The sequence below is a fragment of the Ambystoma mexicanum genome, chromosome 6q, assembly GCF_040938575.1.
Source record: "Ambystoma mexicanum isolate Mex_15411 chromosome 6q, UKY_AmexF1_1, whole genome shotgun sequence".
Lineage (NCBI taxonomy): Eukaryota > Metazoa > Chordata > Amphibia > Caudata > Ambystomatidae > Ambystoma > Ambystoma mexicanum.
This window is the reverse complement of record NC_090937.1, coordinates 1,183,351,688-1,183,423,776: the sequence shown is the minus strand read 5'-3', so window position 1 is coordinate 1,183,423,776 and position 72,089 is coordinate 1,183,351,688.

The following is a 72,089-nucleotide window of genomic DNA, read 5'->3' as shown; positions in this document are numbered from 1 at the left end:
AATCCCATATTTTCTATCTGCAGACATCTTACTCTTCGAGTCAGACATACAGTGCACAGAGGTCCAGCCCAAAGAGCCAACCGTGTGTTACACATCACCTTTGAAGATACGGCATTCACCCAGTCAAGACCGGCGCCTCTGCGGGAATCAGGTGAGCGTTACACAAATCTACACAGAGGACAGTAGGGGGCAGAGGGGCAGTTTATTTACTAGCAGAAAGCACTGGTAGGCCCAGTGTTCACACAGTCTACAGCCGGGTCGGACTGGGGCATAAAATTGTCTCGGGAACCAACATAAAAGTGACCCACAGTTGCAAATGGGAATTAATTCCTTTTGGAACACTGTTTGAATAGTACCCAGGGGGGAGATTTTTGATAAAATGTGATGCAAATTGTACATTTAAACGAGTATTTATTCAGCAACAGTGGTCAAAATTCTATGTCAAGACGAAGGGGAGCATTATGCTTATCTTCTTTATTACTGTTTCCCACAGCAATTCAAAGAAACTTTGAATAATCGAGAATTAGAGCTTCGTCAGATGGAAACGAAGTTTATATTGGATCTAGCAACCAAAAAGCCAAAAGGACATAACTTGGATGAAGAGTTATACACTTTCCTTGGAACATAAATTGCTTAAATACTGTTAATTTAGAAATATTTTGTTATCTGCTCAAAATTAAGCATATACATAGAAAAGTTGAAATTTGGAAAGCCTTGGCTGCTGGGATCCAAGAAAGAGGAAAAAAAGTATATAAAAAATCTGAAAGAGTCTTTTTTACTTGTTGAATATTTTGTGATTTATATCCGCCTAAAAATGCTGCTAGCATGCAGGGTTCTTAATGTAAAGATTGAGAATTAACCATTTTTAACACTTTCTTTCAACCAAGTGTTGGGTCACAAATGCGTTAAAGAAGCACTAACAACTTTGGCAGCTATATATTTTAACTAAACAATGCTCTATGCACGTTATCTTCTCTACACATCAACTATAAGGCTTTTATGGGCTCTAGTGTACCCTTCATCTTTTTATTCAATCATGAATGTGCGCAGTAGAGGTTTGAATGTCAATATTTATAAATATATAGTTAAATGTGACTTTAATAGCGTGTAACTGAGAAGAGAAAATCTATCTATATATTGGCACCGTGTAATTAAATTCTTGTGACAATGGATTTTATTTAGAACTAATTTGCACAAGCACTTTATACATTGTCCTAACATGATCTATATAGATCTTGTATAATTGATTAAATAATGAATGAATATTCACGTGCCAATATCCTAGGATTAATTGGATTCTATTAAGTTTTCAAGGAGCAACTAGTCACAAAAATTCTTACCTATTTTAACATATTGTGTAAAACAAAAATGCTTGAAAACGAAACTACAATGCACTATGCACTTTATATCTTTTTGATAAAATTGATTAACTAGTCTCATTGATATATTTAGTTTTATAAAAACATGGCATACACAAACAACTGCATAAACACAAAACGCACACGAATGATGTCTGAAATTAATGGTTAAGTTAACACTGAAGAGCTATTACAAAATGGCCGAATGCATTTACTAAAGGGATCCATAGATCCTCACCATGTTAGAAAGTGAAAATGGACAAAGAAAATCAGTGTTACCATAGAGTTTTCATGCATGCATCCGTATTTAATGGCTGATTGTAATTTCTATCTTTTCGTACGTGATCAAGCCGAGGCGAATCTGTTTTACCGATGCCAAAATAAAACTGGATATATGAACAGACTCGTTGTTGCGTGATGGGCTAACTTTTCAACTGGCATACGACCGTAACTTGGAGAGTGCTGTCCCTCCTTGGGAGAAGTGCAACTACTTCTTCTTTTTTTGAAATATATATATATATATATATATATATATATATATATATATATATATATATATATATTCAGTGAAAAAACTTTGTTAAAGGGACGTTATGGTTCAAAGTAAAACCGAAAAACCCCTGAAATTCGGCAGTTATGGTAACATAAGCAACCATAACTTGCGCCACCGTGCACTGCTAACACTAACACCCAGGACATCAAAGATGAAATCATAAATGTCATTGATGACATCACTGATGACATCACGTGCATTTACTTTTCATAAAAACTCTGTACAAGGGATTCTTATAATGCTGACCAAAAACTGTCAAAGATCATTGGGATAAATATCATGAGCTAATTAGTGCATTAAGCAATGCATTGATATAAATAGCATTCTATTATGAAGTTCTATCCAGTATACTAAGCTACTCATGCAGAAGCATAGGCAGTGTGTGCAGCATACATGATGAAGGTGCCATATTCATAATCTTGCCATGTTGAATACTGAAATGATAACTGCTTTCTTATTAGAGTTTTGCGTACTGTGAAACATGTAATAAGTAGATAATAAAACCCACTTAATACATAATTATTACAGACAAAACACAAAGAGTCAACAACACATACAAATATGAGTATATACAGGGACAGTGAAGTAAACAAAAAAGCAGAAGTAGTAGCAGAGAGAGTTCATAACCTAACTGATTGTCTTTATGCAGAGAAACTATTGCTCTGTTTCAAAGCTGCCTCTTACCATATGTATGTGTATCACATGATGTGACTTCACCCAAAGGAAAGGAGAGTGAGTATAATGTATACAAATATGAGCATATACAGGGAAGGTAGAGTAACAAAAATAAAACTATGAGAAAGTGCTGATAACCCTAATGATTATCTTCATGCACAGAAAGGATTGCTCTCTTTCAAGCCTGTGTCTTCCGCTATGTATATGTTTCATATAGTACCTTTCAATTTTTACTTCCTGACTGTTACTGAAGAAAACTATGTGGCTTCGATATGTCAGTAAAGGATAAAAAGGGAGAGCCAGCCATGTGATGTCATCAATGACATTTGTGATGTCATCTTTGATGTCCTGGGTGTTAGTGTTAGCAGTGCACGGTGGCGCGAGTTATGGTTGCTTATGTTACCATAACTGCCGAATTTCAGGGGTTTTTCGGTTTTACTTTGAACCATAACGTCCCTTTAACAAAGTTTTTTCACTGAATTTCATAGGTTTTTAGTAACGCAATTTAACCATAACGTCCCTTTAACAACGTTTTTTTACTGAATTTCATAGGTTTTTAGTAGCGCAACTTAACCATAACGTCCCTTTAACAAAGTTTTTTCACTGAATTTCATAGGTTTTTAGTAGCACAACTTAACCATAATATCCCTGATTTCATATACATGTAAGATAGAACATACCCCCTCGTAGTGATTTTCATGTCCGCGGACTACCACCATGTCCGCGGACATATCGAAAATCTGAGCGTGGTGAATGTAAATTTAAATAGTGTGCCCCATTTCCCCTTTGAAGTTGGCTCTGAAAAGAGCCGTTTTTTTTTGTTTTCTTTACAGATGCTCGACACCTGTTATTTTGTATTTTTTTTCTTTTTCTTGTTTTTTTTTCTTACTTTACTCCTAAAATCTTCACATAGCCTTCTCCAAAGCAACCCTTACATTCCAAAATAGAAAGGCATTTCCTGTAAAAGATAAAGAAATGCCATCTTCTTTAAAATTAACAGCATTACTAGCATCAATATTCTCATTATTACAGAAGAACATACCAGCTCTAAGCATGAAGGCACAAATGCCTTGGTTGATGACACACCTAGCAATGTTTTTCTGAGGACAAAAAACTGAACTATTGTCCCATATTGCCCTAGGTAGTAATCCAGAAAAAATTACTTTCGCATTTGGAAGGAATTTCATTACGGCTTGAACCAAGCGTTCCTAATCAGCCAACAAAGTAGGGGCACTGACGTTGCCCAAATGGAAAGCACCATAGTGCAAAACTACCACATGCGGACTGTTCATCGTGGCCATATCCTCACAAACTTGTACAATTCCCTGTACATTGCAATCAGGCACAGTGCTCCACACCACCTCCACTCCTTTCACATCAAAGTTCTTTGCAATATGCCTGCATTGAGCGTACTGTTGTAAACCATACACAAACATATCTCCAAGCACCAACACCCTGACTTTCTCTACTTCTGCCATCTTCACCACACACAGTCTCTTTCAACACAAATCCACAACCTCGACATCTGATTGGCTGATCCGTACAGTCTTCTTTCCATGTTGGATTTCCTGGAAAAACCCGGATGTAGCACGCCCTGTCCACGAACAGCCGCGGTGTCCGCGGACGGCATCCACTTTACTCTCTGTGCCATTCCCTCATTGCATACAGCTAAGCAATCCCACAATATGAATAACGTCCTCAGAACACCCCCATTTTGTGAATTTTCAAACATTTCAGGACAATTATCATTTCATTATTCAACATATTAACATTACAAATATTATCCTTTCATCTTGTACTCTGCACACAATGCTATGTTTCCCCATTAGTAGCTCAGTATACTAGATAAAATCCCATAATACAATGCTATTTATATCAATGCATCGTTCAAAGCACTAATAACGGTATGATATTTATTGCAATATCCTTGACACTTTTTTCGCAACATTATAATAAAAATCCCTAGTACACAAATTCCATGAAAAGTACATACGCATGTGATGTCATCAGTGATTTCATCAATGACATTTGCGATGTCATCTTTGATGTCCTGGGTGTTAGTCTTATTTTTCATAGCTTACCATAACTTGCGATTTTCAGGGGTCTTTCGGCTGTACTTAGAACCATAACGTCCCTTAAACAAACTTTTTTTAATATCACGCAAACAATATACAAACATGGCGTGCAAAAACCAACTTCTCACAGATGGCTTTACACAGAATGTTGCAAAGTAAGAATTTATGCTCGTTCACAGTGAAGGTCAGCTGCTTCCGTTTTTTTCTCGGGCCCCGGAGAGGCTCACGAAGCAGACTATAAGGTTGTATTGTGTTTTGACCTTGACAGACAGAGATTGTGATGAAAGACTTCTCTTGAAGGAGTGTTGCTAAAACGTAAGAGAAGATAAGGATGAAATTTCTGAAACAAAACCACTTTTATATATTATATCACTATGTGAAAGATCGTTCGCACACGCAGAGTCGTATTTTGGGACTGCACTACTCGTAGACAATGGAAATTGCAATTGTACTGTAAGTAACCCTTTAGATTATTTTATACCAAATATAATTACAATAGCATAGCATCAAAGACCGCTCAAGTTGAACTTCTTCGTTGTAAGTGGCATAATGATTACTACTGCGCACTATCACCGCCAAATTGATCCCCTGTCGTTTAGAGGGCTCTGAAAAAGGCAGACGACACAGGGTGGGTTAATAGAAATAATTTAACCGCTCTATAGGCGGTCAAGCGCTCTACTCGCTGTGCCACTTCACGGTAGCCTGTCGAGTGGCACAGCGAGTACAACGCTCGCTTTGACATCCGTGCACAGCTTGCTAACGCAAGTTCGAATCCCGGCAAGGCCAAACTCAGCCTTTCATCCTTCCGTGGTCGATAAATGAGCACCACACACCGTGGTTAATAATAAGCACCGCTTAGATACCTCACGGTTCTTAGCCCTATATGAATGGGAAAATATTATTATTTTATTATTAACATACTCCGTTGCACTATCTGCGATAGCAAATAGTTTCACACCCTAATAAATAAAATGATGATTTTTAATGAAGATCGGCTGGTGAGACTAATTTATGTTTTTTAAAACAGGTATGTGGCCCCATTTTGCCTATGTCACGATTTACAGACTCCAGCGGATTGGGTCTTCAACTGCCAAGTGCAGGTCCAAATATGCAACTTCATGACCCTCACCATTTTATGGGACAATCGCCAAGGACCAATATGCCCTTACGCAGTACTAGTGGCTACAAACAACATACCAACCAATAGGGTGGTCCAATGGCTCGTTGTTGGAGCAACCTTCCGATTATCAGAGCGACCATTTACTGCTTTTATCATAAACCAACAGCCTATCAACCACAAAGGAGCAACGCGTGGCTCAAAATAAACTTTTGCTGATCAACAGCAGAGACAATAGCAAATCGCTGAATATTCACTAAACATTTCATGTGAAATAAATGTATTTTACCAAATGTACAATCCTGCTGTTTACTTTTAAACCACAGTTTCATATTCCGAATTGTGGCGCACGGAGTTGTAAGCTGATCTAACACCCTCTGTACCGCAAAGGAACATCGCGTGCCTCAACATGAACTTTTGCGGTTCAACAACAAAGACAAATGCAAATTGCTGAATATTCTCTAAACATTTGATGTCAAATAAATGTACTTTACAAAATGTACAATTTTTCTGTTTGCTTTTAAATCACTGTTTCATATTCCGAATTGTGGCGCGCTGTGTTGTGACATAGTATGTGTTGTCTTTCGGGTTCTGTGTAAAGTCACTTAGGACTGCAGAGGACTGGGCGCGTTTGATGACGCACCCTTTAATGTCACGGAGAGAGGCAGGGAATATGAATGCTTTGATCATATCAGGCTTAGGGGCGGGAGATATGATTTAGTGTCGCAAAAGCAAGTCAGCCAGGTCAATAGCACCAGTCATAGGATTATCACATAATGTCGGCGCACACCAGCCGGATTTATCGTTTTTAGTGGACAAAAAGTCGGTTGACGCCCATAGGAAATTGTACTATTAGCGGACAAAAGGAGTGGTCTTAAAACACTTTCACCCTGACAACGAACAATACAAACAACGTTCTCAGAACACCCCTATTTTGTGTAATTGCAACCATTTCGGGACACCGCGAGTGTTCTTAGAACACATTCAACTAGACAGATTACAATACGGACAGCGTCCTGAGGACACCCCAAGTTTGTGTATTTACGAACAATCAAGTACACCGCGAGTGATCATAGCTCATTTTTACCTTCCTTGCGAACATAAATGACACATACTCCATCCTCTAAACACCCCACCGTTTAGTTTATTTACAAAATGTCAGAACAGCCGTGTTCTCCGCGGACAAATCGAACGCAACAAAAACGTCTAGCACATAAAAACACAAAAAATTGAACCTATCTCATACTCCCCCACCCTCCCCAAACACTCTTACACACCAACACACGGCACTAGATACAATTTTTTATCCACGTTTCACTGCGCTGTACGCGGTCGACGGCGAATACAAGATGGCGGGCGCCACAGAAAATCTGACGCGCTCCACGCTCCTCGCCGTCCAATCAGCGAACACGTCGCATGTCCACGGACATGACGCAAGCCGCTGGGCCAATCGGGGTGCTGTCCGCGGAGCGAACAGGGAAGTCCGTCCGCGAAGCGAAAACAGATATCACTAATTTTTTTGCCTTACGTTTTGGTCATTTTATAAAAAACTACTGGACGGATTTACACCAAATTTGCAGAAGCACGCTTTCAGGACCAAGCCCCCGCTCCTGCCGCAAATTTGGTGTAAATCCGTCCAGCGGTTTGGCCTGTGGCCGTGCGCAAAGTTTTTTCCCATTATGTTTATAGGAAAAAACACAAGTTTTGGGACCCCCCCTATAACTTTTCCCCCCCTGGACGAATCCTCACCAAACTTTGCAAACAAATTCAGAGTCGGCCATATACTTTTTTTGCAAAGTTCGGTGAGGATTCGTCCAGAGGGAGCGAAGTTATAAGTCACCCAAAAAATGCTCTTCCAATGGAAACACCAATTTAACCATAACTACATGGACGCTACCGTGTCCATGTAATATATATATATATATATGACATTTTTTTAACCCTATGTTAGTATTTCTACACTTCCAGGAACTCCTGGAAGGAACAAAATGTTACAAAGTTGAATTTTTTTAATATATATATATATATATATATATATATAAGTTTCTTTGAATTGATGTGGGAAACAGTAATAAATAAGATAAGCATAATGCTCACCTCCTTGTCTTTAATAGAATGAAGACTGCCTGAGCTGTAAGCCTGGACAATCTTCTTTATTAGCTGCATAGTGAAGTCACTCATTAAACTGGCCCACTTTGGCCAAAAAAGTGCCCCACTTTGACCCAAATAACTTACCCACACAAGCATTTTGCGTTTTTGGTTCGGCCATGGGCTAATTGCCCTAAATGCCAGTACATGCCTGGTCTGCATAGCAAAAGGTGTTTGTGGAGATGTATCAGAAGGGCATCCAGTTAATTGCCCCTTTGAATTCTGGGATGCGTAGTTCCCCATCTTTCAAATTGGTGGGAAAACTACAAATCCCAGAATTCTAAGCTAAAACAGAACCGGATGGCTATCCGATCCATGACCATGAGAAACTTAAGTTTCTTGAATCTAAACCTTGAGGGTAGTAATTTGATATGCATGACTTCACTGGCCGTCCTTTTTCTTAACAATTTGCACAGCCAGAGCAAGAGCTGTTCCAATGTGTGTTTGCTCAGTGCAGTAGGACCTTAACTTACTGAACTAATGGCACATGATGTCGGGCGAGGCTGAATCGATAACATTTCTGCTCCTGCTGGCTGAGTGATTGCTAAGCAACGTGCTCTTGGCACCACTGTTTTGCAAGTTACTGAAAGTTTTATTATATTTGTTTATATACGAACAAAAGGAAAAAAAATGCTCATTTTTGGTTCAGGCCCTCAGCTCACCCTTGTGATGTCCTTGTGGTCTTACTAATTGCAAATTGAAAATCAGGACAATCACCATAGAAGATCTGGCCTGTAGCGCAGAGCAGCATGACTGTGAAAACGTTTAAAATCTGTATGCTACCGTTCAAATAAATAACGCCTGAAACAAAATAACTTTGTTCTAGTTTGCCCATGAAATCCAGGTCTGGCAGAGTCTATGAACTGGAGTCTCCGGTATGCTTATAGAGCCAGTCAGTAAGCTCATCGTTACTAGTTTTGCATGGGGAACACAAAGGTTCAGGCACTTGGCAGCTTTCAACACAATTTGCGCAGTCAGCTGATCTTTGACCCGACTCTACTGATCACAGAGAAAGAGTGGTCATAGCAGCAAAGCTGCGTTTATTAATGTGGCCTCACTTTCTCTATGCTCTTGTCTGCCAAACAAGGCCCCATTAGCAGACGGCACATTCAACAGTGCAAGACCAAGAGTGTGCAGCACTTGCTAACTGCAGTCTTTCCAACTCATATTGAAAAGCATACTTAATGGTATAAGGGTATAAACAACGTGGCGGTTATTCTTGTTCAATTAAGTTGTTCACGGTATCTTTAACGGTATACCGTTATACCCCCAGTGAGCACTATTATTTTAAACATTATGTTGCAGACATTGTTGCATGTTTTACTCTTCCCAGTGGAACTGGTGAAGGCTCTAGCAATTAATCTTTCCAATGGCCAAAGTAACTGGAAAGGTGCATTTTACATCTGGTGCTGCCCAAGTATATACACTTGCCATCCGTAAAGTTCAGCCCCCAAGTACACTTTGTAAAGAAACAGCATTATAATAACCACACTACAGCCTACTTCCTATAATTGCACGGCAATTCCGGAATCTGCTCTTCTGCCCCTCTCCCACAGTAACCTGACCTGTGAGGGCAGCCGTCATTGTGGGCAAAGGGTACGCTTATAGCTACTGTACATGTTCTACCCCTACAGGGTTTTGAAGTGTTTTAAGACCATCATATGTGAACTGGTAATCTTTCTCCTGACGCCCGATTGCCAGTAGTTAAAAAAGGAAGGTCAGAATTGCTCTTTGATTTGGTTTCGTATGCTGAACGCGAACATTGAAATAGTGCCTACCGCTGTGATTTGACTGTATCCCCATGCACAAAGTAGGGTGACTTTGGTGATGCCTTCCAAGGTTTTCTGCTAGCAGATGGGAGGGACTAGTACCCCTGTGATGACATGCAGATGGCATAAGGGATCTGCGTCCACTCTGTTGGTTCACTAATGACTTTATGTTGGATACGAAAGGGATGAGGGGTAACTAGGTTCACAGCACTGGGGTTAGGGACTGTACAGTGAGCATAGTGGTATTTCACCAGAACCTTCACTTCCTTTAAGACCATGGTCCTCAGTCCTTCCTTCTCGCATTTAGTTCAAAGCCACCCATTTGGAGGGTAAACCAGTCACTAAGGGCCTCATTACGGGCATGGAGGTAATGAAAAAAGGAAGGCGGAATGGTATTACTGGCATCGTTAACGGGTCCGGGCCATTACGAACCGACAACCCGGCAATACCGCCACCACCCATACCATGCCCCTTCACACCAGCATGCGCACGTACACGTGCCCCTTTGCGACGAAAATACTGGAATGCCGCTAACAGGAGGACATCACAAGTTACGCCGCCATGCACTTACCGGCTTCCCGAAGGTGGAAACAAGTGCCTGCATGACGGCGGCAATACAGGCATCGCGGACACCCGTAAATAGCAACCTGCAGTGTAGGTAACTGCCACAGGTGCACACAATCAGCACAGGTGGAGTCAATGGAGCCTGTCCCAGTACAAAAGGGCACACCCACACACCACACCCCTTCCTACACCAAAATGATCCCACTAGCTGTTGCAATCACGGGGCTGAAGGACATGCCTCTACTGCTACAACAGCAACAACAACTACAACAACAGGCAGCACAGAGGAGATGCAGGAGGAGAAGGAGGGTGAGACAGGCCCAGCAAGTTTAACCAGTTCAGGCAGCCACGAATCCCTCGTATCAGAGCCAGTCCATTCAATCTAACCCCTGAGCACATCCACACCCTGTACCGGTTGGACAGGGACACCATAGTGGACATGATACAAGACAACATTGGCAGCCTTATAAAAATCTGCACTGCCATCCCCCCTCTACTAGCGGTGGTGTCTGTGCTCCACTTGCTGGCCACAGGCGCCTACCAGCACACAGTGGGCCAGCTGCATGGCATATCGCAACCACTCTTTTCCCGCATGCTGACCCAAGTGCTTGATGCCCTCCTGAAGCACGCACGCATCCACATTTCCCTACCACGGACTGCCCAGGAGCTCGCTGACACCAAAGTAGGCTTCCATGCACTGGCATGCATGCCCAATTGCATCAGTGCCCTCGACTGCACCCATGTAGAATTGGTGGCCCCTCATGGCAATGACACGGTGTACTGCAATCGCAAGCAATACCACTCCATCAATGTGCAGATGGTTTGTGACTCCAGCAAGATCATCACACATTGTTATGCCCGATATCCCGGATCTACTCATGATGCCACGGTGCTGCGTAACTCCACCCTACCCCGCGACATGCTGGACGATGTGCCTGGCTGCTTGGTAAATTGCCTGACTGGGCCATGGCAGTGCATTGGGGTTGTGAGTTGGGGAGATGTATACTCCACCTGGGTGGGAAGGGTGGGGGGTGCATGCTCAACCTGGGTGGGAATGGGGGATGCATATTCCACCTGGGAGGGAATGGGCGGTGCGTGGACAATGCACTCACAGCTAAACACTGTTGTCCTGTTGTCCTGAACACCCCAACCTGAACATGACAGATCAATGAGAACATGCCAGACGCACAAGCAGGCCACCATGGGTATGTCAAGCGATGGATGACTGAACATGACTACACCTGTGGCAATGCCACTAGTGTGAATAGGTATAGAGTACCATACACCGCAACTATGGGTGGCAAGACATCGTTCCACATCCACAGTACATCCTCATCAGCATGCAAGTAAACACCCTGCATCATCTGTACAATGCAATCCACACCAGCAGACCATCGTACAGTACACAATGCATCAAATGAACCTGTGTGCATACATCCACGGACATGTGCATGTCAACACCAAATAGCTGCAGGCATGGCCGTGAATCCTATAGGTGTCAGGTTAGATATTGACTAACACATACCTCTTTGTGCTCCCATGCAGGTGATGGTGGCTATCCCTTGAAGCCGTGGCTACTTACCCTTGTATGGAACCCGCAGAACAGGCATGAAGAGGAGTACAATCGGGTTCATACCCGTACCCGTGTTGTGATTGAGCAGACCTTTGACCTTTTGAAGGCACGGTTCCTCTTCCTAAGCAGGTCTGGAGGAGCACTCCTTTATGGGCCTGAGAAGGTGGCAAAGATCACCATGGTCTGTGTCATGCTGCACAACATGTGCATCCGGAGAAATGTACCACTGCCACCAGACATTGACATGCATGCACCGGGTGAAAATGATGAGGATGATGATGATGGAGGAGAAGCAGCACCCCTGGCAGTTTGTGATGCACAAGATGGCCTTGCTGTACGCCAATCACTGATTGACGATTACTTCTGAACCGCAGGGACATAGATGGTTATGTGTTAGTACTACACTGAGCACTGGTACCATGTGGACATGGACACAGGGTGTGTGGGGAGTTGGGCACTGTGCGCTGTCATGAATAGAATAAACACACACAAAATGAACAAAGTCCAGTCATGAAATGATTTTGAACACAACTGGTGCATTAGGAATAATAACAATAGAGTGCTTCCCCCCTACACCAACCACACGCCCTCCCCTCTCCACCAATACACCCAAACACCCCATACCCACCCCCAAACACCCCCATAATCTCCTCAATGCCACCAACACCACCTCCCCCTCACCCATTGTCATCCCACACACAATGTGTTTGGACCGGCTATTTCCAGCCTCTTTTCATGTCTGTGGGATGCATTTCTGTGTGCCTTGCACTGCGCCTCATCATCCGCACAGGGCTTGAGGGAGTCGAGCTCACAGGTGTGGTCGACAGGGTGGAGGTGGATGGATTCGGCACAGCCGGTGCAGGTTGTAGCTGCTGCATGTGTTCCAGCATCCTGCTAAGGACCTGTGTCACGGCCCCCAAACTGTCACGGATGAGTATTGCACTCGAATTGATGGCTGTAATGGTAGCAGCATTCACCTCCTGCATTTCACGGCATGTTTGCTCACCCTCGGCCACATACTGGCGCACTAGTTCAATCATCAAGTCCTGCCAGGCCTCGACAGGCACGCCTCCATGTCATTGTGGGCTGTGGAGGTGGACGGTGCTTTGGCTGGGTGGACCATTGCAGGGCCGGCTTCTGAGGTGCTGGACATGGATCTGCATATGTGCATATGACGGCCCATGCATTGGCTTGGCTCACTTTCACATCTGTTGTACTATGTCATGTTTTGGCCTACTGGGGTTTGCGGGGCCACTCACCTCCATCTCCCGATGTCCCCACACTGGTCACCATTTCACCAAAGCCCTCAATGGACTCCATATTTAGGGTGGTGCTGCAGGTCTCTTCCCATCGCATCAGTTTTACAGGAGAGTGGGCACCCCCGCCTGTGGCCATGGCCTCCCTGTGATTGGATGCCAGGATGTTACGCACCCGGAGACGTAGGTCATCCCATCGCTTCTTACAGTCTTTGACCATGCGGGGGGTGGTGCCAACCGCTGTCACCTTATGCGCAAACTTCTCCCATATTTCTTTTTTTCTGATTTGTACCTCCCTTTTGAGGTTGTTTGCGAACACCTCATCTGCATGGGCTGCAAGAGTATCAGCCAGCATGTTGAGCTCCTCATCAGAGAAGCACTTCTTGCACAGGCGGGGAGTGGCCTTGCGGGTTGCCTTGGACATGCTGAATGGTTTGGCACTGTTCTCCACTCTGTTGCACTGCTGGATTGAGAGGATTGCAATGGTTTGTGTTTTTTAAGATGGCCGCTGGTGCATTTCCCGTTCTGACGCGATGACTTTATTTCCGGGTCCGGTATTACGAGCCTGGTATTCGCATGGTGGTATTACCGGGTTGTTATTAAGGGGTTGCTCCTTGGTGAAGGCGGTATCGGCGGGTCCCGTGATGGCGCTATCTTGGGGTCGGAGGGCCTTTACCGGCATGGGGGTTCGCGCATGCTCGCGCACTCGTAATCTGCCACTATTAGTGGCATCAAAGGTGCACGGATGCGCTATTACCACCATGCCGTAATGACTCTGTTTTTACCTCCATGCTCGTAATGAGGCCCTAACAGTCTCTTGCCTTTTGTAGAGTCACTTTCATTGCTCTTGGCCTTTCTTGGCCTTTGTCTGAAGTCATCACAGCCATGTGTTGGCTCTCAAGGACTCAGCTGCTAGATACCCGCACCCAGTAACCTTATGTTGTCTGACAGCTCTTGGGTGCCAACCACTTCAACAACCGTTAAACTCCAGGGAACGCTGGCCTTTCTCCCCTTTAAAGTCTCCAAAGTTGTCCCTGTCAATCTAGGGCATAAGCAGTGCTAACTCTTTGGGATAATAATGTCTTCTGTTATTTCAGCACTTTGAGACCTATGGGTGTGAAGCGTTATATAAGAAAGACATTATTATTATAATTATTGTAATAATAATAATGTCTTCTCTTGGTTTTAATGTGAGGCCTGGGTCACCCTTCAGTTTAGGAGTGCCCTCCTGGAGAGTTTGTAAAGGTAACTATTACTCGTCTCTACCATCTAGTATTATAGGATAAGTGAAAGACATAAGAAGGACAGGAAAGCAGAAATACAAATGATGGTGACTGTGTGGCGAAATTAATGCAGAAGAGGTAAAGACATGCAATCCTCCTGAAGCGCTTTTTAGATCATTCACCTCCCATCTCCTTTCCTTCATCTTAGATGCTTCACCCTGACCCATCTCCTTAGCTCTTCCACCTACTTTTCTTAATTTTTCCTCTTCTCATGCTTTGTCTCCTCATCTCTGCTCTCTCTCCTTCGCTCCACTTCAACCTCTCATTCTTTACTACTGCTCTACAAACATACTTCATTGTTCTGCGCTAACCCCTTCATCTACTCTTCTTTGCTCTATGCTCTTGCACCGTTTCCTAACTCCAACAACCACCTCTGTACAACTTGCTCTTATACGAATCGGCTGAAAATGTTGAATGGAAAATGCTGAATGTACAAAAAATGTTCGTTCATCATTGGAAAAAAAAACAAATCCAATTATATTGAACGGGGGTGTCCTCCGCTGCCCATGTTCGTTAGAATGGGATTCGGGGGCTGCATGAAGGAGCGTGCGAAAGAAAAAATAAAGTGTAAAAATAAATGAAGAAAAGGACCCTGCAACGGCAGTCACTAGCCATTTTAAGGGTGAGAGAAATCAGTTGTAGAGGAGGTCCCAAGCACGATCCGCACTCAAAGCGCCCATATTGAAGTACCAGGAACGTTTACAGCGAGATATGTGACATACAATGAGCAAATAAACTGCAGCAGAGAGTCGCGGTAGGGCTCTGCCCGGTACCTATCAGACCGACAGCACCAATTGAAGTACCAATACCAAAGAAAACATGGACAGTAAAGTACCTATTGAGGAAACTATATCAACAAATAAAACGGAATGAAGATTGTGAGTACAGTTCCTGAAGAGGTCAAGAAAGTTCTAAAATGGGGCGTGGCTAGCCGCGGGATGAGAAAGACATAGGTCTCCTCGGCTCCCGCGACCGCAGCAAATATCCTGATAAAATCGCCTGAAATTCGACGATATAAGAGCTGATAACAACCCCGTAGGGTGTCGGATACCATTGGGCACAAACGAGGCGATTCCAAGAAATACAACCACGAGAAGTTTCTAGGTGATCGACATCCAGCTTCCAAAATGGCCGCCGGCGCGCACTGACGAACGCCCTGAAGTGAGTCCATGCGGCATCGGAATCCAGCCTGGTACTGTTCCGCAGTCGACATCGGAGGAAGAGAGCAGTCCCGGCGGGGCGGTGTCCCTCCCAACGGGCAGACTATAGCGGACCAGTGCAGAGGTGAGAGCGGAGTGCATATCCACCCCCGTGAGGACGCCGCGACCCCTGCCGACAGCACTGCTACTCGAGAACAAAGGGCGCCCTTCCCGGGCGGCCCAGCGTGTGAGGCAAACCTGTGAGCCACGGACGGTGAAGAGGTGCCGGAGCGGCTGGGCGGCGTGGGCGAGTGTTCCCCTCCCAAGCTCTGCTCCAGGAGATGACGGCGTGCAAGACAGGCCAAGCACGCAGCCCCATACGCAGCTAGTGATATCGGTACCATGGGGAAAGACAAGGCAAGGAAACTTCCCACACAAAGCAGGATGGATCAGTATACCATCCAACCGCCCCAGGCGGCAGACCCCCATCCGCAATCCGCGGATGAGATGGAAAAGGACCAAGGAATTTCATTGAAGGACATTATGGCCGCGATAGCCGATTCCCGCACATCAATGGAGCAGAAAATGGACGGGATAAGCATGGATGTATCCCTCCTCCGACACGATCTTCAAAAACTAACAGCACGCACCGGGGAAGCAGAACATTGCATATCCAACACAGAGGATAGAATGCATAACATGCAACAGCAGCTCCAAAACGTAACAACCAAACTGAGGTTACTGGAGGACAGAATTGAAGATGGAGAGGGCAGATCAAGGCGTAACAACGTGCGTATACTCGGTATACCTGAGAAGGCCGAAAGCCCCTGCATGGAACATTTTCTAGAACAATGGCTGACTGATCTGTACGAGCCAGACGCCTTCTCCAAGTTCTTCTCCATAGAGAGGGCACACAGAGTGCTCACGGGCAGACCTCCACCGGGCGTACTTCCACGCACGATAATTGCAAGATTCTTAAATTACGGGGATCGCTATGCTCTACTGCAACATGCGCGCGCAAAAGGCGCCGTCACATTCACCGGTTCAAAAATTGCCTTTTTTCCTGACTACACCAGGGAAGTGCAAAAGGCGAGACACTCCTTCGACCACCTCAAAAAACAACTGCAAACAATGGGGGTGAAGTATGGCCTGCTCTTCCCTGCATAACTCAAGATTTACCACAAAGGGACAACAGTCCACTTCAATGATTCCAAGGAGGCTTGGCACAATTTTGTTTCAGTATGTTAACTCTTCATATTGATTGTACTTTAAATAGGTTTATAGTCATAATGTCGAAAAAAAAATGTCGACAGACAAAAATGTCGAAAAAAAATGTCGAAAATAATAATGTCGACATCCTATACTTATAATGTAAAAAGTCATTTTTTCGGAAAAAAAATGTCGACTTTTTTTTTGACATTATGACTATAAACCCTTAAAACTATCAACACCTCACCCAACACCCCCCTGCCACCCCCCCCCCACACCCCCCAACCACCCTTTCACCCCTCATACTCAACACATACCAATTATTTATTTATTTATTCATTCAATAAATAAATAAACTAAAAAAGGATCATTTACTATGGGGGGGTCCCCCCCAACCCCCCCTCACCCAACACCCCCCTGCCACCCCCCCACACCCCCCAACCACCCTTTCACCCCTCATACTCAACACATACCAATTATTTATTTATTTATTTATTTATTCAATAAATAAATAAACTAAAAAAGGATCATTTACTATGGGGGGGTCCCCCCCAACCCCCCCTCACCCAACACCCCCCTGCCACCCCCCACACCCCCCCCAACCACCCTTTCACCCCTCATACTCAACACATACCAATTATTTATTTATTTATTTATTTATTCAATAATTAAATAAATAAAAATTGTATTTACTATGGGGGTTCCCCCCCCAACCCCCCCCCCTCACCCAACACCCCCCTGCCACCCCCCCACACCCCCCAACCACCCCTCATACTCAACACATCATATATATATTTATTTATTTATGCATACACTAAATTAAATTTCGAAAAAATATCGAAAAATGTCGACATTTTTGTTTGTCGACATTATTGTTTTTCGACATTAATTTGTCGACATTTTGACTGTCGACATTATTGATGTCGACATTATGACTGCACACCCTTTAAATATGTTAGTTGAACATGCTTTGAAAATGTGTGTGTAAAAAGAAAATAAATAGCAGATAGGTTTGGAAGTGACAGTTGATTTTAGGAGATTGAAAAAATGACAGTAAATTCATTTTATAGATTATACAAGCTAAAAGTCAGTTAATCTGTTTATATGAATCTATAACAATTGTACATGTACTATATAGAAAATATGCATACCTGTAGTTTGTGTTCATGCATATGGATATGCATGCAGCTGCAAGTAGAAATCTTGGAGACTTGTACAGTATTTCTGATAGAAGGTGCTTTCCAATGATATGACACTTGTACTCGGAGAGATTAACAGTACATTTAAAGTGCTGATCTATGATGATGCAGTTAGATGTAGAGGTCTTGGATGTGATTGGTGGATGTTCATGTAACTTCTTAGCTATATCCAATGAGGGAATGGCACAGAAAGTGAAAAGGAAATGGTAGAAGGACTGTTCATGTTACGATATGTCAGCGGACATGGCGGTAGTCCGCGGACATCGGGTGTTACATCCGGGGATTTTTGGGTTGGGGAGCCATGCAAATGAGAATGAGCAGAGAAAGGGATTGGTCAGGAAAGTTTAGTGGGTGTGTTGTGCCAGGAGAGAGTTTCTCAGATACTCTTTTTGCTGAGAGAAGAACATATAGCTATGGCTGTGTGTTTCAAAAAACAGATTGTTTGGATTTTGGGAGACTCATGGATACATTGGTTGAAGGTGCATGCAGAAAGCTGTGGAGTAGCTGTAGATCTTGGATTTCCACATGTGGAAGTGCACTAGCATGGAGTACGTGGAATTAAGTGGTTGGACTTGCTACCTCTCTGTGCTACTTTGGAGACAGAGCAACATCCAGACATAATTGTAATTCATTGTGGAGGGAGCAGTGTCTGGAACAGACATGTGTCTGGAATTTCTTTGCAATTTGCAATGAAAGAAGGACAGGACATGTTTCCAAATTCTCAAGTAATTCTTTCACGGATTGCGCAGACACAAATGTGGCTTCGTTCTTCTTCATTTGGTCCACAAATGGAGAAAGCAAGGCGCAATGTCAATAAGGCTGTTTGTGCCTTTCTACGAGATTTTGGCATGCCCTCTTTTCACAATGAAAATATTATGTTTCGTAGTACATACATTTTTCGCAGAGATGGAGTCCATCTTACTTATGCTGGCAATCAGATTTTTTTGAGAAATGTACAAAATGCATTGCATCCTTTTTTGGAATTACAGCATCCATTTTATAGTAGGTGTTGAGCATTGAACACCACCAAAAGGCTCTTTTCAGAGCCACCACTTCCTCCCAGATAAAACTGCAATGGTTATGATAGGGTAGCACCCCAAAATTTTAGATGTCCGCGGACTGTCCGCTGACTTCTAAAAAATACACAGGGTCCTACTTCATTTATTTTCACTTCTATTTTTTAACTGTAAAAGGCGGCTCTGAAAAGCCTTTTATTTTTTTATTTTTGTTTTAATTTTTTTTTTATTTTTATACAAGACACACTAGGAGAGGAGGGGAAAGGAGGGTAAGGGGGGACACCAACCACAGGGATATGAAAGGGTGAGCTGAGACAGGAAGATGTAGACTGGTTTCACTTGGGTAGTGAGCAGACCTTTTCGTGCTCTGAAACGATGGCCTCAAAAGCACTACGAAGTCTCTCCCCCTGCATAGTACTGCATCGCAGTACATACACACAACTGTGACCCTCGAAACCTAAGGGTCATCAGCATTGCGTATGGCCTGTGAGGCCGCTTGAGGAATACGCTGTCCCACAGGAGTGTTCCTTCTGGTGACAGGATCGGAAACAGAGGATGAAGTAGAGGAAGTCAACCTGCTACGCTCCTCGCAAGGTACAACTTTTTGAACGGTCCCCGAGTTGAATGAATTTAGGTGTCGCTTCATGGTAGTTGTCCCAAAGCTATATGAACCATGCCTCCCGTGACTGAGTACCATTTTGCACTCATTGCAGGTGACTTGGTTCGCGTGCCTTAGGACCATTACCATGAATGGTAAATAACCGCCACACCCAAGACTCACGCCGAGTGCTGGTAGTAGGGACTTCCACTACCTCATTCTCACCTTCCTCCTGTGCATCCTCACTCCTGTTCCCCTCTTCAGGCCCTTGGGGGGGGTGGTGGTGGTGGTGGTGGGGGTGGTGCTGAGGCAGATGCAGCACCAGGTTGCAGTAGTGGAGCCACGGATGCCATCAAGTTTGCGATGGAAATCTGAAAATTGGCAGCAAAATTTGCTGTGCTCTGTAGGATAGCCAGAAACACAATCAGAATGAGCTCTAGGGCGTGGTTTTTTATAGGGGTGCTTGGGCGCGGTTTGCGGACATGCGCGCTGTCCGCGGACAGATCAAACAGAAAAAAGGGTTCAAAAAGTCACAAAACGTATGTAGAAACTCAGGATTACTATGTGGGACTTGTTCTACGGTGAATTTTTGTTGGAAAATATTGTAGATTACTTGAAAATGTAGTTTTAAATTGTTCGGGGACACGAACAGTGTTCACAATCAGAACATACGCTGATTGTGGGCGCGGTCACATGATAGCTTCGCGAACATGTCCGCGAAGGGAGCGGGTGTCCGCAGGCCACCAAATACACAAACTATTTTGCGCATGCGCGTTGGTGTTCTACGGACACTGTTCGGGTCCTGGACCGAGTGAAATGAACAGTTACGGATAGGCGCTTGTTCTTAGAACAGTTTCAACTTGTCTGCGAACAATACGGACAGGCATAGCGTCCTCAGGACACCCCATTTTGTTTATTTACGAACATTCCGGGACACTTGATGTGTTCTTAGAACAGTTTCAACCTGCCTACGAACAGTACGGACAGGCATAGTGGTCTCAGGACACCCCCATTTTGTTTATTTACGAACATTTTAGGACACAGCCTGTGTTCCTAGAACAGTTTCAACTTGCCTGCGAACAATACGGACAGGCATAGTGTCCTCAGGACACCCCCATTTTGTTTATTTACGAACATCCCAGGACACATAATATGTTCTAAGAACACTTTCATCTTGCCAGCGAACAATACGGACAGCGTCCTCAGGACACCCACATTTCGTCCACTGACGAACATTTCAGTACACCGCATGTGTTCTTAGATCAGTTTCAACTTGCCTGAGAACAATACGGACAGGCAGAGCGTCCTCAGGACACTCCCATTTTGTTTCTTTACGAACATTTTACAGCCTGTTTTTTTAGAACAGTTTCAACTTGCCTGCGAACAATACGGACAGGTGGTTTTCTTCAGTAACAGTCATGAACTAAAAATTGTAAACGTACTATATTTGTCGACTTATCCTTCAAGTATGTTCTTACAGTAATTCCCTTAGGGTCCAGTCCTATAATATGAAACATATACATATGGGAAGACACAAGCTTGAAAAACAGCAATTCTTTCTGTGCATGAAGATAATCAGTAGAGTTATCAGCACTTTCTGATGGTTCTGTTTTTTTTTATTACTGTATTTTCCCTGTATATGCTCATATTTGTATACATTATACTCACACTACTTTCCTTAGGGTCCAGTCACATCACATACATGTACATAGGGTAACTAGCAGCTTTGAAACAGAGCAATCATTTATTTGCATAAAGATAATCAGTTAGGTTATAAATTATTACTGCTATTACTTCTGCTTTTTTGCTTACTTCGCTTTCCCTGTATATACCCATATTTGTATGTGTTATTGTGTCTTTGTGTTTTGTCTGCAATAATGCAATTATATTATACGTGGGTTTTATTAGCTACTTATTACGTATTTCACAGTACACAAACTTCTAATAAGAAAACAGTTATTTCATTATTCAACATTATGAATATTCCACCTTCATCATGTATGCTGCACACAATGCCTATCTTTCTGCATGAGTACCTTAGTATATTGGATAGAACTTCATAATATAATGCTATTTATATCAATGCATCGCTTAATGCACTAATTAGCTCTTGATATTTATTCCAATAATCTTTGACACTTTTTTTCTCAACATTATAATAAGAATCCCTTGTACAGACATTTCATGAAAAGTAAATGCACATGTGATATCAGTGATGTCATCAATGACATTTGTGATGTCATCTTTGATGTTGTGGGTGTTAGTCTTAGCAGTGCACAGTGGTGGTGCAAGTTATGGTTGCTTAGCTTACCATAACTGGCGACTTTTGGGGGGTTTTCAGTTTTAGTTGGAACCATAACGTCCCTTTTACCAATGTTTTTTCACTGAATTCCATAGGTTTTTAGTAGCGCAACTTAACCATAACGTCCCTTTAACAAAGTTTTTTCACTGAATATATATATATATATATATATATATATATATATATATATATATATATATATATATATATATATATATATAGAAAAAAAAAGAGACTCAAGGGGTGACCAAGTAGTGGATAAGAATACCGGGGAGGACACCCGAGAAGAGGGGGATACCAGGAGGATACCTGAGAAAAGAGGGGAATACCGGCGAGGACAACCAAGAAGAGAAAGGATATACCCAAATTCCTACGCTTAGCATAGCGGTTAGAAGAAGCCTTCATCCATAGTCCAGAATAAAACGGGAATAAATAGGAGACCACAGTGGTTTCAGACGCTCTGAAAGGGATGGGTTTAGGGGCAGAATTCTGTTTAGCTAGCTGGTGTTTGTCTAGTCTGTTAACGTATGTTTTATGTGTTGTGACATCATAGGATGACATTTTTCCTTTATGGAACAAGCATAAAACATTATTCGATGAAATAAGAGATATTGTGGAAAACGAATTGATATTTGTTGGTTGAAAAAAGAAGCATAATTTTTGTGGAAAAAACAGGATTGGAGCTTGCGACAATTGGTGCTCGCTCATATTGTTGGAGTTGTTTAAGGAAACAGAAGGGCATAACAAGTGTTATATGAAGGAAAGGGGAACAGGCTTAAGCATGGAGGATATGACTCTATTAGTACACCTGTGCAAACAGTTGCCAAAACATGCACCCAAGCTGAAAAAGTACAGTGCGGAATGGGTTGAAGGAACCGCGAACAAGATGTTGATGCTGTGGCCCCAGGGTGGATCACTGTCTAAAGCGGTCCTACAGCACATGATGACATATTTGCATGGCACATATAAAGGTAAAAGGTTAGATAAATGCTGAGCTAATTTAGAGCATTGGAAAATGTATTAAGAAGATAAAGAGGAAGAGCCACCTTTAGATTGGATACTTAACGTATGTAGAGAGGGGGGTGAGACGCCTTCCGCGCCACCCCCCCTGTCCAAACCAAAAATCAAAATCAGTAAAGACGAAGGATTATACCCACTAAGAGAGCTTAAAGCAGCCACGGGTTATAGCAACCCGTCATATGAGTCACCTACGTAAAGTAGTGACGAACGCCCACACAAAGACAAAGGTAGAGATATCACCTCCAAGGTCCCAAGGGACAAGGAGAGACATGAAAATGAGAGGAAAGACCAGGTACAAACAAGTACATCTCCCGATGCAGAGAGAGAAGGCAAGAGATGGAAGGTAAATGAGGGTAGAACTGATGAGATAGCATTCACACAGAACAAATGGATTGGAGGTCAGATTCTATTGAAGCTCGATGGTAAAATCATTGATGACGCGAATTGAAAAGAGAAGTTAGACGATGTACAGCGAATGGAGAAGGAACAGGAAAAAGGATTGAGAGATGAAAAACTTGGGAAAAAAGATAGTCAGAGACGAGAGAAGTTATATCGTGAAGAGCAAGAAAGACAGCGAGATCATGAACAGAGATATTCTAATGATCAAGACAGGCATGAACGAAGGCGAATAGAAGATGAGCAAAAGATATGGGAGATGAGAATAAAGAGACAAAGGGATGAGGAAATATGAAGGGCAAATGAACGTAGAAATGTAAAGAAAGAGGAAGAGGATAGAGTTCGAGAAGAAGCAAGGGAGCGCAGAGAATTCACTGACCACATAAAACGTAAGCAAAGACAGAGAACACGCGATCTTCATAACCTGATCCAGTAGTAGACTGGGAAGACATTGAAGAATTTTTTCCTGAGTACGATTCAGTAGCAGGCACGTCAAGGGCAGATATCGAGGATTACTTCAACACCAGAAGCATCGGTGAGACGATCGATAGAATATATGATGAGATGGGGCTAGAACAAGTTCCCCAAGGGGGAGGGAAGGACGAGCACCTGGAGAGCACCCAGCTTTATGATGCTGAGGACGTCTCCCTAAATAGTAAGGATAGAGAGCTATCCCTAGACAAGTTGGAAATCAGTAAGATCAAGGAGGATGCGAGAAGTTGCACAAGTTGGGCACAGATAATGTCAGTCACAGAAAGAGAAGAATATGAGGAAAAGGAAGACGCGAGAAGATGCAAAAGATGCTTCTCAAGGGGAAAGGGAATAAGATGGTTGGATTCTAGTGTGTCTGCACCGATGGCATCGGAATCCGCCACACAGTCAGGCCGATGCAAAGAAATATTGTATGGTCAGAGGGGGGTGTCTCCACCACCCAATGTAAGCCGACTGCTGACATTACCAGGTAGGCGGCGGTGTGAGAATATCACTCTTGCAGTAGATAGAAAAACAATGAGAGAAGAGAGAGAGGACTATGCATCCCAATTTCTGTTTCTGGAGAAAGGAGGCGCGAGACCACAGTATATTCCATGGCCACAAATGGATCGGGAAAACCTGAAAAACAAGCTTCCAGAGCTGACTTCGGGAGCTGGAAAATGGATACATGAGTTAGAGAAAATGAGGGGAGGACACACGTTGGCTATTGGGGATATTAATGGTCTTTTAATCGCCATATTTGGTGATCTAGCTGATCATGTGTGTAACCCTGGCGTGACTACAGTCAATACCGCGCATGACGAAGCACCGTTTAACAATTGTAGAGCTGCAGTATGGAGAGGATTACGATCGCTCTATCCGGATACTTCTGACATGGGAGCTATAATGTCACAGAAAATGAAGGAGTCAGAAGACCCTTTGCTTTGCATTCAGAATTTCCAAGATGCATGGGTACTTCAAACGCAGGAATCTTGGGGGAAATCTATATCTGTGTTCTACCATATATTATGCCAAGGGCTGCCAGATCAGGTACAGAAGCAGCTCAAGAAATTAGAATGAATCCAGACCAAACCATGGTCGGAAATACAGTTGACCATAGTTCACTATTGCAGGCTGCTGCAAAAGAAGAATCACAAAAAAGAAGCTACACGAAAAGGTGAAGAACCGAAATTAGTGCAGAAGAAATTGTCAAGGTATGCCATGGAAGGGGCAATGATAACTAACACAGATGGATCAAACATGCAGCAGACCAATAATCAACAGCAGGGGAATCAGGGCAATAATGGGTTTTACCCCAGAGGAAGAGGCTTTCGAGGAAGAGGATGGCAGAGTAATCAGGGAGGTTTCCAAAATATGCAACATGGAAGTCAGCATATGTCAAATGGGCAAATGATCAGACAACCGCCAATATGTTGGGTGTGTGGGATGACAGGGCACCTAGCACGCACATGCAGTAGTCAAGGCATGGTGCAAAATGACCAAGGAATCGGAGCAGGTATGGTGAATCCACCTGTGTTATTACAAGAGGGAAGAAATGGAGTTGGGCAGAATCACACGGTACAACCTCAAATGCCAGGAGCACAGCAAAGCTCACAACCTCAGAATGTGATAAGTTGTCCACAGGGCCAGTCCCAACAGTCACAGATGCAAATGTCACAAACAACAAATATAGGTCAAGCGGTGAATGATGGGATGAGAGTTAACACTGGTGATGGGGAAGACCATTCATGCAAAATGGGACAAGATTGTATGTGGACTAGGACAGCTACCTCTGAGACCTGATGTGTTATATCCTATTAGTGACACCTGACCCTCACCAGGAACCAGGGGTGGATATCGTTATAGGGGGTAAAGAATAATCCTTCTTAGTTGACAGGGGTGTGACAAGCTTGTGTATACGTGAAGGCAGGTTTTCCTTGTCCGGCGATGCTAAAAACACTCAGGGCTTCACAGGAGCAACAAGCCGTGTTCCTTTTACAGACACACTTCCAGTCTCTATAGGAGAATGTGACATGAATGTGCCACTGTTATATTCAAGGCAAACCCCATTAAATATACTGAGATGAGACTTAATGAAAAAGTTGAACATGACAATCTCATTCACAGAGAAGGGCATAGTATGCTCGACTCTAGGAATGCACTATTTGAATGTATGCGAGATAATTATAGCGTACACAGGACACATAGCCATGAGAGCTATCCCATTGGAGCCAGAAATATTTGCATATGGGGTACGGGTGTTGATGGCATGGCTGCCATGCCTTGCAGACAAAAATATTAGGATCCCAGATGAGTTTTTATTTAGACCAAGAATACCTATGCACAAGGAGAAGGGATGAGTATTTCCCTTGATGATGCACACATCCATAGTGCAAGGGCAAATGGCTTTGATCTATGGTTGTGATGATGAAGGCCGACAATGGTGCACAGTGATCGCCATTGAAGAAGGGTACAGGCTGACTGACGTCACGGATGACGATCTGTTCGATGAACGAACAGACGCTGAGGAAATAACAGTTGAAGTGAACCTCACTTTTTGGGTGAAGATGATCAAAAGAGAAGTTCCACAGAGAATGATGTTGGCACAGAACCGTCTTGAATATTTTGAGGTTGATATGGCCCAGGTGCCTGTCTCAGTATGGACCACAGGCTCCTATGACGTAGGTCTATTGAAAGGAATAGGAGAGGTCAAAATTAAACTAAAACCAGGAGCCATTTTACCAAAGGTACGACAGTATCCCATGTCTAGGGAGGCAGATGAGGGAATTTTCAAGACAATTTCAGCGGTGATGGAAACGGGCATCTTAGTGATGTCAGAGTCGGCATGCAATACCGCAGTTTACCCTGTCAAGAAATCAAAGGAAGGGTCTTGTAGGCTAATTCAAGATCTATGCCCAATGAACAACATTGTAGAAGCCGAGTTCTCTTTAGTCCTGAACTCAACCACAATCCTATGTAATATACCTGTTCAGGCAAAATATTTCACAGTGATTGACTTGAAAAATGCATTTTTATCGATCCTATTGCATCGAGACTCACAAGATCTTACATAATTTACCTTCAGACAGTTGCATCTGAAAAGCACGAGGTTACCCCTGGGGTACTGTGAGTCTCCCTCAATTTTCAATAGAGTCATACAGATGGATTTAAGCAATATCGCATTAGAGAGTGTTGTCTTGCAATATGTATTATTCATGATCTGGGATGGATCCTTGGAAACACTGTTACTATTCGTGGAATGGCTGAATAAAGTAGATGTGGATATTCACTTCACTTTTGAGTATTCCACCTCTAGAATTGCTTTCCTGGACTTATCGATTTTTTCTGAAGGAGGGTGTCTCCATACAGAATTACACAGAAAGGCTACGGAAAGAAACACCACACTAAAATATGAGAGCCAACATCCAGCAAGCCTCCTGCGCAATTTACCATATGGCATGTTCCTGCGGCTTTGCAGCAATTGTACAGATATCAATAACTCCACAAAGCATGCCATTATTTTGGAAAAAAAGACTCTTGGAACGTGGATACCCAAGAAGGCTCATGAAGCAATCCAGAAAGAGAGTTCGTTATACAAATAGAGAGGCATTATTGTTACCCAAAGCCAAAATAGAGAAAAAAGAACTAGTTTGCGTGTCAACCTTCTGTCAACACAGTGAAGCCATTAAGGGAATTATACTAAAGAACTGGCGCATTTTAAATTCATCAGGAACTACGCTGCCTAAACCTCTTTTTGCATTTAAAAAGAGTAAGAACTTAAAACAACAAATTACCTGTGCCAGTAGAAGATGTTCCACACCATCTATGGTCCGGGATTTCAATCAAAATCCTGTTATCGGGCACTACCCATGTTCCACTTGTGTGGCTTGTACATTTTCTAAAAAACAACCTCTTTCTTCATGCAAAATAAACATTGGGACCTTTGCCCCTTCACGACCTGCAAAAGTAAAAATGTAATTCATGCAATTCTGTGTCCTTGTCAAAAGATGTACATAGGAAAAACTACTCGGGAAGTTGGCACCCGCATTTATGAGCCTTGCTCAAAGATAAAAACTCACAATTTAAATGCCCCCATGGTGATCCGCTATGTAGAGATGGGTCATAAAGTGGAACAAATGGAATGGTTCTGCGTAGAAAAGGTTACTGGCCATAACCCTACACAGCTTCTAAAAAAAAAAAAAAAAATCTAGCCTATAAAGAAGAATTATGGATCTTCAATTTAAAGACATTGACTCAGGGGTTGAATACTCTGGAACCCTGGCATTCAGGTACATAGCATCTTTTATTGAAATACCCTTGCTGTACATCATTACCCTGTGCACAGATTCGCTCTGGCTGGGATACATTTAACTTGCATACCGGGCCAAGCATTTGCCCTTTAACACATATACCGTTAGTCAAGTCACATTGAATATGCAATAAAGGGGCGGAAAATCATTTGAATGCCCTCCACAGTCTTGAGAAATGCAGGCTTGGTCAAGGTGGACCTTACTATAACTTGCACCATGTATAACGTTACTTATGAAGGTACACATTTCTATCCATACCGAATATATGTCATGAGCTTACACGGACTTGTAGTCTGATCCTATTAATAATTTGACTATAGGGTCAATAATTCTTGTTATTTGAAAACAAGTGCTTTGTACATACAGACCTATAGTCTGATTCCATCAATATGTTGTGCACGTTAGTTTAACCCATTAATGATTTTATTATAGGGTTAATAATTCTTGGTACATGATAACAAATGCTTTGGTCACACCGGTACTCTTATGCCTGTGTCCATTATAACAAGTCATACTGACGTTTCAGAAATGCCATGCAGCATACCTATGTGACTAGTGTGAACGTGCAGGTTACGCGCCCTAACGGTCATGGTGTACACTGGCTGTGCAGCTGCCCCCTTTCTGAAAATTCGTTCACTCGCGCCTGTTTCCATGGGAACGCAATTGGTTGATGCTGGGAACGCCTTGCAGTATGTCCCCGCAACTGAGGGGAACGTGCAAGTCACATGCACAAACAATCACGCTGTTCAATAGCTTGCTCCACGAACGCTGTAGAGTGCGATCACGTGAGCGGATATTTACATATTTATACGCACTAACAATTTCACAGTTTAGATGCGCGGTTACGATCCCCAGAGCGAGTTCGAGGAAATCTGAGTGTTTTATTTCACCCGCAGATTTCTGTGACCATCTTTTCAGCGGCCGCCAGCTCCAGATAAGTAACCTCTCACATAGGTATCAGTTTCACTTAAATCAGGTGAATATAGAATTTTTGTAGTCTCTATTAGTTCCATCTCAGATTATAACATTACTTATAACATCTCTGGGTTGGTTCATACGTAAACTGTCTTCCTTTTATTAATACTATTAGTGTTAGTTTCCCGAGTTGTAGTTATGGCTAGATGAGAGGCTGACATGCCATTTATATAATGGTTCTCTTTTTTCAAACTGCCCCTGTGACTGAGTACAATTACTCATTAGCTTCTTTTTTCTTTCTTGTTCCTTGTGTCTCAGACTTGAAATATTCAGGTTCCATCCTTCCTGAATCATGGGCATTGTAAAAGACATCTTCTGAGGTGTGCAACTATTTCAACTTGCACCTTTCCATCACCTGGTCAATCTGGGTAAGTGAATATTTGGCCTTTGACTTGAAGACCATTGATCTTTCCTTTTTTAAATGTCCGACTATGCAGCTTCATTTGTAAAATACGCCTTGTCCCTCTAGCATAGCAGCTGCTGACATTCCAGCTTAAACTCCTTTACTGCTTAAAATCTTTCATAGATTGGAGCACCAAGCCGAACCATCTGCTACGCGGGATCCTTTACCTGAACATTGCCAATTTTTATGACCGTGTTTCCAGTTCCATACACACAAAATACAACAGATTGATTCCAGTTGGTTGTGCTAAGGTTAGTTTGGAGCTGCTTGAGAGTTGCTGAAATATCACATTTGTGGGTGTTCACGTATGGATTGTGGTCAACTTTCTTCACAATAGATCTGTTTAGCCATGATTCACTTCCGCCTTGCTCAGGGACACTGATTTTATATGGTAGCACTCCCTGCATTATACCCATGGTTTACCCCAGAGATATACAAGTTTGGGGCCATGAGCAGGATAATAGTAGATTATCCTATTCTAAATCTGAACACTGTTAAGTAATATATCCGCACTCCTTCTTCTTTTCTTTCCTCTCCCATTGTCCCTTTATGTATATCGGGAATTTATGGGTTTATGCTTGCTTTGTTTTTAGAAAACCAATTGTTATCTCCTGATGAAGATGTAACCAAAACAACGTTAATACGTCGAAACCGGTAAAGATATTTTGGATAAGGCCACTTATGAAGATCTTCTAGCTTTGGCCTATCCCTATTGTTGACCACTTATAAAATCTATTGTGGCCATGCACTTTGTTTTGCACAAGAAACTTTTTGTACAATAATTGGATTGTTGATGAACTGTTATATTTGTTATATGTTTTTATCTTCTACCTATTGGTGTTTTGTATGAGTGGATTGATGTATGTTGTACGGATATGGATGAATGCTTTTAATAGTATGTATTTTATGGAATTATGATGTTTTTACATTTATTCCTGCTATGTTAAATAAATAATTGCCTGAGTGCAGATTAAATTGTCATTAAACTCACACCATAATAAATGTATTAGGTATAATAAAACCCTTAATACGGCATTTTCAAATTGTATCCTCTGGATTTTCTTTCTGAGATGAACTGTTGTGCTAATACCCTAATCTAGAGAGTGCGGTTCCCTGTGCTTTTCAGATACACATTGCAATATGTAGATGACATCTTAATTTGCAGCACCACAGAGGAAAAGTGCAGACATGATTCCATTCAGCTATTGACTATATTGGCTGAGAAAGGATATAAAGTTGACAAAGAAAAGTTACAATATCGTCAGCAAGAAGTGCTGTATATAGGCCAATTGATCTCACATGAGGGGAAACGAGTTACCCCGGAAAGGGCTGAAGCCATACTTAACACAACTAGGCCACACACAATAAAACAGATGCAGCATTTCCTAGGATTGTGCAAATATGTAAGAGCATGGGTCTTTGACTACAGCTCATATACCAAGGCCTTGTTACAGACCCTTAAGAAGGCACAGGTGATGAGAGAAAAAATTGTGTGGTCCAAGAGCATAGAGGAAGGGTTTACTGAGCTCAAGAAAGCCATTTGCACGTTGCCAGTTTTACGGATTCCCAACTATGCAGAAGAATTCTACCTGTTCTCACACACGAATGGCAACATCATGACGGCAGTACTCGCACAGAGAACGACATTGGGGTACAAGCCCCTGGCATACTACAGTGGGAATTTGGTCCCAGTGATGAGAGGCCACTTCCCGTGCAAACAAAGTTTGGCTGCCGCATCGTTCACCATAGATAAAGCGACAACAATTGTGATAAGATGCTCAATGACGTTGTACGTCGAGCATGTGCCTTTTGCCATTCTAGAGAAGCCAAAGGTCACGTTGACATCTCGGAGAGCTTCTGCTTATGAAGTAATCATATCAAATCCGTCAATTAAGATTGTTCGATCCAAGATAGTGAACCCAGGTATGTTTATAGCAGAACCAGTCACTGAAGGAGAGCCAATACATGACTCCGCAAACTATGAAGAATTTTATGAGATTTCCAGAGTGAAAGAAAATGCATTGGCAGGAGGAGAAATTGTCTTCATTGACGGTTCCTCGAGAATCGATCAAAGCGATGGGCAAAGATATACAGGCACCGCTGTGATGAAGCACACAGCAAATGGAGAGTTTCGAGTGCTCCTTAGTGCACGATTACCATCTCATTATTCAGCACAAGATGCAGAACTATTGACGTTGATATTCGTGATTGAGAATCACACAGACCAGGAAGTGACGGTGTACAGTGATTCCGTCTGTGACATCAACAGTGCACGCAGGCCTAGCGCGCTGGAAGAGGAGGGGCTACCTCCGAGCAGACGGCACACCAGTGCTGCATGCAGCCTTATTGGACAGGCCAATTAAGGCACTACAGCTTCCAGTGGGTATAGCAGTCGTGAAATGCGCCGCCCACACGAAGGGGACAGATTTTTATCTCACAAGGAAATCAAGCAGCAGACACAGAGGCCAAGCGAATGGCATCCAAGGGTGAACCCATAATGGACGTAGAAATAACTGATGTAAATGAGAAGATGATTGTTGCACGAAGTGAACCTGAGAGCTATAATAATATGGGGCAGACCCAGTTAATGGAACTCCAAGGGGAGGAACCGCAAGAAGAGAAGAATCTCTGGAACCAGCGAGGGTGTTCTTTAAACCCCTCCGAAAGCTTGTGGCGACAAGACAGCACTGGTAAACCAGTAATGCCTATAGCCCTGTTGAAATTAGCACTGGAGCAGTTAGACTGTCCAGCACATATCACAAAAGGGAATCTTGCGACAACGCTTGCTGAAGACTGGTTTATACCGAATTTAGCAGAGCGTGTTGCATTTTTTATGATGAACTGTATGATCTGCCAGCAGTTCACGGCTGGGCACACACTAAAAGTAATTAGAGGAGTCATCCCAAGGCCCAATGGACCTTTTCAGCACTTGCATGTCAATTACCTCAATATGATTCAAGTATGTAATGGGTACAAGTATCTGACTGCTGTGGTGTGTCCATTCTCTAGATGGATAGAAGCAGGTCCATGTAGACACCCAGACTCTACCTGTGTGGCCAAATTTCTAGTGAGAGGTATTTCCCACGTGGGGAGTATGTGAAGTCATGAGGTCAGATAATGTGGCTCACTTTGTCAACAAAGTTTTTGAACAAATCAGCTTGTTGCTTGGTATAAAGCACAAGTTCTCGTCGGTGTATCATCCACAAGGTAATAGATCTGTGAGAAACTCAACGGCTTGTTAAAGGAAAGGATAGCCAAGTTTACTCTAAAGAAAGGATGGATGCACTGCCTCCCACTGGCACTGTATGCACTCAGAAACCAACCTGGTTCCGACCACCACCTTACGCCGCACAAAATAGCAACAGGAAGAAGGATGCACACTCCTCTGATGCCCCGAAGCAGAGCTAGGTGTTATGCTCAGCCGACAATTGGATTCTTAGGGTCTGAAATGCAAAATTACTTGAACTGCATGACATCTTGTCTTACTGTAATTGCAGGCCAGCTGCTGCAACGATAAAAAGGGTACAGGGCAGCACAGAGCACAGAAGGAGATGCCACTGCAGACACAGCTCCGAATTTGTGTTCCTTCAATCTTCCCTGGAGACACCATCCTGGTGAGGAATCACACAAGGAAAAAGTGGGACTAGCCAAGGTTCAACGGACCGTTCACAGTTGAAGACGTTACTCCATCTGCAGTCAAGCTACAAGGAAGAAGAGCTTGGATCTTCCTGGGCGATATCAAGCCATACGTCGGAGAAATCCCCCTGCCTGCACCACTGGGAAGAGACTACAGACAACATGGAAGAACCACAGCACATGCAGACGAGATCCATGACCAGGAAGAAGGACGCATGACCAGCAGCAAAGCAGAGACAAAGAGATTTTTGTGCAAATTTGTGGCTTGAAAATGGACATTCCTCTGAGCAAAAAGAGAAGGACATTAAAACAATATATATATATATATATATATATATATATATATATATATATATATATATATATATGGACACACTGTGCATTTCAATCGCAGACACACAAGTTGGAAGAAAATACAGTACCAGATTCATTCAAGACAGGAACACTGTTTGGACTCTCAAATGGCGTCCCACAGTCACAACATCACTAAAGAACTACTTTGACCTAGTCTTGAGGTCACACCCATCACTAGTGGGAAGGCTCACTAGCATCCCCGAATTTCTGCAAGATCCTGAAAACAGCAAGATAATAAGAAGGCTGCTCACCGTGATCACTGTGGAGTTCTTCCTACTCCCCGAATACAGAGAGGAAAAAACAAATGTCCCAAGCGGAAGAAGAAGCGAATACACTCATCAATGTGATATTTTTTGTCTAATTGAAGAGCACCCAAACTTTGTTGGAAGACACACGGATGCATTAATATTTCTTCGAAATCCAGCAAACACAGAATGCTTGGGCATAATCTTGAACGTCATCATCATCCAGGTCACTCTCCATATCAACCTAGATCATAGAAGATATTCACAATGAGTACCGAACTGTTCCAGAATTCAGCACGGGAAAAACAAATGTCCCTGTCACCAGAAGATAGCCGATTCACAAACAATGTCTTCTTTCGCCTAATTGAGGAATTTCCAGAACTGCCGGTGTTGACGTCCACACGTTCATCAGAGACCCAGCAAACTCCACCCAGCTAAGCATGCTCCTGCATGGTATTGTAGTAATAATCAAGCTCTCCAATCTCCACAAGAGTTTCCGGAAGAAACATTGAAGCTTCCCGCTGAGGGACAGATCAAGAAAGCGTTGCCAGAGACCTCACTATTATTACACCGATAAAGACGCAACATGTTGTCTGGGATGAAGAAAATAAGAGGCATCAACCTGGAACTCGTATACTTTGAACATGCACAGTAGAGAAACGTATTGTCCTCATTACCTGATTTTGACATTTCCTCATACGTAGAAAGGAAGAACTATATCCAGAGATAACAGACAATCCAGCGTCCAGGCAAGAGGGACAATTGTTTCCAAACATGCAACCCACAAGAGGAACCAGCAGAATCCAGAAATAATATTGTCTAAGATTGTATTAAAGCATTAGCCTTGTCCTTAAAATGTTCGAGATGAGAAATCAAAATAGCAGCCATGTTCTCCCCCAGGAGGAGAGACGCCCTTATTTTTCAAGAAGTAAATGTTGCAGGGTGACCTTTAAGGGTATCATGTACTTATGCATCATATTCATCATTGTTTTATTGTCGATGACGATTAGATCTGCATTTTCAATTGGTAGACAAAGCATTCAGAGTCCCGTGCACCCACCTTACGATACACATATGAAGCCCACGAAGGCAGCTAGACCCTATGTAGTAATTCCAGTCCCTAGAAGATCCGACAATGGAGTGAGTGAGCTTGAGATGGATGTGGGTAGCAATTACACACACATAGTTGCAGTAACAAGCACGTTAAGTCTGAGACAGGGTCAGCAGAATGTGAGGGAAAACAAGTTTCTTACAACCACATGCATGCAAACGACATACACCAGATCTAATTTCAATAGCTACAGAACTACAGCCCACAGAAGGGGAGAAGTTAGGGCAACCAACTGTGAGAAGCTACCCCACAAGTGAAGAGAAAAGACAAAGGGGAAAAGCTGAGCCTTTGAAAAGACAAAAAGAGCTGAAGAACGAACCAACAATGACAGCATTGAGAAACACACCTGACCCAATGAAGAGAACCAGCACAAGTCCGGCAAAACTATCACGTGCAGAGATAGCGGCAGAATCAATCTGGCCATTCATAACCAGAGCCAAGGAAAGACAGGAGAATGAGGGAAAGAATTGCAAGACTTTCTCCTACTTCATTGGTACAGATGAAGAGGCCTGAATCATGGATAGAAGTGCCTGTGAATCCTCCAGTGAGAAGAAGCTATGTGGATGTTATTAAAGATGTGATGATAGCAAACTACATGAAAACCTTGAGAATCAACAGATGGATACAAGGAGATGACAGTGAACTAAACGATTACCTGTACTGCACAGCACATATGGGAAACAACATATGGTACCAACATATGAAAGAAGTTGGAAGACACAGCTCAAAGGGGGAATGCATTGTTTGTGCAGTCTTCCCCTACAGCATGGGGAAATGAAAGATCTTTGGAGCCGTAGACATTGTCGTCCAGATAGCACACTGTCTATCACACGTAGCAATGTGCAAAACAAGAGGTAAATCATGGGAAGTGATGCTTCCCTTAAATGGGCAACTGAAAAGACAGATCCTGATGAAGATGAATACATACAGGATATAAAGACAAGAAACAGAGCCCATACGAGAAATCATGTGATCAGCTATGAGAAGCCAGGAGAGAAAGGAGCTAGCACTAGATGGGAAGTGAATAAAAAACTTGATGTCAAAGGAAAATCTGCAGAAGAGGCCAGAAAATGAAAGAACAGAGGCCAAATGCAAATATGGGGAACAGTGCTTTCACCAGACGGATGGGAGAAAGGAGTAGTGATCTGCAGAGCATGGATGGTCACTGGAGCCTGCAAAGAAGCAATTGAAAATGCGCAGAAGATATGCAAGCCACTATGGCCAAAACTTGCAAAACTATTGACATGGGTCGAAGACAGAGGAGGAACCCTACGTATAGTGCCATTGGAGAATCCAAAACTGTGCTTCAGAAACAATGGTACAAGAAAAATGGGAGAAAATCGGAGCTGTGGACGAATCTTTGACGCTCCAGGAATGGTACATGGTACTGCAGTGACCTTGGATCATTATTGGGCATGTGGATCCAACGTATATATCAGACTGCCGAAAAATTGGGGAGGTATATGCACATTAGAAAATGTCCATGTTCCAGTGCTGGTGATTCCAAAAGGTGATTTGAATATCGACAGTTTTCTGAAAGCAAATGCTTACCTGAGGAAGAAGAGATCTGTGGAAGTAAGAAGCAGAATGAAAAGAGAACATTATTTTTATGCCAAATCAATAGAAGCCTTTGATGCGATTCCATATGAACACAGGCTGTTCAGTCAAACTTCATCAGTGTTCACGACAATCTTCATGCCGACAATCTAAGTTGGAGAAAATACTAAATGATTACAAATAACCAGATGGGAGTTACTGCAGACAATCAATACAACCATAAAGGGATTCAACGCGATCAAGGAAAAATTAAGGGCGATTCGACTGACTCTTCAGAACTGATACGTCCTTGACATGAGCACAACCATGGATGGAGGTATTTGTGCAAGAATCATGTTGCACATTTATACCTTCTCATGATGAAGAAAACAGAACTCTAACAGAAGCCATAGGTATGCTGACAAAACTACAGAATCAAATGATTGATGTTTTCATGGGTTCCACAATGAATGGCAGACACATTCAAATTCCTAGGACCCCTACTAGTGGTGATAATGCTCGGATTTTGCGTTATCAAGATAATAATCTCTCAATGCCAGAAAACTGCGAAAAGAGCCATAGGGATGAAGATCATGATCAATGTTGAGTCAGAACGGAAACCCAAAGACCTGACTGATGAAGAAATAAGAGACTTTGTAAAAGCTAGCATTCACGCACCAGAAGGAACAAAGTTTCGGTATCCAAGGAGACACAGAAATTATGTGGGGAAATGGATTTATTGCAGCCCAAAGGGACAATGTCAACTTATGACATGGAACAAAAATGAACACGTGAGAACAGCAGGAAGCTTGAAGGGAGTGGTAGAGATATGGACCCCAAAAAGACATTTCTTCAGGCCATCATGTACAGACCCAGGCGATGAAGTGAAATTGAATGCAGAATATGCAGAAAAAGTGGGTGCCAAGGGAAAAATGAAAATAGTTGATGAATTGCCCAGAGGGGGGAGTGTAGAGGAGGTCCCAAGCACGACCCGCACTCAAAGCGCCCATATTGAAGTACCTGGAACGTTCACGCCGACATACGTGACGTACGATAAGCAAAAAAACCAGCAGAGAGCCGCAGTAGGGCTCTGCCGGTACCGATTAGACCAACAGCACACATTGAAGAACCAACACCAAAGAAAACATGGACAGTAAAATACCCATTGAGGAAACCATATCAACAAAGAAAACGGAATGAAGATCGTCTGAGTACAGTTCCTGAAGAGGCCAAGAAAGTCCTAAAAGAAGACGAATGGTGACATCACAAGAACTCTGACTGACTTGCAGATAAAGAAAATGACGACCCCTGAATAACAAAAGAGACCAAACACCCTGGATAAGCGACATCCTGAGTTGACGTAAAAGGCTTATGCCATAAGAGTGATGCAGATATGCAACCAGTTTACACTTGTACAAATGCTTGGAAACGCAAGAAGGCTGAGGAAATTGTGCGGCTTGCTATGCTTAGTAGGAAATTAGATGCAGCAAGCGCCACATATACATATACATATCTACCTCAAAAGGAGCACTTTATATAACATACATGTCCACTTTGCAAAAGGGCAGAACCAACCACAAGTTACCAGAGGCCCCACAAACGAAAATCAGAGGCTTGAGGCCTGTGCAAAGAAACCAAGGTCATCTTAAGCTGACACAGGCTGATACAATTTCTGACACCAAGAGCGGAGTATCCTGTTCAAAGGAGTCGAGATAAGCAGCAGAAGGCATTTGGTGGACAGAAAACTAAAAATCAAATACACAAATTACATGGAGACGGAGACGATTTCATAGGGCCTAAGACCTGCCAAGCAAGAATAGTTGGGGCCTTCACACCTCCGCGCAGCCTTGAGCATGCACAGATATCTGAGTTCTCCCAGACAGAGAGGTAGCATTGAGGCCTACAAATTAGAAACTAATTGACACATGGCCAGTGGGTCAGTGATGGATGGTGGTACTGGTAGGTGGGAGGCTAGGGGAGCTGACGGGCACCCTACACCTGGCCGACCATTCTGCATGCTGCTAAGCAAAGTGGAAAAGTACAAGGTGACGTGGTATTAACCCAATCACAATGCACTGAAGTGGGAGAATGGTAAAATACCCTCCCCCCATTCTCGTCCAAAACCATGGCCCAGGACATCAAGACCCAAGCACCCCCCTGCAAGAGGAGTTCGACCCATTCACGGCCACGCCGGATGCCCAGATCCCCTGTGCCCACGGCCCACACGCTCGGGGAGCCTGCCCACTCACACGTCCTGGTCAAGCCGATGTCAGCCTCATGGACCAACTCGATTAGAAAATAGCCACAAACACCATCATTGTTAGAGATGCCATGACGACATAGCCAACAGACAAGAACACATGTGCCACCATGCACACTGGTCACTCATACACCAACCCACACGAAGAACATACTCGGAGCTATGACACAGCGGACTGGTACACCCACAGACACGCATTGTTATTTTTCACATAGGCCTCCTACAGCACCACAGAAACGCAAGACGCCTGAAGAGCTTGTGTATACATGCTTGCCGATGCTTTCTTGCTACCAATCCCTGTGAAGACGCCACCCTATGTATTTACTTTTGCTTGTGACACTCTGTCGCCCCTCACGACCCCATATTATGGATTGTGTACCGCCACCCAGAAGCTAGGCCCAAAAAATGCTGCAAAAAGCAAGAGTCCCCAGGCAGGAGCTTCTCAGACAAAAAACCTCCTAGACGAAAAAGCAAAGCACTGACCACGCAGAACAAGCCCCAACGAGAGCCCACAGCCAAGGCCGTGATATTGCAACCCACATGCCGTGCTCCCAGCGCCAAGGTTACACCTGCCATCACCAAGCGCGCCTCAGAGCCGAAATATAAATCAAATGCTCATAACTGTGCTTCAGCCACGGTCTCTCCACACATGACCAAGCTGAACTGACAAGATGCCAAGCTTACGAGACAGAAAGTCGCCGGAATCCCACGTCTGGGACACAGGCTGCAACAACGAAGCGACAAGTTCGACACCTACAGCGATGGGAAAGACATGCACATCAGCCACTAGCCAGACCTGTCCATTGTCCACCACTAACACATAGTTGCACATTGTTGCCAGCACCTGGTACAGCGTGAGCTGGGAACGGTGATGTCCCAGGCTTGGGGGGCTCACGAGGGAACCAATCAGAATACGAGGGGCTCACCACTGACGCCATTTTGGCTAGCCAATCACCAAGTGCCCCCTTGTAACAATTTTGGTGTAGCAACTGTTAGGGACAACCCAAGTGTACCACCTGACCTGTCCTTATCCAATAATCCTTTCAGCTATAGGTAACCATACCGACCCTACCACTCGGGGAGCCAACCCGAAGTGGCGTTAGGTTTTGTGACAATTTTCCCAGGTGACACAAGTAGCGCGTCATACTACGGTAAAAAGGGCCTGCGAGCTCCACTAACGCTGAGAGTCTCTCCGGATGCATACGAGCTGAGAACTATCTCTGCCGTTACTATAATATACAGCAGTAATTACTTTGCTCTTGTGTGTGCCTCATACTCCTTTTGGGACGCAGGAGGAGTTGGGGCATCCCCAGCCCCGCAGGTACGTGGACGGCTCTGCCGGCCCCCGGGAAATCACCCCGAAAGCACCAAATAATCTAGGATCCTATAGCCCATAGAATCAATGAGACATCGTACCTTTTGTGACGTTTACAGTGGTCATTCTGAAGGAGGGGCTTGGATGCCCCACCTGACGCTAGTTATCCAATCCCCTCTCCCCGTTACCATATACAGATATACTACCTATAGTAAAGTTACCTTCCTTTAACAAATAGAATTGCATGCTACTTTTTCAGCGTTCATCACATCAGCGATGACGAATTTTTAGTATAAAGGATGAGTTTTCTGTAAAGTTCATTGGAGTTGAAGCGAGAAGGAAGATCGCGCCACTGCTGATGTTCATAACTCCATATTTTTTGTACTTGCCATTAAACTGACTCCCTTTGCCAAACCATTGAGTTGTCATTATTGATTTGATGCTTGAGTATGAATCTGCATCCCCATCCATCTCACGGGCGCTGCTATTCCATCTTAAAGTGCTGTTAGGGAAAACCACAGTCCTATGGGTCGGCTGGGGTCCTTCCTGCACACTGTCACACGGGAAAGGGCGACGGGAGTATCAGATGGGAGAGAAGGTAAGTGCCAAGAAGCCAGGTAAGTTGGGAGCGGGGTTCGCTGGTAGGGGGAAAGCGAGATTCATTATTTTGGGTATGCAAAGCTGTCCACTTCAGAATAATTCAGCTGCACACTTTTCTGCTTCGATCATATCACGTAGATCCCTTTCATACACTTTGTGGGAGTGTCATTGGGATTGTGGAAGAACTGCAGTAGGTCTGCATTACTTAGGAGCAACATTTTCTGCTGTGCGGCTCTGCACGCCGGAGCCATAGAGAGGCCTGCCACCATCTTGGAGTCAGGTGATGTTCCTTCTCTGATTGCCTGACTCTAGGATATGGCTGTGGTGGTATGGTGTTGTCCTAATCTTCTCTTGGTATGATCTGTCATTTAATAGTAAGACCACAATGTTCCTCCTGTCTTCGAGGGGCCAATTTGCTGAACCTCATGTTTACTATGTATAGTGGCTTCTCACAGTTACTCCCATTAATATTGACCCAGATTTCGAGGAGCCCTTAGTTATGGGTAATGAGTGAGGTTCTTCAGTATCCTGTGCGTCGACCTTACTGTTTACGCATCACATGTTACAGGCCCCGGTGGGTATATCTAGAAATTGTGAGCAACATCATAAACGAGGCAAAGGATAGAAGGGATAGGGTGAAAGGCTCTGGAGGATCCCCCTTAGAGCACCTCTGCGGCCAACACTGCCGAGCTGGCAGCAATCCACTATCCACAAGGTCCCTCATACATCCTCTCCAATGTGCCCTTGTCTGAAGGGCACTCGGTTCCATGTCTCCCTGGAGGACATAGACTGACAGATTCAGTGTGTTAATGGGTGACTGTTCCATATGCATCTCTTAGTCTCCCCAGAAATAGTGCTAAAGAATTGGGAGCCGAGTATTCTGTAAGGAAGGCCAGTTCCAGGTTATGTCACCCTCCAAAATGAGGGTATACATTGAATGTTGTGCTGCTTAATATATGCTCTCCAAAAGAAGGTCTGTACATATTATAAATGATATTTCTTAAAGGTGAATTTGATACACTCCCGTAGCACACCTGAAAAACCCCCCAAAAAACAAAAAAAAAACGAACGGGGGCTGCTGGGCTGTTCCCCGCAACACCATGCTCGCTATACTAGAATTATTTTTTTTTTTAAAGAAAAGGACCCAGCGGCGCTGGTTCCCTTCACAAAAGTGAAAGAGAACTGGTACAAGGTAAGTAGGGTGTGCGTGGGGGTATGTTGGGTGTTTGGGTGGGGGTGTATTGTGTGTGTGTGTTGTGTGGTGGGGGTGTGGGTTTTGTAGTGTTCTTAATAATATGTTTGCATGGGAAATGTACGAACATTTTGTGTTTGTGCATTTTCGATGCAAACTTTTCTATCGCTGTAAAAGAAGCTGTGGTCGGATCACACAGATCCTCCAGTGTTATGCAACCTCTGGATTGACGCTTTCAAAGTATATTTGAGAGCAGCTGGTGATGCCAAATGCACTGATGATGAAAGGGAGGCAGCATTTTTGAACAGTTTGGGAACTGAAGGTCTGATGGTATTCAAACATTTGCCTGGTGAGGAAGTACGCATCCTCGGTTGAGGGGAAAGCGAGACTACAGTGAGCCTGTACGAGACCTCATTGAAAATGTTGGAGGGGCGTTTCGGCAAAAGGCTGAATGTGGTATTGGAGAGGTATCACTTCTTTTCAAGTGCACAGGGAGCCAGTGAGTCAATTGACTAATATGTCACAGCATTATGCACCCTCATCTCAACTTGCAAATTCACTGATGGACAGGACGAGTTCATAAGAGACCAAGTGATGATGAAAACGAGCAATGCCAAAGTGATGTAGAGACTATGGATTGATAGTGACCCTCTCCTAGACAAAGTTATTGAAATAGTGAGAGCCATTCAAGAGTCCCGAGTTAGTGTGCATGCAGTCACGGAGAAGGTTGACAGGACGACCCTAGGGTTGCCGGTACAGGCCGTCCTACCACCAAAGCAAAACAGTGGAGAGGCAAAAAGCAGAATCGACAAAGGAGACTGTCACTCGAACAAGAGGACTATCCGGTCCTGTTGGGAGACAGGCTTGCAGAAGATGTGTATGGTGTGAGAAACCTGAGGCATTTCTCCCACGCTATTCCAGGGGATTCTTTGTTCAGGTGGCCAGGGGAGGGCCATCGCTCTTGGATCCCAACCCTGGGGGCGGACGAGCGAGGGAGGATCACCTGGGCAGGGGGTCCTTGGGGACTATGGGAGACACGCCCTCGGACGAGACATGGTATTCCTCCCGTTCTGATACACCCTTACCTGTTATCCCGTCAGTTGTCATGGGATATTGTCAACAGAGTCCCATCATACCCCAGTAATTTACAGTAAGGAAAAGGCGAAACCATCAGGGAAAGCAAAGACCATCCCTAAATTCCAACATGTGTTTTACCCCTCTTTCCTCGAAACCCACTTTTGAACAACCGTACATTCAAACCCCTTTGCGTGACAAGAATCCAAATCTTTATCCCTTCTTTGTAGAACACCTCAGTTCCCATAATCCCATTCCCCTATTGATATACCCAAGGACTGAGACGAAGAAGAGAGGGACTAAGAGTACAAGGATTACCAAGGAAAACAATCTTAGGAAACAGAAGACTATCACACCTTGACAGTAGACTGTCCCACTAATGGAGTCAGGCAAGGTCAGGCAAAGCCTACAAGAGCATGTTTTTATGTGATAATTCTGGCATGTAAAACTCTGCTGCCAGGCTGGCAGTTGGGTGCGCCCGTTACTCTTCTGCTTCTCCTATTTTGAACACTTTGCATTGGTTGCTTGTGGCCAAGCGAGTCAAGTTCAAGGCTCTTTGCATTGTCCATTGGGCCTTATATGGAAAGATATTCATTGACTGAATATCTGCAAGTCAAATTTAGTCACTATGTGCCTCTCCAATCTTTGTGCTCAACCTCCTTCCGGATCATTGTGCACCCCCTCAAATATTCTCGTTTGGATGGCGCTCGTTCTCTTTAACGGTGGCTCTGTTATGGAACTCCATCCCACTGTTCCTTCAGAAAACGGTCGACCATCTTTCCTTCAGACTGGCCCTGGAGACTTTTCTGTTTACCGCTTGAGCTCTGCTTGCAGGGCTTCTTGTACAGTTCCTACCTCATAAGCGCCATGATGCCCTGCATGGTGTAGGTGCGCTCTACAAATGCAACTAACATAACATGCATTGGTGCAGCCTGCACAGACATGAATGGGCATAGCCAGCATGAAAATGTTTCTTTACTCGCATGTATTGCGGGCAAAGTCAACACGAAAATGAGTTGTAAAATGCTCTGTGCTGTTGATGACTTGCATCTATTGGATTTTTTCATTTGTTACCCTACAAAACCAAATGCAAACTGTTTGTTTTTTGACACAATTTTTCACAGAACTTATGCTGCAAGATGTACCATTTTAACCCAATATCTTTTAAATGTTTTAGGCGAGGGAGGAGAATCCCTGTGAATCCACCCTTGATTGGTTGGTCTCCTGCGCTGCCTCTCCAATTGAAAACTTCACCAGCCACCCCTGGGTGCAGCTCTTGGTCTGCTCACATTCTGCCAGCCAGGGTGCCATGGTGTATAAGACCTATTCGAGGGCAATTGGCCCTATGGAATCCTCTATGCTTCAGAGACCTAAGGAGAGACAGCAGAGTTTATCTGGGAGGCATTGGGTCAACTAGAGAGCTGCAGCGCTCTCTCCTTGCCAAAAATAGAATTTCCCAGAATCTAAATACGAGCAGTGTTTGGCTCAGATTAGAGCATTCTGACACCAGAAAACCCTTTTCATTCGAAGATAAATTGACTAATTAACAAACTGCAATATTTTAAAAATGGCTATAATAGGCACATAACGTTAAAGGAAAACCACAACATGTTGCTTTCCGACATATATTTAAAAGTATTTAGGCAGTAATATTATTGCTTTTGGATAATAGCAGACTAAAGGCAAACGATTCGAATGATGCTTTCTGTTAAAAACATATAAATTAAAAGGTTTTCTTTCTGTTGTGAATGTAATTGAACAGCTGCTATCTACCTTTCTGGCAGCAGAATTCGAAAGTCAATGTCAATATTTGGGAGACGCTGAAACAAAATATAGATACAGGTCCTCATCACAAGTTGGGCGGTATCCTGGTGGTAACATTTCTGGAATACCACCCTGGAATACTGCCCAATGCACCTACCATTACCGCAACTTGGTCCAGTGGTATGAACGCCAGATCCCAAGTTGCGGTGGCACTGTAAATCCCCATTTTATGAGTCTGTAGCGCTCAATTGGGCATTTTTGTTGAAATTACCACAGTGGTAATTGCGCTGTGGTAATTGCATTTAAAATGGGTGGAAAGACAACGCATTCAACTACAGCTCAGCGCTGGAGGTGAATTCTCCGAGTTTCCCCCATCATTGGGATTAGGCGGTGCGGTAATGAAATGGTAATAGCGTTACCGCTGCATTTTTACCACACCGCCCAACCACTGATGACGCCCACAGTGACTAAAATGGAGCCGCCCTGGCCACACACGTCTGTGTTCTGCCATTCCCCAGTCAGAACGACAGCAGCTACTAACGAAATAACCAAAACAGTAGAACACTGTGAGCTGTTCTTAGCCGGATTACTGTTGTGCAATCCACTCCGCCTCTCTTCCAAGTATTGTGTGTTCAATTCAGTGAAAAGGCACTTAAGCTGCGCTCCAGATGCTGGAACGACGCGCTCCCAGTCGGAGTTCCAAGCTGGCAAACAAAAGAACTGAATTCTCGTGGGTGGGTGGATAGGATCCAATTCCGTCCGTCCACTAGTTGACTTTTTAAAGATAATTATTAATTGGTCACATGAAGAACCAAAACGCCATGCTTCCTTTTTGGGAAGTCGTGCGGCAATAAAAAATGACTAAATGCAGCCTTGTTTACGTAAAAAGAACACCATGCGAGGGTGAACAAAACCTTGATTTTGGAACAAAGCATGTTTGAGACGATAAGGAAATGGTGGAGGTTGAGAAGCAGGAGGCTGAGAGGCATAAACTGCACCACGCCCAGGGTGTGTCCTGCAACGGATGCCAGCCCCAGCGCTCTGAAAACACTGCAGAGTCGGCGCACTTGATAGGGGGCCAAGAATTGCGGATTACTTTCCATTTTGCGCAACACCCTGCCAGCGCTGCAACTGCTAAAGAAAATGCCTTTAAAAACGTAATCCTGGGAGGCGAGTTTGGCATGCACGCTCAGTCTCTTCCAGGTGCCAGCCTAACACATGTTTTTTCGTGAACATTTAAACCCGGCATGGGCACGTTGCAATTCCATGAGCAGATTGAATTCTGCCAACATACCCAGACCTGCCAAGTGTCACACATCTAGTGTGACACTCTCATTTTTTATGCACTCTACCTCATTCCAACAAGCAGAGAAAAGTGTCACACAGAAACATACATGTCAACGTTTTGCAGAGCCCGTGAGGAAGATTTGTAGCAGAAAGCGGGAGAATTGAGTTTCTCCATTGGCAGTGGGGTTAGAATTATTTTAGGAGGGAGAAAATAAAAAATAGTAACATATTTTATTACTAAAATCAGGACTCTCCCGTCTGAATCCGGAGTGCTGGCATGTATGCATAAGAGAGGTGCCAGAGCAGAGGCAATGATATACCTAGAGATTAGCACATCCTCAGAATATCGTCTGTTCCTCAGCAATCTTTACTTCCGCCCAATGTCCTTCCATATCTCTGGTCTTCAATCTTGCGATCTCTCTGCTCATTTCCCCTGCCCTGACACTCAGATAACCCGCTGCTGCCCGCTGTCCACCACACTAGGTTCAGCTGTGGCATCAGCCTTCTTCGGCCCTCATGAGCCACTCAAAAAAACATGCGCCCCAATGCACCCGTTACATGCATGCAATTGTCAAACCTACACCATCTGAACACCTGCCAGCTCTGACACACTTTTCCATTGTTGCTCAGTCGTCATAGTTGTGATATTTACCTTCATGGAAGCATACCCAAGGGAGGGCCTTTCGATTAATGAGTTGCCCATGGTCGCCCAATAGCCAATTTCTGCAGGCCCAATGATTGGTCGCAAGATGATCTTCAAGACCCGGGCTCGGTCACCTAAAAGAAGATGGGCCCTTACTAGGCGGTCCTTTTCAGGATGTTCTTGCAACGGCGCCCCCTGTTGCAAAGCCCATTAGCACATACGTAACAGATGGGATTCACACAATGACATACAAAATCAGAGTCTGGCAAGATAGCTCAGTGGCTTGAGCGCTAGGTTTCTTTCATGCCCAGTATTCATGGCCTTTGGCCACGGCCACATTACATGTCGTACCAATAGGTTTCTTTGGGACCTACTAACCATGGCCTGTGTCCATGCCCACTGTATATTTTAAAACTCTTGATTTCTTTCAAGCTCACTAGTCATGACCTCTGGCCATGGCCAGTGCCATGTTGCTCCAATAGGTTTCTTTGGGGTTGTGGTGTGCAAATTCATCCCCAGCATGAAAGTAACTGAGAGGTCATGCCAGGGCCCAATGTGAGAATGAAGCTGGTTGATGTTGAGAGCCATTGGAATATGTAGGCCAGTCCAAAACACTTTCCAACATGAGGCCTAGTGAATGCAAAAAGTGGGCCCCACTCAACATTACCAGAATGGGAAGGTGAAGGAAAGCGTACCTTAAAACATTAATACCTCAGAATGGGCCCAATGCAGTTTAAAAGACATGTGTTGCAGCAAATGCTGTTTTCATAAAATATAAAAAGCTACAATTTCACTTTAAGAGACAGATAGCATGTTACATTGGTCCTCATTACGGGTTCGGCGGTAACCGTGCTGGTAAAACCGGCAGGTAGCTGCCAGACCGTAATTATTTACCGCCGCCTGACTTGCCAGAAACACCGGGGCATTACAAACCCAGAGGTCCGGTAAATCAGGCGCAAGTAAAATGTTGATCCCCATTCCCATAGAGTCGGGACCACGGAAGCACCAATACTGTTAATAACGGTGCTGGTGCTTCCGTGAAAGTCTGCGGGAGAGTGACATTCCGTCTGCCAGGTCTCACCCTGGCAGGCAATACAGCACCCGCCCGCATACTCGTAGTTTTCCGGTCCGGAAACAACATGCCGGTAAGCTTAACTGCACCGTTGTTTCCGGACCAGCAACCTTGTAATGAGCACCATTGGCTTCAATGCAGCACAAGACTGTGATCCAGAAATCGAAAGTGAAGCCAAGCATGTTGCATTTGTCCCAAATAAAGACACTTACTTTTCAACATTTAAAATGACACAATTTAAAAGGAGAGGCCTACTTGGTTTAAAAGTGAACACTCGTTTCCCATGGTAATTTTTGGCCTATGTGTGAATTATACTGAAAGTGAGACTAATATCTTTTTAACCAAGGTATTAAAGACTTTATGGACCGCAGGCCCAGATGCGATAAAAAATGTCATAAGTAAAACACATCAACACATCTTTTCAATTTAAAATGCTATACTGTTAGAATTATGTATGTAGCTTGTTTTGCCCACTGAACTGAAAGGTCTGTGCCTCTGAAACGTTGACCTTATGACCTTTGGGCTGGGCTCATCAAGAAACACTGGGTTTCAGGTTGAAATGCAAAGAGTTAGGTCAAAATTGTGGGAGGTTAAGATAAGATCATCTACATAATTTACCTCTTCAACTGGCTTGACCTCAATAAAGTGCCTCTTAGAGCCATTAATGGATCTTCAAAGTCTGTGTAGAAACAGACATTACTGATAAGCAGCTGTTCAAGTCATGTGATTTCTGAGAAATCAAGCTGTTTGGATTTTCTGAAATGTGAAACTGAGGCTTCTATATTAATGTTTTGGAATGCAGATAACATGGGATACAGTTTCCTTAATAACAGGAGAACCGTGAGTCGCAATAAGGTCATTCAGGACTCATGTTAAAGATCACAAAAATCATTTCAGTCCTATGTAAATATTAACCATATACCCTCTGTGTACATTGAGGTAGAGGTGAAAATGGGTTTGCAATACTTCTAATAATCAGAAAAATCCAATAATTGAGGAGCTGATAGGAAGAAAAATGTGTTTTTTTTTTTTAAATTGGTATTGTTAACTCATTCAGCTCAGGAGTAAACCAGGAGAAATGACAGCTCCTCACAGGAAGGTTGTGCCAAAAATATAATGAGAATTCCCTGATGCATCATGAAAGTGGAGGTAGTTGCATTGTAGTGAGATCTTGAGGAAACCAAAAAAATGTAAAAACATGTCATTTTGAAATTATGCATCATTCTCTTGCCCCCTTATCCATAATACATACCTCTAAACTCCTTGCCCTGTCACCTGGCAATGGGCGGGGCGGTGGGAGGCGGAGAAAGAGAGATGTCCAATCCGTAGCGTGGGAATATTCATAATATGTAAGTGTCATCAGCATTATAAAATATCAGTTTTCAATCTAACAGGGGACAGAAGGAGAAAAAGAAGAGTGCTGACAGAAGGAGTAAGAGAGACAAGGAGAGATGCCAACAACATTGGGGTACCACCTTGCCAGGGAAACAAAGCTAAAGCAAGGTCTTCCTTGAAGTAGAGAGAAAAGGAGACCCTGGGACATTTGCTGGGGACTTTTTAATTAGAAACCTTGGAGCCCTATCTGAGAACGCCGGTGGCTGGAGAGACCTTGCTGTGAATAGAGGCTTTAGGTGTGAGCTACCTAACAAAAGAGGGTCCTAAAATCTGGCTGGCCTCCTGAGCTGAGAATAGAGACCTTCTGTGTAGGTAGATCTATCCCCAAAGCTATCCATTGTGTTGGGAATTACCTGCCTTAATCCTATCCATTTAACTGTGGATTAGGGGGTGAAATTGTGTAGACCCTTAGCACATTTACATATAGAAACGATCATGTGATGATTTTTGTTACAATTCAAAACTAACACATTTCATGCCTAGCCATTATAATCATTCAACTGATTGGGACCCTATTTTCCTATAACTCCTGACTTCCCTACAGGAGAAGGGAGTCCTTAATGCCAACATAAGAATCCCTAAAACTCTGCTTTTCAAGTGAATGTATGTGTGTTGAAAAACAAATGTTCCCATTAATTCCCAAAACATAATCCCAAAGCCCAGCATTTAAATTCAATGTGTGTTCCCCAATGTTCCCATTGAGTTAATTTCCAAATCATTGCCTTTCAAATAAAAAGCCCAAACAAAATTCCCATTATATTTCCACTCACTGTACCTTGCCTTCAGACTAAGGGGTCATATATAACTGATGCCTGGAGAAAGCTGGGGGATTGCTGGGAGAAAAGAGCATTGTGATGAACCAAGCAAGTTTTAAAGTTTCCTCTATGTTAATGTGCAAAGAAATCCTATGTGTGCTTTGACTTAAAATTCAACCTACATGTCTGGTTTTGGGTCACAGCACCATCCAATACACCTGCTGCTGCGGAGGTGGCAGAGGTAAAGAAATACCCCTCCATTGGACTTGGGGACAGGGGGCCTAAAAATACTCCTTCTGCCAGCAAGCAGAACGACAGGCAGAGGAGATCCTGGGATTCAGCCCAATCGAGGGGGAGCCAGGCAAATGACCCTTCTGACCCTGCCACCTATGTAAGTGCAGAATGCAAAGGTACAAGGCCTATACCCGATATATATGGACGCCACGGCCTCAAGGGGTGGGGTCCAATCAGGTAAGTACCGCCCCAGGAAACCTCCCTCCAAACTTCCCTCCGGAGGGAAGTAATACTCCACTTTCCAACTTGAACTTCTTTCCCAGGTACCCCTCGAGCCCTAATTTCAAGAATTATCTTCCTAACTCTCCCCACTTTCAGGACAATAGATTCCTGAACTCGGGAGAAGGGAGACCTAGGATGGAAAGTTATCAGGGAAACTTCCAATATCAGAGCTACTCTGGGACAAGGGACAGTTACCCTTTCTGGAAGCAGCAAAGGGCTGATTCAAGACCTTGTTACAAACCAGAAAATGTTCATAACTGGAGCGACAGGTCCAACAACTGAACCAAGACCTGGGGTGCATGCTGAGGACTCAGTTGAACCCTAAAATGGAACCTGCTGCCCAGAATAACCCAACAATGATTTTGATTGGGTAAGTATGGAGACCTATCCAGAGCAAGAAGTTTTTAAATCCTAAAAATGTCACCCAGATGACCCTGAAATCACAGAGGTATGCTCCCCCAAAGAGGTTCTGGGAACTGTCTCCAGGAAAAGGGAGGCAGCAAAGAATCAGGGGAGAGAGAGGATCCCCCAACTCCATGTTTGTCTGGATGCCAAATACTTTTTACAGATTCCCGGACTCCGACACACTCCGACTGTCCAAGATCACACAGTGTTGTGGGATGTTTTGACCCATTCCGCTATGCTATGTGGCATCACCCTGCCAGTTATGGGGAAAGAAACACCAACAATGGTGGCCGAATCCTTGTGCGTGCCAAAAACCTACAAAAACTGTGTGCTTCAGCACACAAAAATAGGGATGCACAACTTGCCACACATGGTGCATGTGCAGAGGAATGGAGCACATCCTGCAGAAATGTGCCAGTGAGTTCCATAACCAGCAAACAGAGTGAAGACAGAGAAGCAGCAATGTGCAAGTGAAACCTCAAAATGTGATTACAAATGTCATTTACTTTGTTGCTAAAAACTCAATAATGCCTATAACACAACATTTTTACATTTTAAATCTTGCCTAGTGCTAAAATTCATGCATCTAATAAAGCATTGTAAACATTCAAAATCCTAATATGAAGAGCAAAACATTCTTCAGACAAACTGGATTGTCTGAAAACTAATAGCATATGCACACATCTGGGTGCATTACCCTGTGCCGCCTGAATGACTGCTGTCAGAGAAGTTACTGATGAAACTTTAAAAGTGAGCTAAAACTCAAAAGCCTGCTGGATTAGCAAACAGAAAAAGGATTGTTGCCAAAAAGGAATACAGATCTTAATTGTGTTTTTATCCCACCGATTTAAGGCTAACAAAAATAATGTACTGGATTTAAAGGTTAATTAGCCTGTCTGGGGCTGCCAGAACTGGAAAAACAGGTTTCTCTCCTAGAAGGAGGGCCTTCCTCTCTGCAGAAACCCACGGGGAGGTGTTAATTGCTGGTTAGCCCTGACGTTTGTCTATAGAAAGCTAAGGAACAATGGACATCCTCCAACCCAGGATATGGAAGGTGTGAAAGGCCATAAAACTGCTGCAGCCCAGGAAACTCCTAGCTGACAGAAGCACATTCCAAAGGAGGGGACCAACACATGCTTCAAGGAGTGACAAATCCTGACCATTTGGTGTTAACAGGATATGTAATGGACATTTTTGAAAGGTGTATAACTTATTATCAAAAGGGGTGCAAAACCTGAAAATGGCAGATTAATTAACCTACATTTTAGCACTACCTTTGAAAACTTACTACAACCGTGTAGCTTATTCTGAACAGGAATGGCAATAAATGTGGGTTTATGGGGTCTGTATTTCTGCTAAAATTGTGAAACTTTATACACTCATTCCCATGTTAAACACACACATTTGTGGAAAGTTGCATGAAATTTGGAAACTGTGTGCATAGCGAAAAGGACACAATTCTGCAGAAAGTTAAAAGAAGATCCTACAGATTTTGATGAAAAGATGCTACACAAAATATGGCATCTTTGTATGTAATGTGTATCAAAGTGACTAATGTACAAATGTGTGTTTAGTGTAAAATCTGATTTTGAGACCAGTGGCTAAAGGGAGGTCTCTGAGGACTTTAAAACAAATCATAAAACGTGACGTCAGCCAGCCTTGATCCAATCACCAAGTGTTGACCCTATCCCAGCTCAAAGGGGCAGGCTTAGCTAAGCCGGCCCACACACCCCCTTTATGATGTCATTTTATAGCATAAATAGAGACAGTTCACAACACATAAGGACAGACAGATCCACTCACTCTCCTGACTGCCGGCGGAGCGCCCTGCTGCTGAAATCTACATCTTCCTTGTTCCAGACTCCATAAACTTGGCAAAGCAAAGGCCTATTGCATAGCTGAACCATTCTCATCTATGCCTCAAATTCTAGAACAGAACCAAAAAAGCCTAGGGGGAGCATCATAATACAGTCGGGCGTGCTGTTACTGCTTGCCTACTGAATTGAAATATCCTCACAACCAAGAAGGGCAGATACCGTCCAGTCCGGTGCCGTGCTGTGACCAGATCGCCTTGCTGACCCTGTCCAGTCCGATGTGCCCAGCTGTGTGCCCAGCTGTCCGTCGCAGATAGATCCGATCCAATGGTCTAGAATTCTGACGGTCCAAAATCTCACATCCATTTGTTTTGTGAGTATTAACAGGAAGCTAGAAAATGTTGATTCCCGTGCATTATCTTCTCCCCTCCTAACCTCTGAACTATCCTTACTTCCATAATCAGTAATATTGTTTAAATCCATAGTGAAATCCTATTCTGTCTATCTGTAAAAGTATCCTTTTCCTAGTCATTTTGTCAACTTTGATCTATTAATTTGATTCGAGTGACCAGCTTAGCGCTCCAAGGTGGACAGCGAGGAAGCAGGATTGAGTCGCGAATCACTCCTGACTCTTACGTTGTGCCGTCCTGGTGGCTTAGCTTGGATGCTCTAGTCCATAGTCAATATTTTTCTGATTTTAAAACGGAAGCCTCTTTCCATTCTCGTGCCTATTTTACAAAAACAATCTTTACTAAAACCTCTAACTCCCTCAGTTTTTGTGATAGAAACGAAGTTTCAACTCCTACTTGTACCTAACCTCCATGGCTATCCATAGAACCCAAAATCGCATCAGTGCGATTCTCTCGTTATCACGAATATCGCGCACGGAAAAGTTTGCAGCGAATTCCCATTTTGAGAAATTTTACACGTGTGAAATAGCTTTCATTTGTTTCTGACTTGGATTTTATGACTGTACATGTTTTCTGCTGACTACATCATTGCTTATGTTTGTGTATCACTGTTCAAAGCAGCTCCCGTAGGAATGTAGAATAATTTAAGCATTTTTCCACACATTTAGAGTTCTTGCTCAGCCACTTTAAAAGTCATTCTGACAGTTGAAAAGCCTACTTTGTTTTTCTCTTTCTGTGTAAGGCGAGTAGGGGAAAGTGAGACACTGTTTGATCTGTACTATTCCTGAATACCCGCTCTCTTCTTCCATCTCTTTGCATTGCCTATTGGGGGTTGAGGGGTGTTTCAGGGGGAACCTCTAACCATAGTGCTATCTGATCTGAACCAACACAAAAGTATTATTTTCTGTGCTGCATTTGTTTTGCTCATTACTTATTTCTAGTGTATTAAAGATATTATTCTGTGTTCTGTCCCCCCATTGGTGATTGTTGTTTACCTATTAATATAAATTGTGATTTTGATCTTAAATAAATAAATAATACCTTTTACAAACCAGCCTGATTCCTGGTCCAGCGTGACCCGGGGTATTTTTAAGTAAGGGGTGTGATACCAGTGGCACATGTTTCAAATAATTGAATCTATATATCAAATAAGTTTTTCCATCGCGCTGTACACTAGGCCGAGAGCAGAGTGTATCGCCTGATTGAAATCCTTAAGTGTCGGAGTTCAATATGGAAAAGTTAGCCACCAAGCTGGCACATAATGCATATTTTATTTGCCCCTTGAGAGAGAAGGAAGATTTTATGCTCCCATCAAGCTACATGGTCAGTGTGCATTATCAGTGTTGGTGGTTACTGGATCCCAAGCCACACTCTTGTCTAAAAAGGCTTTCAACCAACTGAACTCAGGAAGGGGGAGAGCCACCAAATTCCTCTCGCACCTCTTCCCGGACAACTCCAAAACTTTTTGATATTTCCGTCAAAGGGACTGCGTATCTGGAAATAAAAATTGGGTGACATAGGGTGAAACTCCCACTGATAGTCGTGATTCCAGAGGGCACACCTTGTCTATTGGGGATGACCTCCTTCAAAGGTTATCACCCCTGATTGACTGTGTGAACAAGGTCCTCTGGCCCAGACTAACCAGCCGAACAAACTTAAACAAAGCACAAATGATTTGAGTTTGAATGGCACATGCCATGTGATTGAACAACGTTCTGAGAAAGTGGAATTTCATTTCCAGAACAATCAGGTCCCAGACATTACTGTCATCTCTATAGGAGAACAAACTGGTGATGGGAACTCTTTTAAATTCTTGAACACCAACATTCCTCCCAGTTTTAAGTGGCAGTCCACACTGGAAGGGAATACTCTGACATGTTATACTAGTCCAAAACCAGAAGAAAACCTGAGTCCCATAAGAAGGGATGATGAACAACCAGCTGAAAGCCTGACCAACATCCAGATAAAGGGTGAAAAGCTATTTCTCCATCCAGATAAATGAGGGGGAGGAGCCTGTTCTCACCAGAATAACAGAAGAAGCTTCATCGGCGAAGCATTATTCAGGAAACTCCCAAAAGATCAGACCATTCCCACATTTAAATTGTTTGATAAATGGGAAGTAGGCCTGGAAACCACAAACTCCAAACACTCCTCCCTAGCAGGTGATGCTAAACGTTTCCATTGGACAAAAGCATAGAACGTAATTGTTGGGTCGTCAGAGATGTCCATTTGGCCTTTTATTTAGGTAGTGACATTCTCAAATGAGTCACAATTAATTTGGACCTAATTAATCATAAAGCCTGGTCCCGACTCGGGGGTAGCCCAGCCTTTTGGTCAGTTCAATTGCTGCTTTATGCAGTTGAAGTTCAAGTGTGAGAAGAGGTTGCCATCCCAGGACAGGTGCGACAATTTAAAATCTCCTAGGAATTAAGCGAGGACAGAACTTCAAAAATCAGGACGTCTATATACATTTGAATTATCTCCAACAACAAGTTTTGTATTTACATCCGTCACTCCTACTCGACCTAAAACACAACACAATTCGAATATTGGTGGATAACAGTGACTCTTGAAGTATCACTTTGGGCGCAGACACCTTTATTGGAATGGCGGTTGATGACCAACATTATTCTATTGATTTAGGTAATGAGATCATTGGATCAATCCCAAATGACTGCTTCAATATCAACAACAGCATCCCTACTAAAAATATTTTCACCAGGCAAGGGGGGAATTTCTTGGTGTACTCTTCCTGCCCTTATTGGGTGGAAGAGGAGACCTGTGACATTAGGAGGGATGAGGTGGCATTCCGAGTCAACAATGACTACCTCTCATCCTTGGAACCTCACGTCTAGGCCAACACCATAACAAGAGATCTCTCCACACAACTGAAGGGTACTGCAGAAATTGCCAAGCCTGAGGTCTTTCCAGGCTTTAAGCAGATGGTCGAACAACGGATCAATCTTGCTGATACCTGTGAGACAGAGGAGTTAAAACGGAAGCTAAAACAGGTGTTTCTAGATTTTCAGGATAATTTTTCATTTGACTCACACGACTGTGGATGCACAGATATACTTTCAACCACCATACCCACGGACCCCGATATGGCTCCTGTATTTGTCAAACAATACGGGTTACCTCTCACGTCCATGGAGTCACTCACAGAGATTATTAAAAACCTAGAATCCCATGGGATAATTTATCCAATCCACAGTACCTTTAACAACCCGGTTCCGGGGATACTCAAACCCAACGTCCAATGGAGACTCTGTGCAGACCTGAGGGAGGTGAACATACGGGCCCACAAGTCAAGCCCAAACGAAATTCCCATTGTATTCCCACTCCCTATATCTTGCCTTCAAACTAAGGGGTCATGTATACATGATGCCTGAGAGTGGGGGACTGCTGGGGGAAAAGAGCATTGTGATAAACCAAGCAATCATTGTGTGTTAGATTCCTCTCTGTTATTGTGCAAAGAAATCCTATGTGGGTTTTGACTTAAAATTCAACCTGTGTTTGTTGTGGTAACTGAAAGTCTATTAAGGAATACACGTCAGTCAATTGATGCAAGTAATTTGCATTTATGCTTATTGTGATTTGTTTATTATTCGTTGTAGAAATTTAAATAAATATACACTATTATTTCTGTACGCCAGCCTTGTTTCTAGCTTATTGTTGATTCAGGGGGTATCTGCTGAATTGTGTTGTACAGGTTGGGAAGCCTAACCACATTTGAATCTGCTGAGCACTTTGTTGTGCAGCACCTTGATCGGGGTGAAAGGAACTCTGAGTTGAGAGTGACCATCCAATAAACTGTGACAGGGCCCACTGGCACAAATACCCATTTCTCCTTGCCTAGTAGATGTGATCACAACAGATCTCCCCCATTTATTTATTCCTCAATTTCCATTTCCCCCATAATACCCTGATAATACCTGCGGTAATCTCACGCTAATTACTATTACTACGTGAGAACATTCCTTGCAGAAGCTTCGTATTTGGCTCCTTCCTTTTCTCTAGGTCCCCACACCTACCTCACTTGATTTTTACCTTCCTGGCCCCATCTCATTACTCCCTTTCTCTCTTTGCTTCATGTGATGCATTTTATTTTCTGAGCGCGTCTTGAGTTATTACCACAGCAATCTCTCAATATTCCCTCGGTATTCCCCCAACAATGTGAAACAGTCCAAACTGTAACTGGGTCCCCAAACCACTCCTAACTACCCAACTTGACATGATGTCCTCTCCACCTCCACCCTGATGGGATTTTGACCATTTTCATCCTCCAAATAGTATTTTGTGCACTTTTCTTTTTCTCATTCCCCGATATTACAGCAGCAATCTTTCGCATTGAGCAACACAGTTTAAAAACATTGAAATGCCTCTCTCCAGCAAAGCACCATGGGGGATATGGCTAGAATTTTTTGAGAAGGGGGCACCCCCATTTCTGTGAAATATTTGAAAATCTACTGTACGTTATATCCCGAGATCCCCGGAAATGGAGTCAATGCTTCATGCCCAAGTTGTTTCATACCTGGTCCAATTACGGCCAGCGGTTTTTGCTGCGCGCTGTGCAGGAATATGGACTTTTTCTCTATGGGAAAATGAAGTTTTTTTACTTTCTTAATAACTTTTTTATTGTTCAATGGATCTTCCCCAACATGTCCAGTCTGGGGGGACTCGTGAATACAATTTTGTTAGCACAATTTCAGCCAAATCTGTCATGTGGATAATAGCCGTTCGGAATTCCAATGTATCTCAATACTCACTTTAACGATAATGCAGCAACCGCTGAACTATAATATAAATATAACTATTGTATAAAAAAAACCCTTGAAATTCCCTGAAAAAACATGCAGTATAATTGCTCAGATTTAACGAGACAAATCCCATGAAATTCAGTGGATGTGGGTAGTCATGACCAGTCTAACTTGGTGCGTTCCCATTGCAGAGAACATACATATTATATGAGAAGGGATTCACAATGAAATACAAAATGGCATTATGGGGACATGGCATTATGGGGGACATGAACGGGAGCGCACGTCGAGTTAAGCTGGGCATGACTTACCACATCTGCTGAATTTCATAGGTGTTGCGTTAAATCTGTGCAATCTAACTGCATGTTAACTAAGGTTTTTTTTGTGTTTGTGAATTTCAAAGGTTTTGTTATACAATCGTTTTTAATGGGCCACTAGCCATGGCCTTCGGCTGTGTCTACTGTACATGTTTCCCCAATATCTTTCTTTTGGACCCACTAGTTGGCCATGTCCACTCTAACCAGGGCCTTTTGCCAAGGTCAGTGAGCATGTGCCCACTATATCTTTTAAAACACGTCCTTTCTTTTTCGCTCACTTGCCGGTCTTCGCTCATGAGCATTGGCCCTGGCCTTGGCTCCTTTACATGTTGCCACAATAGCTTCCTTCTGGTCCCACTAGCCATGGCCTAAAGCCATGCCCACTGGCCACCTCCACATGGCATTATTTCTCTTTTCTTTTTCGGGTAACCCCGGTTGTACCCGTTCTAACCGCATTTACCGCGCGGATCGAGCAAAGAAAAATGGTGGCCTTTTCATTTCTGAAAAGTCTCGCTGGTACATTGTGGTACACATATATAGCTATAATGTTATGAGTAGGAGACACCCCCTTCTCCGTTTAAAGTTTGAACAACTACGAGCCGGAATAACCTCAGACCCCTCCCTAAAATTATATTAGCCTCTCTCAGCCTCTCTTCTGCTAAGCACCAAGACCAATATAAAGGTTTCAAGGAGCACCACGTTCTCTGTTGAGTATTTTAAATACTAGTCAATGGATTTACCCTAAACCAGTCAAGGAAATTAAGTCAATGCTTTGTGCTTAACTTGTTTCTAATTGGCTCTAAATCTGGCTAGCGGTTTTCATGCTACGGCTGTTCAAAAACCACACTTTATCTCTATGTGAAAACGAATGGGAGTAGGCTGAAAATAGCGAAGTTAAGGTGGCTTTAGCTGAATTTCAGGGGTTTTGCTGTGTTAAGTTCTCACCTTAACATCCCTGCAACTAAAGGGTTCTCCTTGAATTTCAAGGGTTGTGTTATTCCATACATAATTGGCATTAATAATACAGACAATTGGGCTAATGAAAATTATGCATCATGTGTACCACGGCCTCCAAAACTATACCTATCTTCAACCTCTCTACAAGAGACATCAACGACGCAGAAGAAGCCCTTCTGGAAAGAGGTCTTTCTTTTGTCCCTGCCACTAAAGCTGATTAATTCCAAACTGAAGCAGACCTCAGGAAATTCTTCCGGACCATCCGCCTAAAATCTTTTTTTGAGGTGTACATCCCACAGAACCCTGGACAAGACAACTCTGCTGAACCCGTACAAGAACGTACTCAAGAGAACCACACTGGCCTCAGACCCAGATCCACCTTTGTACCTCCCCCACATACCATCCCAGGGGAGTTTGACACTTTAGAAAAAATGGTGTTACAAACAGTTACCGAAGGACTCTCACCAAGACAACCTGAAACAAGAAGAAAGGAAAGCCTTGAAAGAACTCAACAGCGACCGCACCATTACCATCAAACCCGCTGACAAAGGCGGCGGCATCGTTCACATGAACACCAAAGACTACAATCAAGAATGTTCCAGACTCCTGGCTGACACTACATCCTACAAAAAACTCGCCAGAGACCCAACACCACGATTAAATGAAGAAATCGCTAGTCTCACAAAACACGCAGAGGAAGAAGGTTGGATATACGAAGATGTGCGCAGATTCCTCAATAAATCCCACCCGAGGATACCCGCCTTCTACATACTCCCGAAGATACATAAGAATGCTGAAAAACCACCAGGAAGACCCATTGTCTCCGCTTGTGATTCTTTGCTAGAACCACTGTCACTCTACACAGACTTCTTTATGAAACCCTTCAAAAGGACCATGAAATCATATGTGAAAGACACAACGGACACAATCAAGATCCTACAAACAGTCACTCTAACATCGGATTGCATTTTAGTGACCATGGAAGTGGAGTCCCTTTACACATCGATACCACAAAAAGAAGGCTTAGAAGCTCTCATGAGTTGGCACAACAAGAGACCAGACATCACTACCGCGCCCACCAACTTCATAATCGAAAGCATACGCCTCGCCATGACGGAAAACATTTTCCTCTTCGAAAGACAGCTGTACCAACCAGTCAAAGGGGTGAGCATGGGCGCCACCTTCGCCCCGGACGTGGCCAACTTATATATGGCACAATATGAAGAAGACCACATTTTGAACAGCAACAATCCTTCTCTCCACAACATCTTTATTTGGCGCAGATACATAGATGATGTCCTGCTCATCTGGCAAGGAAGTCAGACCGAACTCATTTCTTTCCATCATTGGCTCAATCAAAGGAACCCCCACATCAGATTCACTCAAGAATGGGACCACTAGACCATCATCTTCCTGGACTTACACATTCATCGCACTGGCAACATTCTCAAGACTGAGAAAACCAACAGACAGGAACACCCTTTTACACTTCTCCAGCTACAGTCGGCCTCAAATACAATTGACTGTATTGCCAATTTCTCCAGGTCAGAAGAAATTGCAGAGAGAGAGAATTTTGAAATCCATGCACATCAACTCCAACAGCGTCTCACCGACAGGGGATATCCCAAAAAAGCTGTAAAAATGGCCAAAAAGAGAGCAGCTAACACAGATCGTACCATCTGCCTCACCACAAAAGAGAAGAAACCCATGGAATTAACTGTCCGTGTCACTACATTCGGTCCTATTAGCAACCTAGCCAAATGTGTGATCAACAAACACGGCCACCTTATTAAGAATGAAGGGGGGGGCGTGGCCAACATGCAAGCGCAGAGGACGTGAGCTCCGTGAGCTCCTCTTGCCGCCGACAACATCCTGAGGAAATTATCCTGTTTGGTGGGGCGATACGATTTGCAACTTCAGGATTAGCTGCATGAATGCCAGAAGAAGCGCCGTGTGCATTCTCACCCTAAGAACCCTGCTCTGGGCGAAGGAGAACGGCAGAGAAGATTCGGCGCGCAGGGCGCGAATAGCTGACTTCAAAATGGCCGCCGCGGCCCGATCCCTGTGTTAGACCGAACTCCTGAAGGGGGAGGAACCCTCGGCTGCCTAGCCCGGAGCGGTGTGCCATGCTGTGTCCCGACACCCGGTCGCTGGGAAAAGGAGAGTTGTGAGACTGTCGGAGCTGTCCCCGAGAGCGAAGGGACCCGGTGGCGCCTTGTGAGCGGGAAGGACGCTCGACTGACGGAGGTCGGGCTGTCCGCACGCACCGGCGAGGAAGACCCACGGGGCTAGATCACACGAGAAGCTAGAACAGGCACCTTCTGGCTGGTCTCCTGCACACAGGCACCCCAGCAACCGGTGCTTACGTAACTTGGAGGGCTAATCACTGCGGACAATTGGCGGCCCTGGTCCAGGATGGCCTGCGGTGCCCGGTGACGCCGTACGTAGGGGACCCCGCGTGAGGAGTGTGCCTGCATCGGAAAGCGCCCTCTGGAGCAGCAAGCAAGTAAGTGGGACTTTCCCACCCCAACCACCCCATCTATCCCGGGGAGCGCCTGGGGTCTCGCAAGCCAACAAAGGGGAAGGGACTACACCGAGTACTCTCCGCCGGACCCCCGGGGCACTGGCCCTTCCCTGCGGAGCCACGGAACAGAGCATAACTGGGGTAAGAATCACCGAGGTGAAGCACACCGCCGGCGCCCTGCCCCGCCAGGTTTTCGCCGTTGGGCCTAGTGGGAGACGCGGTCTTCGACGCACGGCACGATGGGGAAGGACAGGCAGAGAAAAGCATCTACCCAAAGCAGTATGGATCAGTTTGCGATAGCCACGGCCCCGGCTCCCGCGGCGTCAACAACACGAGCGCTCCCTCAACCAGAGGATGAACCTCTCTCACTGCGGGACATTATGGCGGCTATTGCTAGCTCGCGCTCCTCCATGGAGATTAAGATGGATAGTATAGCAGCAAATGTCTTCTTCCTGCGGCACGACCTACAAAAGTTAACTTCCAGAACGAGTGAGGCCGAGCACCGTATCTCAACAGTAGAAGATAACGTCACTGGGATCAACAGGCAGATGTCCCAGGCACTGGCCCGCCTGAAGTCCCTAGAGGCCAAGGTCGATGAGGGGGAGGGAAGGTCTCGTCGCAATAATGTTCGCATCCTCGGCCTCCCCGAGGGGGAAGAGGGGCAGTGCATGGAACTGTTTCTAGAACAATGGCTCACTGACATTTTCGAACCCTACTCTTTCTCAAAGTTTTTCTCGGTAGAGAGGGCACACAGAATGCCCTCGGGCAGACCGATACCGGGCACTCCGCCCCGAACAATAATTGCCAGGCTGCTGAACTATCGTGACAGAGATGCACTCCTGCAATTGTCCCGCTCCCAAGGGTCGATTACACATAATGGGTCGCGAATAGCCTTTTTCCCAGACTACACCCGAGAGGTGCAACGCGCAAGGCAATCCTTCGAGCCTCTCAAAAGACAGTTGGCGCAGTTGAAGGTGAAATACGGCCTTCTCTTTCCGGCCCAACTAAAGATTCACCATAAGGGGACGACAGTGCATTTTACAGACCCACAGGAAGCCTGGAAATGGGCCGAGGCACACATTGAAGGGGATTGGTCCACGAGACCACGACGACAGAGGGGCAGGGTCCGACCCGGGTCACGGCAAATCTCCCCGAGGAGAGCTCCGGAACGAGGGGAGCAGGAAGCTCCGGAGCAACAAGCAGAGCAGGACGCACACTGAAAACGCTCAAAGCCGGCAGCGAAGAGAAAGAGCGTTCAAACGCAGCATACGACTGAGCCACGGGAGACACCCCACCATACAAAACACCAACATACGGCACAAGAAGGAGAGCCCCCCTGGGTAGGTCCCTTCTTGGAGTTTCTCTTAAACTTAAAGTCAAGCCACACCCGCGTTACAGGTAGACACCTGTACCGTTAAGGTAGTTTGTTTCATGTGAGTTGTCCAGTTGACAACTTGGTTTCTCATGTTCGGGCGACAGATGCTTCTAGTTGGGAGGAGTATAGGGTGGGTAGTTATGGGTTTGTTATGTTTAGTTATGAATGGGGCCAGACAAGCAGGGGAGATACGAAAGTTCAAGATAGGGGCAGCACTAAACAAACACACGGAATCCCGGCGCCAGGCGTCGCCACCAGTGGCATATACCTTCTCGTCTACAAATAGTCATGGCCTCCAATAGCTTTGGGACCAGCAAGACCAAGTCACTTAACCTCATGACCTGGAACGTCAACGGACTCGGCAATGTAATCAAACGCCGACTGGTAGGGCAATACTTGAAAAGGCACACGCCAGATATAGTTTTTCTGGTAGAAACACACCTCGCAGGCACAGAATGCTCTTTTTTCAAACGCACTGACTACAGACTTGCACTCCATGCGGGCTTCACAATGGGTTCACGAGGTGTCCTGATCCTGATACATAAAAACCTCCCCTTCCATCTGAATACGGTGACTCAAGACACCGGAGGCAGGTACATACACACGACAGGCACGCTCTGGGGAAACTCCATCACATTGCTCGCTGCCTACGCACCACCAACTTTGCTAACACCACTACTCACCGACATTTCCCCCATGATTACGGAGGATAACTCCGACATCACGATACTTGGAGGTGACTTTAATGAAGTCATGAACCCAACCCTAGACCGCTCACACTTACGCAATAGAAACCCTGAGACACGTACCAAACTCGCCACGTTCACGAACGCCCTAGGCTTGTGTGACGTGTGGAGAGAGCTCCACCCCGACTCCAGGGAATATTCCTTCCACTCTGGGGCGCATGCCTCGCTCTCCAGACTGGATTATTTCTTCATTCCTTCAACAGACCTTCATAGAGCACAAGAAGCTTACCTATTACCCAGGGGAATCTCTGACCACTCCCCAGTGGTGCTGAAAATTATGACCTCTAGACCGACACCCCCGCCAAGTTGGCGCCTGAATAATTATTATTTGGGAAACCCAGACCTGGTAGAAAAACTCCAAGGGGCGACCGAAACGTATTTTGAGCTAAACACGGAGTCTGCAGCAGATCCAGGGTTACTGTGGGAGGCATATAAAGTAGTTCTAAGGGGGGAACTCATTTCATGGACTTCCGCACATAAGAAGAAACACCTCCTCAAAGTACACGAGGCAGAACAACAAGTTAAATTGGCAGAGGAAGCCCACATTGCCCAGGACACGCCTGAGACGAACCGAGCCCTACTCCGAGCACAGAAGCTGCTCCAGAACACAGCACTTGACAACGCCAAACAAGCACACACAGCAATGAGGGCACGTGTTTATGAAACAGGCGATAAAGCTGGCAAATTGCTAGCGTGGCTGGAGCGTAAGGAGCAGGGGAGCAGGCACGTGCATCAGTTACAGGGGGGGAGTGCAGGGCCACTATTATCGGATCAAGCCATTTCACAAGGGTTCGCTGACTACTACGCTGATCTCTACAAAGAGCCCACAACCTGCATGAACACGTCAATAATAGATGAAATTAACCTTCCCACTTTGGACGAGACCCAACAAGAACTATTGGACAGGGATATAACGGAAGAGGAAGTGGCTTGTGCGATGTCCGCCCTCCAATCTGGCAAATCCCCAGGCCCAAATGGCTTTCCGATCGAACTATGGCGGAAGGTGGGGACCAACGTAATTGCCCCACATCTCCTGAGAATGTACCAGCATGCAAAAGAACGGGGTACTCTATCCCCAGACCTGAGAGAAGCCACGATAATAGTATTGCCCAAACCGGACAAGCCCCCGGACAGCTGCAATTCGTACCGGCCAATTTCACTCATAAACAGCGAAGCGAAAATTCTAGCTAAGCTGCTAGCGGACCGTTTACAGCAGGTGATAACAGCGCTGATCCATCCGGACCAGTGTGGGTTCATGCCCCAGAGATCGACGCGCATGAACCTCCACAGACTGCATGCGGCACTGGAAAAAACTGACAGCATTCAAGGGCCGCTGGCCTTACTATCAATCGACTTTGAGAAGGCCTTCGATTCAGTGAGATGGGAGGCCATCTGGGACATAATGAGACGCATGGGGTTTGGAGAAAACTTCATGAGCTGGGTGCAGTTGCTGTACAGCGGGCCGGTGGCCAGGACTAAGGTTAACGGTTGGCAATCTGATCCGTTTAGTCTGGGCAGAGGCACAAGACAGGGCTGCCCCCTGTCAGCAATGATCTTCGCAATAGCCATAGAACCCTTGGCTATCCTCCTACGTGAAACGCTGCTCTGGGAAGGGTTCCGCTGGTCGGAGACATGGGAAGACAGAGTATCTCTCTATGCGGATGACCTGCTGATATATTTGAAAGACCCGTGCAACTCCTGCCACCGCGTCACACAGATGTTGAAGGAATACGGAGACTTCAGTGGCTTGCGGGTAAACTGGTCAAAATCCACCCTTTTTCCCATCAGCAACGTGGCAGCTGCTAGCCCCGCGGATTGCCCTTACCAGGTCGTGACAGATCAGATTAAATACCTGGGGGTAATCATCACGAAGAACCTGATGGACTACACATCGCTGAACCTACACCCGGTTGTGACAAGGTTTGCGGAGGACACTCGCCACTGGTCTTCCCTGCCACTAACGCTGATGGGCAGAGCAGCCCTATTCAAGATGATTGCACTCCCAAAGTTTCTGTACATCTTGCAAAACGCTCCACTACACATCCCACACCAGGAATTCCTGAAGATAGACCGCATCCTCAGAAAGCTGTTGTGGAGCGGGGGTCATCCGCGGATTGCCCTCTCTACCCTGCAAAGGTCCATCTGGGAAGGGGGGATTGGGCTGCCCAGACTGCAAACTTATTACTGGGCCAGCCAGATGGCGGTGGTGAACGACGTGCTCCATGGGGACAGGAATTTGCCGCACATCAAAAGGATCAACTCCCAGAGTGGAGCTGCCCCCTTGGAACTTCTGTATCGCGGCCGGGGCCGCAGACCAGCTCTAGATATGGACACTAGCATCACAAGCATCTGGTCGGAAGCGCATCGCCACATAGGATGGGACGCGAAACTGACTCTAGCCCAACCTCTGTGGCACAACAAATTTCTCCCCGAAATGTTAAAACTCCCCAAATGGCACGCATGGGCCAGTAGAGGTATCACCAAAATTGGAGACGTAATAAGGGAGGAGACACTGGTCACATTTGAAACACTATGTTCTGAATTCGCCCTCCCTCCTTCTGAGGAATACCACTATACCCAACTGAAACACGCACTGCACGTCCACCGTCACACCATCAGCGATATCCCGGAATGCACCCCGATAGAACGAAACATTGTCCAAGACCGTATACAGCGCAAAGTCACCTCAACCATGTACAACGTGATCACATCCTTTGCTACGCCTGAATTGCTCAGCCTGAAAGCCAGATGGGAGCGCGACGTGGGCTCGCTCCAACCTGAGGACTGGACAGAAGCACTGATGTATCCCCGGGAAGTGGCCATCTCATCGAGACTCCGGCTGGTGCAACTTAAAATCCTACACCGCATCTACTATCCCAGAGTGGCACTTTTCCGCTGGGGCAGAATCCCGGACGCGCGTTGCCTACGCTGTAAACGGGAAGAGGGCACCTTCTTCCACATTATATGGGAATGTGACAAAATACAGCAATTTTGGAGGAAATGCTGTGACAAGCTATCCAGAGCCATGGGCAAACCAGTGCAAAGGGGACCAAAACAACTCCTGTTAGGGATCTCCGACGAAAGTGATCTGACCCGCTACGAGAAATTGCTCTGGTCGACCGCAACAGCAGTCCTCAGAAGGAACATTGCGCAGCTATGGGGATCCGAGAGAACACCCTGTTATGACCAGTGGGTCACAGATGTGGACATTTGCGTGATAATGGAACGCAGGGTGTATGCTGCAAGGGGGTGCCCGCAGAAAGCAGACAAGATATGGCAGAGATGGGAAGAGGATGACTGAGTCCCAGACGAGATGTAACGAGTGTAACGAGTGTAACGAGACATATCGGCGGGCGACGCCAGGCTAGCGAACCTGGAACGCACAAACTGCCTCACGAGCCTCCTCACCGCAGAATTGATGACCCCGAGAATTAAAGCCCCATTCTTTGTTTTCTTTGCTTTCTTTTCCTTTTCCCTTTCCCTGGAGCTATTTAGCCCCTCTCCTCCCCCCCCCTCCCCCTTCTTTGTTATGATGGGATACTTGTAATGTTATATGCATGTTTTCAAAACCAAATAAAGTTTTTGATTAAAAAAAAAAAAAAGAATGAAGGGACATTAGCCAATAAACTGCTTTTCGCCTTTAAGAAAAACCGAAACCTCCGAGACACCTTGGTCCATACCTTTCTCGAGCCTGAAAATGAGATTTCCACCCTATGGAGCCTACCACCCGTGGTCGGCCATTTCAGCTGCAGACATTGTGTGGCCTGTAAATTCACCATAACCAGTAAAACCTTTGACCACAATGACTTCCATTGGACCCTACAGAACCACACAAATTGTGAAAGCAAACATGTGATCTATGTCATCAAACGCCTGTGTAATTTACTATAAATTGGCAAAACTATCAGGCCTATTAAACAACGCATCAGCGAACACAGGTCTTGCATCAAAATTGTGTGGCAGACAAACCTCTTGTCGACCATTTTCACAAAAAAGGACACAGCAACGAAAAATTCACGTGGATGGTCCTTCAGCAACTTAAACCACAAACGAGGGGGTGACATCAATTTGGCCCTCACCCGACTTGAACAAAAGTGGGCCCATAGACTGAATACAGTAAAAAACGGTCTCAACATTACCGTTGAATGGAAACATTTCTGGACGTAACTGCCACCACTGTCTCCTTTCAACCCTGAGTGATTCTTTAATTCTTTAATGAGTAACCAGTAATATGCACATGCTGTTTTTGAACATTGAATTGCAAACTGTCACCCTGAATATGCACATGCTGGTTTTTGAACATCGTTGGCTTTTAAAACGTATGCCATGCTCACCCACATTTATGTACTTGTATTTGTCACTCCAGCCACCACCCAAGTCAGTCACTATGGACTTGCACCTGTACTGTATTTTCATAACCTTGCTCATGTTCATTGAATTGTTGCACACACCTCTGCACAGCCACCACTCGCGGCATCAACATAGTCAGTCACGTCACCATTGGACTTGCTATGAACTGTCATTACATTGCGCAGTACACCATGCATTCTGGTGCATTTGCACCACGAAAACCCCTGGACTACATTTCCCAGCACCCTCTGCCTGTAGCCAACGTTGATTGACAGGGCTTGTCCCTCTCCAACACACGGCACTCCCATTGGCCCATGTGCTGACAGCTGATTGGACCGCCCGATCTGGGGGCGGGTACTTCCTGTGACTTGCAGTTTTTTAGTTTCACTTTCATTTGCACACGCCGCAACGCTACAGCTAGACGCTTCTGCTCATGTAACCAAGTACTTTTTTTAAGAACTGCGAATTGTTGCTCAAGTACTCGCTGGCCCATAGTCTATTCCATGACACTCCACGTCCCTCACACAATTTCACTCAGCCTTTAACCTCATGCCCGTTACTTTTTGGCATTTCACTGCTCTCTCATTTCTGCTGCACAGTGACCATGTCAATTGCTGGGACCCACAGGCACCGTCACCCGGCACTCCCTTAGTTAGTCATTTTTTCTGGATCACTTTGACCACACAGCTCAACTACACGGGCACCATAAACCACGATGTATGCCTCCCTCCATGCGTCTCCTACGCATTGCACCTCACGGAGGCTCCTGCCTTGTAGTCAACTTGGGCGCATATAGGCTATTTCAGCCTCCACTCAAACCGGACATCACACACGTTCTGGTTCTGTTGAATCGGCTTCCTGGCTCCTTCACCCCATATCAGGTATGTACCACCCCTGACTGGTTAACCATTTCTGTTACTAGACCAAGACCACTAGTAGCTCTTGCCTTTTCCTTCCACTTGCTGGTGCCATTGATTGACGCTACTGCCATCTGTAGACCCTGGTTCCAGATACGGTTCTTTGGACTATTTCCATCAGCAACAGTGGCCACTGGGCCACCACCTTCACCAGACTTCCTGCATGGTTGAAGACTCTCAGAAGCCCTTACCGCTGCACCGCTTGTCGGTTCACGGTAAGCTTCTGTTCTCTGGTGCTTACTCTTTGCACCTGTCCTGACACTAATTGGTCACTAATAAGTTGCACAAATCACCAATTAACTCTGGCGATCCCACTCCTCCTAGACTATCTCTCATTGAATCCCACAGATACACCACGGACAGTGTTTCATCCCTTCACCTCTATCCTGAAAAAGGCCATCCCAGCCACCTACGTTCAGTCTTCGTACCCTGTGGCCGAAACACTACAGTGTCGATCCATGACACAACTCCACCCCTTGCATACTTGTACATTTGTGATGTCCTCTTTGATGTCCTGGGTGTTAGTCTTAGCAGTGCGCGGTGGTGGCGTGAGTTATGGTTGCTTAGCTTACCATAACTGGCGAATTTCAGGGGTTTTTCGATTTAACTTGGAACCATAACGCCCCTTTAACTAAGTTTTTTTACTGAATTTCATAGGTTTTTAGTAGCGCAACTTAACTATAATGTCCCTTTAACAATGTTTTTTTACTGAATTTCATAGGGTTTTAGTAGAGCAACTTAACCATAACATCCCTTTAACAATGTTTTTCACTGAATTTCATAGATTTTTAGTAGCGCAACTTAACCATAATGTCCCTTTGTTAAAGGTTTTTTTTACTAAATTTCATAGGTTTTTATTAGTGCAACTTAACCATAGCGTCCTTTTAAAAGGATTAAGGCCATTAGCACCCTAAGTTCCCAAAGTGGGAACCCGGGGTGCTAAAAAAAGATTTTTCTTCCCACACGGGTACGCCTGCGGCATCCCGGTGTAGGAAGGAAAATCCTTTACCAAGATGGCCACCATGGAAAGGGAAGGCGGGGTTCCATACAGGGCCCCGCTTCACGTCACAACATGTGTGCGCAGTCTTCGCAGCTACGTGTTTTCTACAATGCGTGTTCGTGGCTAGGTGTTCTCCACAGCGCGTGTGCGCAGTTTTCACTGCTATGTGTTTTCCGTTAATACCTGTGCGCGGTCATTTCTGCGTGTTTTTCTTCGACGCGTGTGCGTGTTCAGATGAGGCACGTATGAGCTTGGATTCATCTGTTTAGAGTGCGTGTACGAGTTTGAAAAAGATACACTGATACATGCTTCATTCAATGCGTGTGCGCAGTCTTCTCAGCTACGTGTTACCTACAGCGCGTGTGCGTGGTGTTCGCAGCTTTGTGTTATCTACAGCGCGTGTGTGCGGTCTTCACAGCTATGTGTTATCTACAGCGCACGTGTGCAGTCTTCGCAGCAACGTGTTTTCTATAACGCGTGTGCGTGGTCTTTGCACTATGTGTTTTCTACAACACGTGTGCCTGCTCTTCACAGCGATGTGTTATCTACAGCGCGTGTGAGCGGTCTTCGCAGCTCTGTGTTTTCTACAGCACGTGTGCGTGTTCGGATGAGGCGTGTGTGAGCTCGAATTCATCTCATTTCTGCGTGTTTTTCTTCAACGCGTGATCGGATAAGGCACGTGTGAGGTCGGATTCATCTGTTAAGAGCGCACGTGCGAGTTTGAAAAAGATACACTGCTACGTACTTCCTTCAACATGTGTGCGTGCTTCATTCAATGGTGTGCATGGTCTTCTCAGCTATGTGTTAGCTACAGCGTGTGTGTATGGTCTTCTCAGCTACGTGTTATCTACATTGCGTGTGTGCAATCTTTGCAGCTATGTGTTTTCTACAATGCGTGTGCGTGGTCTTCGCAGCTACGTTTTATCTACAGCGCGTGTGAGCGGTCTTCACAGCTACGTGTTTTCTACAGCGCGTGTGCGTGTTCGGATGAGGTGCGTGTGAGCTCGGATTCATCTAATTTCTGCGTGTTTTTCATCAACACGTGTACATGTTCGGATAAGGCGTGTGTGAGCTTGGATTCATCTGTTAAGAGTGCATGTGCGAGTTTGAAAAAGATACACTGCTATGTGCTTCCTTAAACGCGCGTGAGTGCTTCATTCAACGCGTGTGCGTGGTCTTCTCGGCTACGTGTTATCTACAGCGTATGTGTGTGGTCTTCGCAGCTACGTGTTATCTACATCGCGTGTGTGCAGTCTTTGCAGCTACGTGTTTTCTACAGCTCGTGTGCGCGGTCTTCACTGCTACGTGTTTTCCGTTAACTCCTGTGCGCGGTCATCATTTCTGCGTGTTTTCTTCAATGCGTGCCATGTTCGGATGAGGCACGAGTGCGAGTTTGAAAAAGAAAGTGTCTGCGCGTTTTGACTGGTGCGGTATATGTGAAAAGCGGGTGAAGTAGTTGCGCGCCTTCGCTTTACTGCGTGAGCGTGGTCTACACCGCTACATGCTTTCTTTGTGTTCGGATGTTTTTTTAGTAAACACATTTTTTTGCTTCGTGCAGCCATATTCCATCCCATCCTCATCACTGCTCACCTCCCCAAACATTATTTGATAAGTTTGACGAGTGCAATGTTGTGTTTTTAATTTGTTTTACGCCGATGTCCACGGACACGAGAATCCAAGATGCCGGGCGTCTCCAAAAATCTGACGCACTTTGCGCTTCACCCCAGCAAATTGGAGAGGATGTCACATGTCTGTGGACATAACGCACGCCATTTGGGCAATCCGTGTCCTGTTCGCGGACATAGATATCACTAATTTTTTTGCCTTATGTTTTGGTTATTTAAAAAAAAAAACTACTGGACGGATTCACACCAAATTAACAAAATCACGCTTTTGGGACCAAGCTGCTGCTCCTGCTGCAAATTTGGTGAAAATTCGTCCAGCGTTTTGAGCCGTAGGCGGGAGCAAAGTTTTTTCCCATTATGTCTATGGGAAAAACATACGTTTTGGGACCCCTCCTATAACCTTGCCCCCCTGGACCAAACCTCACCAAACTTTGCAAATTAATTCAGAGTGGGCCATATACTTTTTTCTGCAAAGTTTGGTGAGGATTCGTCCAGGGAGAGCGAAGTTATAAGCCGCCCAAAAAGTGCTCTTCCTATGGAAACAGCAACTTAACCATAACAACACAGCCACTGCCATGGCTGTGTAATATGGTGCAGCAATCATCAAAGGGTGACAATGCAATTAAAAAATAAGCAAAGCAATTGAATTCACTTATAATGAAGATTGCCAAAGCGCATAGCGCAGGAAGTCTTGATTCTATTAAAGACACAGAGGCGAGCATTAT